General features: G+C 38.0%; 1 protein-coding gene across 1 annotated transcript; it reads left to right on the top strand.

Annotated features, from left to right (window-relative positions):
- Positions 1 to 17,097: 17,097 nt before the first annotated feature.
- COLEC10 (collectin subfamily member 10) lies at positions 17,098 to 55,201 on the top strand. The gene is made up of 6 exons (XM_004431117.3): positions 17,098 to 17,245; positions 40,074 to 40,145; positions 41,520 to 41,591; positions 50,618 to 50,671; positions 52,338 to 52,433; positions 54,810 to 55,201. The coding sequence occupies exons 1-6, from the start codon at positions 17,098 to 17,100 to the stop codon at positions 55,199 to 55,201; spliced, it is 834 nt and encodes a 277-aa protein (XP_004431174.1).
- Positions 55,202 to 72,089: the final 16,888 nt, after the last annotated feature.

Genomic DNA, 72,089 nt, shown 5'->3' with positions numbered 1-72,089 from the left:
TCCAAAAACTCTGCTTAGGAACTGTCCCCTAAATGAAATCTTTCCAGATCAACTAAGCGTAAGGCAGGCCCCACTCCTCTAGGTCCCCATGACAACAAGATACCTGGTATTTGTCCCTATCAGAATGAAAAAAAAAAAGTAATGGCAACTACTTTTAAACTTCTCTGTCTTCTCAAAACAATGATGATCAATGCTTTAAGAAAAAGATTGTGTCTTATGGACTATTATAATTCCAGATATTATACCACAATATCTGATGAATAGTATATAGTTTTTGAATGAGTAGATGAATGAAATCATTTTCATCACACATATCTATCATTCAAACTCAAACTCCTATCATTATGTGCCTACATAATTATTCATTCTAATTTATCCAATATTATTCAAGATATTGCTATATATAATTAATCACAGAACAAAAATAATGAAGATCAAGAGCTTGCCTCTAGCTCCATTAGGGTCATAAGGAGGTATTGATCCCTTAGTAAGTAAAATGGTTGGGGATACCTGTGCTCATTAATATAATTAATTTTTGTAATTAGCTTTATATTTAAATGTATTTAAATAAATAAAATTTAGTTATGTATCTATATTAACATTTTTCTTTTCTCTGGTTATTTTCATTGATTGCTTTGACTGAAAAAGCCTCACATAGCCATTCTTTAGATGCACTAACCCAATACAGGCTGAACTGGAAACAACCCTAGGATTGATGACTTACTGACTCTACAAGGACTGCTTTCCAAAGTAAATGCTAAACAAAGTTAGTCTGATGATTTCCAGGCTTATAAATACTTGTCAAGAATTAAGATGTCCTAAGAGTTTTGGAAGGCAATTTTAATGTTAGATTTTTTTACAATTTTATGGAGATAAAAATTATATACCATGCTATTAACCAATTGTAAGTGAATAGTTGCAGTTACTTTTTCATGTGTGTGAAGAATATTGGCCCTGAGCTAACATCTGTGCCAATCTTCCTCTATTTTTTGTATGTGGGTCGCCACCACAGAATGGCTTGATGAGCGGTGTAGGTCTGCACCCGGAATCCGAACTGGCGAACCCCAGCCACTGAAGCAGAGCATGCGAACTTAACCACTATGCCACCAAGCTGGCCCCAAGAGTTGGATTTTTTAAAAAATTACTTTATTGAGGTCACATTGGTTTATAACATTGTGTGAATTTCAGGTGTATATTCTTAAATTTCAGCTTCCATATAGACTGCCTCGTGTTCACAACCAAAAGTCTAGTTTCCATCCATAACCATAGATATGTGCCCCTTTACCCCTTTCACCCTCCCGCCAACCCTCTTCCTCTCTGGTAACCACCAAACTGTTCTCCTTATCTATGTGTTTATTTGTTTGTTTATCTTCCACATATGAGTGAAATCATATGTTATTTGTCTTTCTCTATTTCCCTTAGCATAATACCTCCAATGTCCATCCATGTTGTCTCAAATGGCACAATTTTGTCTTTTTTATGGCTGAGTAGTATTCCATTTTGTGTATAGATAGATAGATAGATAGATGTATATACCACATCTTCTTTATCCATTCATCTGCTGATGGGCTCTTGGATTGCTTCCAAGTCTTGGCTATTGTGAATAATGCTACAATAACATGAGAGTACATATATCTTTTCAAATTAGTGTTTCTAAGTTGGATTTTTAAATATATTTATATAGTTGTGCAATCATCACTGCTATCCAGTTTTATAATACAGCTATCACCTCCAAAATTTCCATTGTGCCCATACGCAATCAATTACTGCTCTCACCTGCAGCCCCAGGCAACCACTCATCTGTTTCTATCTTTAGTCTAGTCTTTTCTAGAAATTTCATATAAAAGGAATCATATAATATGTAGTTGTTTGTGTCTGGTTTCTTTCGATTAGCATAACTTGGAGAGGAGGCATCATCCATGTTGTTGAATGTATCAGTACTTTGTTCCTTTTGTTATTGAAAAGTATTCCATTGTATGGTTACACTGCTTGATGAACAAAATCCATTCACTGCTTGATGGACATTTGTATTGTTTCTAATTTTTGACTATTATGAGTAATACTGTTATGAACACTCGTGTACAAGTCTTTTTGTGGACATATGTTTTAATTTCTCTTGGGTAGATATCTAAGAGTTGAATTGCTGGGTTATATTTTAAATTTATATTTAACTTTTTAAGAAACTGCCAAACTGTTTTCCAAAGTGACTGTTCGATTTTACATCCCTACAAACAACAAATGAGGGTTCCAGTTTATTATATCTTAGCCAACAATGCTGACTGTCACATTTTTTATTATTATGGCTAGTCTTGTCTGTATGTAGTGGTATCTCATTTGAATTTAATAATTAATGACACTGGGCATCTTTTCATGAGTATATTAGCTATTTATCTTCTTTGTAGAAATGTCTATCCAAGTATTTAGCTCATGATTTTTATTTAGTCATTTGTATTTTTATTATTCAATCGAATACAAGTCCTTTACTGAATATATGATTCGCAATTTTCTTCTAGTCTGTGACCTGTCTGTTTATTTTCTTAATGATGTTCCTTTTATTTTTGAAGCACAAATGTTTTAAATTTTGAAGTAGTACAATTTATCAATTTTTTTATGGACCACGGCTTTGGTGTAATATCTAAGAAATTTTTGCCTAACCCAAGGTCACAAAAATCTTCTTATATTTTCTTCTATAAGTTTTATAGTTTTGTCTCATATTTAAGTCTTTGATCCATTTTGAGTTAATTTTTGTGTACAGTGTGACGTATGGTTCTAAATTCATATCTTTTCATTCATTTCATTTCTGTTCAATTTTCCGTGTGGCACCATTTGTGGAAAAGACTGTCATTTCCCCCCACTGAATTGTCTAGGTACTTTGTCAACAATCTATTAGCCATCAATGTGGGGATTTATTTCTATAGTCACTAGTCAGTTACATTAATCCATTAGTGTTATCACACCCCGCTCTATATTTGGTGCCCATGGCACCAAAGTTGCTAGATTTTTTGGCCATCTTTGTGCTGATAAAACTTCTATTCTCACCAACTGAGATGGAGGAGGGATGGAGTTGGCATCATGCATGATTTTTCACTGTTCTTACACAAAGCTATGGCATCTTTCTGAGAATAAATGCCTCTAAAATTGTTGTCTTCTTTGGGCAGTTTTCAGAGCCTTGAAATGGTTATTTATTTATTTATTTTTATTTTTGTGAGGAAGATCAACCCTGAGCTAACATCTGATGCCAATCCTCCTCTTTTTGCTGAGGAAGATTGGTCCTGGGCTAACATTGTACCCATCTTCCTCTACTTTATATGGCTTGACAAGCAGTGCATTGGTGCGCACCCAGGATCCGAACCTGCGAACTCTCGGGCTGCCAAAGAGGAGTGCACGCACTTAACCGCTATGCCACTGTGCTGCGCCCTAAAATGGTTATTTTTAATAATTTTCACTAGTTTTATGCATGTTATGTGGAAAGGATGCTCTGATCACTTCACATAGCCGTAGCTGGAACTACCTCCCCAAGACTGATTTTTAGGGGGAAGAATATGTTTGTTTTACCTCATCTTAGCACACTTATAGGAGTTGCTTGACACTATGTTGTAAGGTAATCTTTGGAATATCTGAGTCCATATGACAAATTGAATCTAGATATTTATGCTCAGCTCCCTCCAGAATGTCACCAAAACAGCAGTAATGGAATAAAAAAAATAATAATCTACAATGACAGAGAAAACAGAAAAGAAGCAGCAACAAAAAAGTATCTACAGATAACCCAGTGCAGTGAAGGCAAAAAGGCCCACATTAAGGCCATATTATTGAAATTTGAGGACAGAGGTTATAAAGAAATGCTCCTAAAAGCTTCCAGAGAGAGGAAAAATATATTCTGTACAAATTGTAGAGAATTTGAATGACATCAAACTTCTCAACAGCAACATCAGAAGCTAGAAGAACATAGAACAACATTTTTACACCTCAGGGTGAAAATTACTCTCAACCTGGGATTCTATACCCAGCCAAAATATCATATAACTTGGAAGTAGAATTTTTATATTTTCAGACATTCAAAGTCTCAAAAGTGTATCTGCAGTTTCACTCACTTTCAGGAAACTACTGTGGGACACGATATAACAAAACGAGGGATAAAACCAAGTAAAAGAAGACGTGGGTACGTGAAAAGGAATTGTAATACTGATTCCTAGACCATGGTGAAGACAAGTCCCAAGATAACAGCTCTACAACAAGCCTAATGAATATACGATCTAGATGGAGCAAGAAGCTGGAGGGTTCCGGAAGTATTTCTGAGATAAGCAATAGCAGCTATTTGAACATCTTAGGTTTTCCACAGAACTGACAAATCTCAAAGAATTAGTTGTTACTATGGGATTGGTACATAGAAAGCTGTGCAAAAGAAAACAACACAATTATTAAAGATTGTGAAAACAAAATTAGTACAAGAAATAAAATGTAATCATAATCCACTATATGACTGAGCTGTGACTAATTGTTAGAGTCATTATAGTATAAACATTGAATATTGTATTAAGATGTTGCTAGTAAATTACAAAGATAAAAAGAAAGGAAATGTGTATGGAGAGGGATGCAGGACTAGTGATGAAAGAGAGAGAAATCTCCATCTTTCCTACTAAGGAGTCAATGAATATCTAAATTGAAAAAAAATCAAGTACATCAGTATAAATTTGTTATTTAAAAATATAGAAGAGAGAAAAGAAGAAGCATTGAAAATATTAAAATAGGTTTCTTACAAGAATAAGAATCAGAAATGGAGCAGGAAGCACAGGAGGCCTCTGTTAAATCTCATAAGCCTATTAAAACAATCTGATTTTTTAAAAACATGCTTTTATAAATATGCAATTTAAAATGTAAAAAATAATGAAATAATTTTACAAGTTTGTTTGTTAGCATGTTGCTTTCTAAAGATGTGTCATTTTAAAAGCCCTTCTACTAATTCCCATTTTTTACAAACCACATTAAATTAAATTAACTCACAAGAGAGAACTTTAATCCAATAAGATACTCATGTGAATGGACAAAGACAAAATCAAGTCCAAAGCTGAGTTATGTCATTTTGTCAGGAAATTTCTTCAGAAGATGAGGTTGTCAGTTTGTTGCTATTCTGTTTTGACTCGGAAAATACTTCTGCCTTAGGATATGCTTGTTTCATATCCTTTATTTTATTTCGCTCCAGATATCATCAAGGCTGGAGGCACGATAATTAAAATGCACAAGAACAGATGTTGCTTGGTGTCTGTCAGGCACTGAGTAAACGCTTTGATGTGTCATTCCTTCCAGTAACTGTGGATGAATATCACAGAATGGTGTATTAGTTTCCTAGGGGCTGCCATAACAAATTGCCACAAACTTGGTGCCTTAAAACAACAGAAATTTATTATCTTACTGTTCTGAAGGCCAGAAGTAGGAAATCAGGGTTTTAGAAGGGCTGAGCTATTCTGAAGTCTTTAGGGGAGGATCCTTGCTTACATATCCTAGTTTCTGGTGGCTACAGTTGTCCCTTAGCTTGTGGCTTCATAGTTTCAATCTCTGCCTCTGTCTTCACATGGCTTTCTCCTTTTGTCCCTGTGTCTCTCCTTAGGGTGTCTCTTCTAAGGACACTTGTCGTTAGATTTAGGGACCCCCAGCTAATCCAGGATTATTTCGTCTTGAGATCCTTAGCTTAGTTACATCTGCAAAGACCCCATGGCAAATAAAATCACATTCCCAGGTTCTGGGGATTAGGATGTGGACATATCTTTCTTTTTTTAATTGAAGTATAATTGACATACAATATTAGTTTCAAATGTAAATCATAGTTATTTGATATGTATATACATTACAAAAGGATCACCATGATAAGTTTAGTTATCATCTGTCACCATACAAAGTTATTACAATATTATTGACTATATTCCCTATTCTGTACATTACATTACTATGACTTTCTTATTTTATAACTGGAAGTTTGTACTTCTTAATTCCCTTCACCCATTTTGCCTACCCCCAACCCCTTCCCCAATCTGGTAACCACCAGTTTGTTCTCTGTATCTATGAGTCTGTTTCTGTTTTGTTTTTTTCATTCATTTGTTTTGTTTTATAGATTCTACGTATAAGTGAAATCATACAGTATTTGTCTTCCCCCATCAGAATTATTTCACTTAGCATAATCTCCCCTAAGTCCATCCACGTTGTTGCAAATGGCAAGATTTCATTCTTTTGTATAGCTGCATAATATTGCATTGCATCTGTATTATATGTGTATATGTATATATACTATATTTGTATATATATATTATATATGTGTGTATATATATATTATATGCGTGTATGTATATATATGTATACCACATCTTCTTTATCCATTTATCTATCCACAGATACTTAGGTTGCTTTCATATCCTGGCTATTGTAAATAATGCTACAATGAACATAGGGGTGCATATATCTCTTTCAATTAGTGTTTTCATTTTCTTCAGATAAATACCTAGAAGTGGAATTGCTGGATCATAAGTAGTTCTATTTTTAATATTTTGAGGAAACTCTATACTGTTTTCCATAGTGGCTGCACCAATTTACATTCTCACCAACTGTGTATGAGGCTTCCCTTTTCTCCATGTTCTGGCGAACACTTGCTATTTTTTGTCTTTTTGATAATAGCCATTCTGACAGGTGTGAGGTGGTATGTCATTGTAGTTTTGATTTGCGTTTCCCTGATGATTACGGATGTTGAGCATCTTTTCATGTGCCTGTCGGCCATCTGTATGTCTTTGGAAAAATGTCTATTCAAGTCCTCTGCCTATTTTTTAATTGTTTTTTCTTTTTTTGATACTAAGTTGTGTAAGTTCTTTATATATTTTGGGCTCTGTATTCTATTCCATTGATCTACGTGTCTGTTTTCTTGCCAGTACCACACTATTTTCATTACTATAGGGTTGTAGTGTATTTTGAAATCAGGGAGCATGATACCTCCAGCTTTGTTCTTCTTTCTCAAGATTGCTTTGGCTATTCAGGGTCTTTTGTGGTTCCATAAAAATTTTAGGATTCTTTGTTCTAGTTCTGTGAAAAATGCCATTGGTATTTTGATGGGGATTGCATCGAATCTGTAGATTGCTTTGGGTAGTATGAACATTTTAAAAATATTAATTCTTCCAGTCCATGAGCACAGTACATCTTTCCATTTATTTGTGTTATCTTCAATTTCTTTCATCAATGTCTGATAGTTTTCAGAGTAAGGTGTTTCACCTCCTTGGTTAAATTTGTTCCTAGATATTTTATTCTTTTTGATATAATTATAAATGTGATTGTTTATAAATTTATTTTTCTGATAGCTTATTATTAATGCAGAAATGCAACTGATTTCTGTATATTAATTTTGTACCCTACAACTTTATTGACTTCATTTATTAGTTCTAACAGTTTTGTGGTGAAGTCTTTAGGGTTTTCTATGCATATTGTCATGTAATTTGCAAATAGTTATTTCTTCCTTTCCAATTTGAATGCCTTTTATTTCTTTTTCTTCCTTACTTGCTATAGGTAGTCCTTCCAATGCTCTGTTGAATAAAAGTTGGGAGAGTTGGCATCCCTGTCTTGTTCCTGATCTTAGATAAAAAACTATCAGATTCTCACTATTGAGTATGATGTTAGCTGAGGGTATGTCATATATGGCCTTTATTATGTTGAGGTATGTTCCTTCTGTACCCACTTTCTTGAGACTTGTTGTCATAAATGGATGTTGAATTTTGACACATGCTTTTTCTGCATGTGTCAAAAGATGATCACATGATTTTTATCCTTTGTTTTGTTAATGTGGTGTATCATGTTGATTGATTTGCAGATGTTGAACCATTCTTGTATCCCTGGAATAAATCCCACTTGATGGTGGTGTATGATCCTTTTAATATATTATTGAATTTGATTTGCTAATATTTTGTTGAGGATTTTTGTTCATCAAAACCTGATGTTCAACAGGGATATTGGCCTGCAATTTTCTTTTTTTGTGGTGTCTTTGTCTGATTTTGGTATTAGGGTAATGCTGGCCTCACAATATGAGTTTGGAAGTATTCTTCCCTCTTCAATTTGTTGGAATAAATTGAGAAGGAGAGCTATTAATTCTTCTTTAAATGTTTGTTAGAATTTACCTGTGAAGGCATCTTGTCCTGGACTTTTGTTTTTTGGGAGTTTTTAAATTACTGATTCAATTTCGTTATGCGTAATCAGTCTAGTCAAATTTTCTATTTCTTCATGATTCAGTCTTGAAAGGTTGTGTGTTTCTAGGAATTTATTTCTTCTAGGTTTTCCAATTTGTTGGCATATAATTGTTCATAGTAGTCTCTTATAATCCTTTCTATTTCTGTAGTGTCAGTTGTAACTTCTCCTCTTTCATTTCTGATTTTATTTAATCGAGCCTCTCTCATTTTTTCTTGATGAGTCTGGGTAAAGGTTTATCAATTTTATTTATCTTCTCAAGGAAGCAACTTTTAGTTTCATTGATCTTTTGTATTTTTTTTTTAGTCTCTAGATCATTTATTTCCACTCTGATCTTTATTATTTCCTTCCTTCTACTAATGTTGGCTTTGTTTGTTCTTTTCTTTCTAGTTCCTTTAGATGTAAAGTTAGATTGTTTATTTGAGATTTTTCTTATTTCTGAAAGTAGACGTTTATTGATAGGAACATCCCTCTGAGAACTACTTTTGCTGTGTCCCACAGATTTTGGAAAGTTATGTTTCCATTTTCATTTATCTCAAGGTATTTTTTGATTTCCCCTTTGATTTCTTCATTGACCCCTTGTTTTTTAAGTAGCATGTTTTTTTAGTCTCTACATATTTGTGTTTTTTCCAGTTTTTATCTTGTAATTGATTTCTAGTTTCATACCATTGTCGTCAGAAAAGATGCTTGATATGATTTCAATCTTCTTAAATTTTTTGAGACTTGTTTTGTAGCCTAACATGTGATCTATCCTGGAAAATGTTCCATGTGTACTTGAAAAGAATGTGTATTCTACAGTTTTTGGATGGAGCGTTCATATATATCTATTAAGTCCGTCTGGTCTAATGTATCATTTAAGGCCAATGTTTCCATATTGATTTTCTGTCTGGATGATCTACCATTGATGTACGTGGGGTATTAATGTCCCCTACTCTTATTTATATTACTGTCAATTTCTCCTTTTATGTCTGTTAATATTTGCTTTATATATTTAGGTGCTTCTATGTTGAGTACATATAAATATTTATGAATATTATATCCTCTTCTTAAATTGATCCATTTATCATTATGTAATGCCTTGCTTTGTCCTTTGCTACAGTCTTTGTTTTAAAGTCTACATTATCTGATATAAGTATTACTACTCCAGCTTTCTTTTTGTTTCCATTTGCCTGGAATGTCTTTTTCCATCCCTTTACTTTCAGTCTGTGTGTGTCTTTAGATATGAAGTGAGTCTCTTGTAGGCAGCATATAAATGAGTCTTGTTTATCCATTCAGCCACCCTATGTCTTTTGATTGCAGCATTTAGTCCATCTCCATTTAAAGTAATTATTGATAGGCATGTACTTATTGCCATTTTGTTAGTTGTTTTCCAGTTGTCTTTGCAGTTCTTCTTTGTTCTTTTCTTCTTCTCTTGGTCTCTTCCTTTGTGGTTTGATGGTTTTATTTAGTGTTATGTTTGGGTTCCTTCCTCTTTACTTTTTGTGTATCTATTATAGGTTTTTGGTTTGTGGTTACCGTGAGGTTCATATGTATTGACCTATATACATAGCAGTCTATTTTAAGGTGATAGTCTCTTAAGTTCCAACACATTCTAAAAGCACTACATTTTTTACCCCACCCTCATGTTTTATGTTTTTGACATCATAGTTTACATCTCTTTATTTGGCATATCCTTTAACTACTTATTGCAGTTATAGTTGATTTTACAATTTTTGGGGGGTTGGGGAGGAAGACTGGCCTTGAGCTAACATCCATGGCCAATCATCCTCTTTTTGCTTGAGGAAGATTGTCCCTGAGCTAACATCTGTGCCAATCTTCCTCTATTTTGTATGTGGGATGCTGCCACAGCATGGCTTGATGAGCAGTGTGTAGGTCCATGCCCGGGATCCAAACCTGCAAACCCCAGGCTTCTGAAGCAGAACACGTGAACTTAACCACTACACCACCAGGTTGGCCCCTATACTTTTTGTCTTTTAACCTTCAAACTAGCTTTTTAAGTGGCTGATCCATTACCTTTACTAAATATTTGCCTTTACAAGTGAGATTTTTTTTTCTTTCATTGTTTCCTTGTTCCTAGTTATGGTCTTTTCTTTTCTGCCTAAAGGAGACCCTTTAGGGGCTGGCCCAGTGGCGCAAGTGGTTAAGTGTGTGCACTCTGCTTCAGCAGCCCAGGGTTCGCAGGTTCGGATCCCAGGCACGCACCGACACACCACTTGATAAGCCATGCTGTGGCGGCATCCCATATAAAGTAGAGGAGGATGGGCATGGATGTTAGCTCAGGACCACTCTTCCTCAAGAAAAAAAGGGGAGGATTGGCATCGAATGTTAGCTCAGAGCTAGTCCTCCTCACAAAAAAAAAAAAAAAGAAGACCCTTTAACATTTTTTGTAAGGCTGATTTAGTGTTGAAGAACTTCTTAATTTTTGCTTGTCTGGGAAACTCTCTCTCTCCTTCAATTCTGCATGATAAGCTTTCTGGGTAGAGTATTCTTGGTTGTAAGTATTTTCCTTTGAGCACATTAAACACATCCTGCTACTCCCTTCTGGCCTTCAAAGTTTCCACTGAAAAATCAGCTCATAGTTTTATGGAGGTTTCCTTCTATGTGACTTGTTGTTTTTCTCTTGCTGTTATTAAGATTCTCTCTTTATCTTTAACTTTTGCCATTTTAATTATAATACGTGTTGGTGTGGATCTCTTTGAGTTCATCTTGTTTGGGACTCTCTGTGATTCCTAGATCTGGTGTCTGTTTCCTTCTCCAGGTTAGGAAAGTTTTCAGCCATTATTTCATCAAATAAGTTTTCTGCCCCTTTCTATCTTCTCCTTCTGGGACACCTATAATATGAACTTTATTATGCTTGATGTTGTCCCAGAGGTTCCTTCAAGTATCCTCATTTTTAAAAATTCTTTTTCCTTTTTGCTGTTCTGATTGGGTGATTTGGATTATTTTGTCTTCCAGATTGCTGATGTATTCTGTATCATCTAATCTGCTGTTGACTCCCTCTAGTATATTTTTCATTTTAGTTATAGTATTTTTCAGCTCTGACTGGTTCTTTCTTTTATTTTCTAACTCTTTGTTGAAGTTCTTACTGTGTTCCTCCATTCTTCTCCTTAGTTCAGTAAGCATCTTTATGACCATTACTTTGAACTCTTTATCAGGTAAATTACTTATCTCTGTTTCACTAGCGTTTTTCTTCTGGGATTTTGTCTTGTTCTTCTGTTTGGAACATATTCCTCTGTTTTCTCATTTTGTTTGAGTTTCTGTGTTTGTTTCTATGAGTTAGGTGAATTCATAGAACAGCTACCTCTCCTGGTCTTGAAAGAGTGGCCTTGGGTAGGAGATGAACATATGTTTTATGGGACCACCATTCAACCCACGAGAAATGGGTAGAAGAATAAGAGGGGAAATATCACTTGTTATTCACTTTAGTGTCATGTCATATTTGGATAAGCACAAAGCTAAGCTTGGAATTTCAATGTCTTGGGAAATGGAAGGTGAAAAATTCAGGAAAATTTGAAATTACAGAGACAATTTCATAAATCAGCCACTGATTCTTGTCTTTCTAGATTTACCTCTTCTAATTCTTAAATCTAAAAAGATTTACCTCCTTTTAGATTTATCACTTGTCTTTTAGATTTACCTCTTCCAATTTTACACCAGCTGAAAACTTGATTGGCTTATTGTCTATTTCAAAACCATGTTTTAAAGAAAAAGCAGAGATGACTTGTAGTTCTCAAAGACTTCATGTTCTGGATAACTGAGAGTGAACTCTTTTAAGTCGCAATAAAGTCTTTCTGGCGGGCATTAGCTATTTGTCCGGCACTAAAAAGAACACACTTAACATAATTTGACAACTTCTTTTTATTTATTCAATCATCTTTCATGTTTTAAAATTTATGTCATTTATTTATTACATCCCATATTTATTGTGTTACCAAGGAACTTGTACAAAGTTTTTAAATAATAGTATCAGGCCCACACTTTTCATCCATATACACCACCCCCTTCAGTGATTCACAGATAGGATCCTATTAATACTTTCTTCACGTTATTTTTCTTTTTTTCAGCAACAAATTTCTTAGAAAATTAGTCTAGATTCCATTGCCTTACATGCCATACCATTCAATTTTAACTGCATTCTTGTTTAAACACTGTTGAGAACCTTTAAGAAGAAGTATAATACGTTCCTAGGTGCTGAGAGGAAGTAAGTAAGAGAGACTTGGGTCAATAAAAGTAAGTGTTATTATATTTTTTATTACTATGACTATTCAATAATGACTTTCCCAGTGGTCATGAAACTCCTTGTCACTGCTTTCCTCTCATCTTTATAAACTCTTTTCACTAAATGGTCTCTTTCATTCATAAGGTTCTATTTATAAATTATTGACTCCTAAATCCCATGGCTTTTTCTCAGCCTTCATCTTCTTCTTTGATGCATTAATTGTCACAAATTAGACGTTCAAGCTTTCTTGTCTTTTGGCTTCCATGATGTTTTGCTACCTCTCTGATTTATTTGGTAGCCCTTCCTTCTCCTTCTGGCCTCTGAATATAGACTGTCTCAACATTTATACTCTTGAACTTCTTTTCTCACTCAACATTCTACTTTTATCTGTAATCTTCATACCTATGACTCTCAAATTGAAACCTAAAATTCTAGATATTCCCCTAGAACCAAGACCTGCATTCCAAAATGTCTGCCTATAATCTTTACCCTGTTATTTCTCTAACCTTTAAACTTATTCAGCCCTATTATTTTCCTCTCAAAATTTTTCTTCCTTAACCAGATTTTCTTGGTGGCAATAATGTTTTCCAGTCATCCAGGTTGAAGTTGCAAAGTGACTTTTAAGGTCACGTTTCTTGGTAAATCCTAGCTAAAAGTAGAGCAGTCCTCTCTAGTCTATGAAAGTCCTCTTCTTTGAATATCTACCTTTTTATAAGCTCCCCATATTGATCAATGAGGAATAAAGGGAACTGTCATTTCCAAGCCAGGTGACAAAAAATCAACCCTGGAGACCATAGTCTCCATGAGAAAGGAGAGCACAATATGACTACAATATATGAATCATTTGAAAAAATTTCTCCTTCTCTGGTGCTCTCCACATTCAACGAGGTGCCAAGCCATATACGTTTGTCTTTTTCAAGGGTCAAAAGGAATGAATACACAGATTGAGCTCTAAAGATATTCATCACAGTGTTACTTATATTAATAATATTAGAAATTTTAGATTCCCAACAATAAAGCATTGATTGATTAGTAATGTTTTACATACAAAATGTGTGATGAATAATCTGCAGCAATTTAAAATTCGGTGTAATAGTCTATTCATTAATATTTGTTGTTGTTAGTGCCATCGAGTCGATTCCAACTCCTAGCAACTCTCTGTACAGCAGAGAGAAACCCTACTCATGTCTTTTTTGCACCATCCTCTCATCTCCTGGTGCTATTTCAGACAATACTCCACTGCTATTCATAGGGTTTTCATGGCCAATTTTTTTGGAAGTGGGTGGCCAGGTCCTTCTTCCTAGTCTGTCTTAGTCTGGAAGCTCTCCTGAAAACTCTCCACCATGGGTGACCCTGCTGGTATTTGAAATATTGATGGCATAGCTTTCAGCATCACAGCAATACACAGCTGTCACAGTATGACAACTGACAGATGGGTGGGTGGTGTGGTTCCCTGACCAGGAAATGAACCTGGACCATAGCAATGAGTGCACCAAATCTTAACCACTAGACAACTGGGGCTGGCTTTATTAATCTAGAAAGATATTTATATGCATTGCTGAGTTAAAAAAAAAAAAAGAGGTTGGAAAAACAGAAATAGGATATCCCAAGAAAAAATAATAAGGACTATTATTTGCTTCAAACTGTTACCAGTAGATTTCTATATATAAATGTAATGAATGTATTTTCATTGTATGCCATGGAACGCTTGAAAAAGAAATTAAAAAAATAAAGTAGATTTAGAATAGCCTAAATAACTTAAATACTTATTTTCACAGAAAATATAATTCAGAAAGTACACTAAATATCAAGTCCAAACTCACTTTACATGTCTTATGGCAACTGAAGTTGAATGATTTGTTCTATTTCATATATCTGGTTATGACAGTGTGATATTTGAGGCTTCTAACACTGTTCTATTAATACCCACTATTTTCCTATCATTGTTGACATGTTAAATGCATCCACTTTGGACGTTTTAAGCATGTGTGAAAATTAATGCATCCTCAAAGCTTGAGAATATTCACCTTTATGGAAACCAAATAGCATTTTAAAGAAGGAATTTTGGGGCATAATTTGCATTTGAATTTCTTTTGTTCCTTTTTCAATGGATTAGATTAGTCAGGGTTCTCCAGAGAAACAGAACCAGTAGGATATATCTATATTTATATCAATATCTATATAGGTATATAGCTGTTTGTCTATACATCTATATCTATATCTAGAGAGAGAAAGATTTATTATAAGGACTTGGCTCACACAATGACGTCAGGCTGAGAAGTTCCATGATCTGCCATCTGCAAGCTGGAGGCCCAGGAAAGCAGGTGGCATAGTTTCAGTCCAAGCCCAAAGGCTTGAGAATAAGGGAAGCCGATGGTGTAAAGTCCCAGTCCAAGTCCAAAGGCCCAAGAACCAGGGGAGCTGATGCTGTAAGCTCCAGTCCAAGTGCAGAAGACCCAAGTCCCAGCTCCACCATTAGGACAAAGAGGGAATTCTTCCTCCAACTTTTTGTTCTATTTGGGCCTTCAACAATTGGTAGAGGCCCACCCATATTAGGGAGGCCAATCCACTTTACTCAGTCTACCAGTTCAAATGCTAATCTCATCTGGCAACACCCTCACAGACATGCCCAGAAACAATGTTTAGCCAAATATCGGGCACCCAGAATCCAGTCAAGTTGACAGTAAAATCAACCATCACAGTGACTTTAGGGAAACTGCATAACTTTTCTGAGCCTCAGGCACTTTGTATGCAAAATAGAGGGAATACTATCTATTCCACTGGGCTATATTAAGGCTTAAATAAGATAAACTAAAATTAAGAGACCAACCTTACCCTTGCACATAATGACTATTCAATCAATGACAATTCCTTTTCCTCTCTCTCCCTGTATTGCTTATGAAAAGATCAATTCAGTTATACTATAAGCCTATTGTTATGGGTTGAATTGTGTCTCCCCAGCCAAAAAAATTCATATGTTCAAGACCTAACTGCCAATATCTTATAATGTAACTATATTTGGAGATAGGGTCCATAGATGTAATCAAGTTACAAAGATAATCAAGTTAAAACAAGGTCATTAGAGTGGGCCCAAATCCAATATGACAGGTATGCTTATAAAAAGGGAAAAATTTGGACACAGAGACACACATACAGGGGGAACTCCATGTAGAGATTGGAGTTATGTCGTCACAAGTCAAAGAATTACCAGAAGCTATGAGAGAGGCCTGCAACAGATTCTTTCCTAGCACCTTCAGAAGAAGCATGGCCCTGCCAGACTTCTAGCCTCCAGAGCTGTGAGACAATAAATTTTTGTTGTTTAGGCCACTCAGTTTGTGGTACTTTGTTATAGCAGCCCTAGGGAACAAATACATCTGTATTTCTTAGATTGACCATTCCTTGTAATGACATCTCTTATGAACAATTCTTTATTAGTCCTTATTAGGATCTGTAAGGTCCTTCTTTTCCAATTTCAAGGAAAGTAGATCTAAAACTCCTTCTGGCCCAACAGTTAGTTAATATGCCTTTTTAAGAATGGAGAAGATAAGGCATCTCCCTGCTATATGTGATCCTGGTTCTAGTTTTTCAGTATCTTACTAAGCCTAGGCTACTCATACAGGTCATGGGTTGATGGAACAGATAGGTAAGCATAAGATAGATGGATGGATGAACGGGTAGCTGGATAGATAGATAGATGAGTGTAGAAAGAGAGAAAGAGACCTCTATTTCTATCCTTGTACATATGTCTATAGCTGTAGCTACATTATCTATATCTATATATGTCCTTCTTTTTAATAAACATAATACCACATGCTTTTCCCCCCACTTTATCAAAAACTTGCTACAAATGTCATTTTACTAAAATTGTCATGTCATACTCTCTTATACATTTGTACTTTTATGACTTACCAACCATTGACAGATTGTTAGTTAACTGATACCCCTTCGCCTTTTTGCCACATCTTTTCAAATAAAGCCTTGTCCACATTTCAGAATAGTTCCTTACATAGTGCACCAGAAGAGCCATTACCAGGCTAAAGGCTATAAACATTTTTAAATATTCTTGATACTTACTGCCAAATTGCTTTGCGGAAAAGCTGGTGTTCTTTCCTTTTGGGTTTAATCCCAAAACAATTATTTGTAGCAAGGGAAGGAAATAAGGTCATGGAGAGTAGTGAGAGATTTACTGTTCACCTGCCACAAACAGGTAATGAATATTTCCTTATGAAAAAGCTCAAAGCCATGCATAGTGCTTACATAGCATGTAGGTAATTTGAGAAATCTCTGGTTCAATCTTTCTGGAACCCACCGTTTAAATGCAATATAGGGTATTAAATCATCAGCTCATGTACTGAGCAGAAGGCATCTCTCTCCTCTCCGTTCTGTGGGATGTTTCTACTGACCTGCACACTTGAGTGTTTAGTTCTGAGATAAGTTTCAATAAACTGTTGTCACTTGAAACTAAACAGTCTGGATAATGTATGGTCCATTTGGAATGCTGAAAAAATAAACAACCTATGACATGCTTCCTTCTTGTCTTTGCAGCCCTTTTTGGAATGTGTGCTCCAGAGACCTCACTTTCTTCCCCAAAGCAGAAGGTTTTATTTAAAATAAAGCTGTTTATTTGGCACTTCTGGGCAACCGTCTTTTGAAGAACCACAGCAATGGGGGGCTTTAGAGCCCCACTTCGAAAAAACCAGTTCATCCTCCTGGTGCTCTTTCTTTTGCAAATTCAGAGTCTGGGTCTGGACATCGATAGTCATCCTACCGCTGAAGTCTGTGCCACTCACACAATTTCACCAGGACCCAAAGGTGAGGAGAGAAAAACAAAATTTTCATGCATAATAAATAGGCTCTCTTCCCTCATCTTTCAACCCCACTCTAGCTCTCAGTGACTTTCTCTTCCCTCCTCCCTAGCATCCTCCCACTTTCCTTCTATTTTGGAAAATCAATGGCCTGTTACTTATTTTAAAATCTCTCTTGATGTTAGGTAAGAGAATACTGGGAGGGGGTGAAACCCCAGGGCAGGGATGCGATAGAACTCCGCCAGGGAAGGGGGAAATCCCCTCTTCCATGCTGTTCCAAGTGAAGATACACAAGCAAGACATTAGACTTCAAGAATTCTTTCCTTTAGAGCATTTCCATTCTTGTGCTGTTTTTATTCCAACTCTTTTCTCATACTGATTCTGGTAAAGCTACTAGGCAAAAGCTCATTAAGTAAAAATTAAATCTTTTGTATATGTCATAAATTAATGGGCTCCTGGGTTCCAATGAAGTAAAAACTTTTTGTCAAAGATTGAGGTATTTTTTAAATGAACATTTCTTTATTTGAAAGTGGAGTCTTTGGGGCCAAGTGCCTTCAGCTGAAGGATGATAGAATATTGCAAAATTTTTTCAAGTAGAGCCAAGGTCTAAATGTGCTTCAAGCAACTGGTTGATAAAAAATGCTGCTGTTTTCCTGGTTTCAGCTCTGACACTTTTGTTCTGAAAGTGGTCACTGCAATGAAAATTGGTGCTCCCTCATTAGTAATTCATGCTATTTCTCTAGGCTATAGGGTCAAAGAATTGCAGCTGCTTAAAATTTTAAGTAAAAAGAAAGGGTCTTTAAAAAAAAAAAAAACAGAAATACATTGCCCTATGCTTGTCAGTTATTTAAATGTATATTGCTTAAAGTGCATTTTTCTTAATCAGTGAATTAATTTCCTCCTAAGATTGCAATCTAAGTTTTAACCTTTGATACCATAAAATAAATGCAAGGAGGAACAATAAGACCTTGGGGCTTCCAAATAATTTCTTGGGTGAATGAATGAATAATGTGAGGGCAAATGTTCAGAAAAGAAAGTTTTGGTTAGAAATAAAAGTATTTACTTAAAACCATTACTGGACTTTCCGTAGAGTATAGGAAACTTCGTATTTTTCCTGAGGTGTCACGGAAAATGCTGAAAATTAAAGTTTTCCTTGTCTCTGAAAGTGGGAGAACCCATTTACCCATTTGAGAATAGCACTGTCAAACAATTTTCCTTGCAAAGAAACTGCAACTTTCAAACTGGAAGCAGAATGGACAAAGATGATTAAAATAATGTCCAAAATATAATGCATTCCAATTCAACAATTCTACTTATTTCCATTCAGCCAATGTATATTGAGTACCTATTAAGAGCTAAGCAATATTTTAGTAACAAGAAATGCATTAAACAATATATACTTATGTCATGAACAATGGAGAGAGAAATAATTTAGGAGAGAGAACAGAAGGCAATTAACATTTGTTAGATACCAGCAGAGTATCCACCATGAGTCTTCTTTCTCTCATTTCTTTACTTAACACAAAACTTCTACCTTACTGTTAGAAACCCTGTTAAGATTTCAAAGAATGGAAACCTCTTTAACTCTCTTCATGAGACTGTGTAGAAATTATGAGATGGTTACAAGCCAGAAATGTGACAGAATGAAGTGAGTGCTCCTGGGGAAGAGAAACTTAGGAAGGGTCCCTCTAGAATCCTGGGTTCCAGAACTAAGTCTGTTATGGACCTGAAGTGATTTCTTCTTCTTCCCCCAGACCCTGGGGACTTTGCATCAAATGGATTCCAAGTTACCTTCTTATTAAAAAGATTCCACATTTCTGAAATATACTATAGGGGAGGAAGATTATCCTCTACCCACTCTGGGTCCTTCTGGCTGGGATACGAATTAAATTGACATGAGACAGAGTAATGGGAGAAAATCAAACAGAGCTTTATAACATATATACATGGGAGAAACCCAGGGAACTGGGTAACTCAACAAAATAGCGGGGGTTCTCACCTTAAATACTATCTTCAGCTAAAGACAAAGGAGGATGTTGGGGGTCAGGGGAGTCAGCTCTGGGAGATTACCAGAAAAGCACAGTAAACAAGAGTATGCAGATTTAAGTCCTTGCCTTCCACATTGATAAGAGTTTCAAGAGATAAGGTCATCCCCCCTTCTTCCTGATACAGAGAAGGAGACACTTTTACAAATGGAGATTTCTCATATAAATGTAAATGTCTCTTACAAAGGATATCTTCTACTTTTACTTGGTTTTCAGAGCTTTGATAAGAATGGCCTTGGCAAGGACCTTCCCAGTCTATCCATACCCAGAGTTATCTATGGTGATGGCCTGTCCTGTGGACAGGCCTTCTATCTTAAATCCTTTTAGGCAGTTAGTGGTGGTGGGGGGGGGGGGTCAAAGTTTCTTTCAGAGTAAATAATCAAGGTAAAGAGACATATTTTGAGGTGGCCCCCCACATACCAAATGCTACTAAGTGCCCAACATCATGTTGGATGCTACAGGTTTCAGATTAAGGAAGAACTCGTCCTAGAACTTGTATTTACATTTCAGGCTGAGTAGTAGATTGCAAACTCTTGGGGTCAAGGCCCAGTTAACTCGTTTTTTTCTTTGCAAATTGCCTCTACATGCACATGGAACGACATGAGCATATTCATTACTGCCCTTCCTCTGCTCCAGGCATTATGCTAGATGTGGATACAACGAAAAATAAGACATAGTTTTTTGTCTTGTCTCAAGATATAAACTGTCATTTACCCTACTTCATTTCTTCATGAACATGATGACAGCCCCTTCCCACCCATGAACAAGGCAGATTTGTATATTTATCTCTACAAAATGAAAAAAATTTTAAAAAGCTTGATAGCTAAGCGAACATTTTAAAAGACTAGGTTATTGCTTCTGTTCAATATATTTTTCCTAAGAGCAAGCTGGTCTATGTTTTTCTCCATGGCTACTCCTCTCAATACCATATTTATCAGTACTGTGCTCAGAAACTTCTAGATACTTTGAGAAACAGACAATAAAAGAAGTTTTCCCTAAATTCATTTGGGAGACTGGGAACTAAATGCATTATTTAGAGTTGCGGGTGGAAAACCAGTAATGTTAACCTGTCATATAATATATTGTCCAATATAGAGACACATTTTTTGGGTTTTTTTTGGTGAGGAAGATTAGCCCTGAGCTAACATCTGTTGCACATCCTCCTCTTTTTGCTGAGGAAGATTGGCCCTGGGCTAACACCCATGCCCATCTTCCTCTACTTCCTATGTGGGATGCCTGCCACAGCATGGCTTGATAAGCAGTGCATAGGTCCGCACCTGGGATCCAAACATGTGAACCCTGGGCCACTGAAGCGGAGCATGCAAACTTAACCACTACACCACCAGGCTGGCCCCCTGAGACACCATTTTTTTAACTGTATTATTTCCCAAGCATCACAGTGGAAAGACATCAGATTTAAACTGTTTGATTTTCGGTATGTTATTACATCTATTCATGCTTCAGTTTCTTTATTTGAAAAATGAGCCTCATCATAGACCTGTTTTAAGAATAATATAAGATAATCAATGTAAACTTTAAGGTATTTAGACATCATAAATAGACACAACAAATTCTATTTATCTTCCTTCCCTTCCCTATCTGAGTCTGTTGAGTAACAATTTTGGGAAAAAGCATTGCTCCAGTTATCAAAACATCTTTGTTAAGGGGCAAACCGGTGGTGTAGTGGCAAAGTTCGCAAACTCTGCTTCGGCAGCCTGGGGTTCGCAGGTTTGGATCCCAGGCACAGACCTAAGCACCACTTGTCAAGCCATGCTGTGGCAGGCGTCCCACATATAAAGTAGAGGAAGATGGGCATGGATGTTAGCCCAGGGCCAATCTTCCTCAGCAAAAAGAGGAGGATTGGCAACAGATGTTAGCTCAGGGCTAGTCTTCCTTACGAAAAAAAAAAAAAAAAACCTTTGCTAAAATCATCTTTATTTTTCTTTCTATGCCTTAAATTTATTATTTTACGCTGCTTAGTGAGAAAATGCTTTTTTTCCCAATTTGGTGATTTCTTTAAACAATTTATGTAAAATTCTGACCTCTAGTGGTTTTACTTGAAAACAGCAATGACGAGAAATTTTAACAAGAAATGTTAAAAAGAACAAGAAATTCAACAAGAAATATTTGGACGACATTTCACAGTTTCCAAGAAACTTTCAAATACACTGTCTTATCTAATTTTCACAATTGGCGTATGCAGTAGCAATTACTTTAAACTTAAAGATAAGGAGACAATCTCAATGAAGCCAAGTGAAGGCCCCAAGGTCTTTCACACAGATACGTAGCTACAGTATAGTCTTGCAATTTGAACTTTACCCCGGCCCTCTGCTTCCGGGTCCAGTGTTGTTCCATGACATCCACTGGTTTCTATTACAATCAGGTTTGAAAATACAGTCCACTGACTTCTTTTTGATCAGAAATGGATCAGAAAATGCCTAAGAACATAGAGTTGATGCAACTTCACAGCCCAACATTGTACTGGATACTAAAATATGCTGAAAGTGATGACGTGCCTCCTCTTTAGTAATTAACTCCTTGACTTCATTAGTTTGTTTGGAAATTAATGATATTGCACCCTATTGCTAATTTTGGCTTCTGCTAGCTTTTCAGTTTAGGAGCGTTTTCTTTCAATACCGTTGTTGTAGGTGTGGCCTAAGAGGTCCTTTGCAATCTGTCTACCTTTTCCCTACTTCTCCCATGTCAAACTGCTTTTCCACTTAAAGTTTGCTTCAGGCATCCTTGCTTTGTCTCTCATTCCCGACCCAGGATCTTTGCACTTGATGTTCCCTCTGTGTGGCCCAACCTTACCCCAGATCTTCCCAAGGATTGTTCCTTCTCCTCATTCAGGTTTTAGCTCAAATGCCATTTGCGTAGTGAGGCCCTGCCTGACCACCCCACTCTCTGTCATAGTTCCCAAGATATTTTATTGTTTTCACAGACTTACTACCAAATGGAAATCTCTTGTGTATTTATATACTTACAGTCAGTTCTAGAATGCTGGCTTCATGAAAGCAGAGACCCTGTCCATCTTCCTGAGCGTGTTTTCCTACTGCCTATGAGAGTCCCTGACACACAGTGGGTGCTCAATAAATATTTTTGATTAAATAAAAACCCAAATTTTCCAAGATCCCCAACAGTTCCCTGAAATTCCTTTCCAAGTATGGCCTCTAGTTTCCAAAAAGGGTCGTCCATGCCTCCAAGAAAGGACCGCTCCTGGGGGCCACCGTCATTGCACCAGGTCTTCAATGATCCAAGAACTTCTCTACCAGTGGCCACTGATTTTCTGCAAGTACAACAGCGCCACTTCTTCCCTGATGCCCCTGTCTCAGCCTACCCCGGCCACTAACTCGTTGCCACTTCACTCAGTGAGGAAGGCTTTCTACTGCTTATGAGGGCACTGCAGTTCCTACAAGCAACCATCGTGACTCCTCCACACAGGGGCCTGTGATGAGAACTCATGGGGCTGGGAAAGGCTCTCCTCTTCAGCATGACTGTAATGACAACCTCAATCATGCTCGCGGGAGCAGTAATACTAACAAAGGTTGAATAGTTGCCATTCTCCAGACGCTGTGTAAATTCTCTATAGCCATTTTTAATTTAATTACCTCAATAGACTTGGAGCAAGAAAATGTTACAATTCTCATTTGACAGGTGAAGAAACTGAGATTCAGAACTATTAAGTCAGTAGCCTGAGGCCACACAGCTGGAAGGTGGCAGGTTGGAACTCAGTTGAGTTCTAGTTGTGCTGCATGCTCCAATCAGCCTGCTAAACCCTCTAATCAGCCAGAGGGCCTCTAAGCAGTGTTGACCGTACCACAGGACTTTATGGGGCTGAATGAAATAGCTACATCAGTTTTGGCTTAAGGCTCCCATTGGTCCCTATGGAACTCATGCACGAGTGAACCAGGGCACACATCTGAGCGCCAGAAAACACGAGGTGTGCATGGCTTTGCCATGAGGAAAGCCTTGTAGAGCTCCCTCTATTTCTGGGATAATTTCTTTCTCAGCAAACCCCTTAGCCTCCAGGGCATGGACTTCTATCTGGCCACCCACTATTTTACTGAACGTGGCTCTGGATCCTAGCAATTGGCACAACTTGAGTTATTTCCGAGGAGTCTTCTCAGCCTCCAGTGCAAACAGTCCTTCATGTGACTTCCCCAAACAAATAGCCAGATATGTCCAGGAATATCTGGATCACTTTCACAGCCAAATTGGAAGTCTCACCAACTATAAAGTAATTCTCAGAGATAATTTAGTTTAACCCCAGCTATTTTTACATTTGTGAAAACTGAAGCCCAGAGAGGTAAAATAACTTGTTCTAGGTCACACAGCTGCTAATTGGTGTCAGGGCCAGAACTAGAACTCATATTCCAGATTCTCAGGCCAGTCGTTGTTCCATTCTGCCATGTTATATTATTGTCCTCACGTTTTATCATTCTCATTAAGCATGAAATGATCCTTCCTTCAATTTTATAGATTAACATTAGAAAAGGAGTTCTGTGAGGTCAATGTATAAACATGGTACAGAATTGTTTTAGCTCGGTCACCTTGATCTAAATTAAGCTGCTGATTTCTTTCTGGTGACTTTATCAGAGAGGTTAAGCAAGTAGGTATTTTCCCAAATCCTTTATATTAATTGTATTAATTCACTGGATTCTTTCATTAAGAGTTTTAATATGTATTTTATGCATAAGGACAGACCAAAATTTTAAATGGCTTGTCTTTTTATAACTTTATATTCCAGTGTGTGGGTGCTCTGAACCATTTTTCCCTCTCCTTTTCCCTCTGGGTAGGTGCCAAGAAAACATATCAAGGTTAGGTCAAGAGGGAAGAATAAAACTCCAGTCAATCAAAGTGTGGGCAAAGATGAATCAGGAGATACTGAATGATAATGACAGAAAAAATACATTTGTTTGTTTCATTTTAATAAGGATGTATGCTTTACCCATGCCATTTCTCTCCCCAATTCTCTTACATAATAATTTGCGATGTATCAATTGTTCCTAGGGACTGTAGTAATAGGGACTTGCATGTTGGTAAAGATCACGGGCTTTGGAGACAGAATATATGGTTTTCAATTTGTGCTCTGCCACTTACCTACTTATGTGATCTTAAGCCTCAATGTCCTCATTTTTAAAATGGAGGTAATGCTATCGCCCATCTCAAATGCTTAATTTGAAAATTAAAACAAGGTTAGCTTATGGCTTAGCTATCATCATTTTTTTCATTGGCTTCCATTGCTATTTCTAGTCACCATAGGCTTCCTCTCTCCCCACATCTCTAAAGAAAGGCTCATAGATTGTAAAGTTGGCTCTACAAATAGAAATCCACCGGGAAATGCCACCACCTTCTGCTCCTTGCTGCAATCTCCTGCCTACTTTAGTCCCACGGCAAAGTCAACTTCTATTCGTCAATAGCTCACAAACTTGAGCCCTCCCTTTACCTTCACTAATGATGCCTTCTTTCTGTAGATCTCCAACTGAGCCTGGTGTTCCTTATCAATTAAATAGGAATCATAACAATGTAAATACCCCAAGGGATGAAATAGGATTAAATGAGCTAAGACACACAAAACCAAGCCTCAACTTTCTTATCAGTAACATGGGTTGATACCAATGTGACTACTTCATAGGGTTACAGGGAGGAGAAATGAGTTAGGCCTCATAAAGCACTTAGTACCGTCCTTGACACTTTGTCAAGGACTCTTTAAATATTAGAACATTGTTGATTTAGCAAACCCAAGGGAGAATGAGAATGTTTTTCTTGTTTTTTGTTCTTTTTTCCTTCCTTTAAGGAATATTTTCCTTCAGCTACTGTCTGTGCCCCAGGCAGGCAGTTGTGTTGGCCTTAGGTCGTTGACTGTATGTGTAGGCCAGACTCAACTTACGTTTTTCACTCTTTTTATTTGTGTTTATAAAATTCTACTTCTGGAAACTATCTAATTCTGTTAGAAATGGTTTTATTTGGCCTTTCCACATCTTTTCAGGATATTCCAACCCATAACCAATCTGTCTGGTTTTTGCATCACATAGTTGATCTGCAATATTCTATAATTTTACAAAATTCTTTAAATAATATTTTATAGCTTTCTCTGTTCTTTTATTAAAGAATTATAAATATATGCCGTAAAAATCTGACACTCAGAGACTCAGGAGAAGTAGCATCTAAATAATTTAATTGTTTTCAAATTATTTATTGTGATTGTTCTTGATTTGAAAATATGATTTCAGGTCTCTTGTGACCACTGGGCAATACTTGTATCTGTTACAGAAATTACATGAATATGAGTATTTAGAATTTACAAAGGGTTTATCCATTATTTCACTTTAACTCCACTAACATACTATAGGAATCATTATCCCTATTTATTTATTTTTTTTTATTTATTTGTTTTTTGGTGAGGAAGATCAGCCCTGAGCTAACATCCATGCTAATCCTCCTCTTTTTGCTGAGGAAGACTGGCTCTGAGTTAACATCTGTTGCCAATCCTCCTCCTTTTTTTCCCCAAAGCCCCAGTAGATAGTTGTACGTCATAGTTGCACATCCTTCTAGTTGCTGTATGTGGGACGTGGCCACAGCATGGCCGGAGAAGTGGTGCTTCGGTGTGCGCCCAGGATTCGAACCCAGGCTGCCAGTAGCGGAGAGCGAGCACTTAGCCACTAAGCCACTGGGCCAGCCCCCATTATCCCTATTTAAAGAGAAAGGAACTAAAGCCCCCTACTCTTGCATGTGACCCTTCTGAGGGTCATTTATTTGACATCACCCAGGGATGAGTGTGTGTGCAAGATGTTACAGTGTTGGGTGCACTCAAAAATAGTTTAAATGGTGTTGTTCTGCCTGGCCTGAGATGAACAAATATCTAGAAAATGATTTTGACATTCAGAGCCAAAAGCTATGACAAAGTCATTTCTCTCTCGTCAGACTACATGCTGAGTGACCAAGTGACAGGACAACCAAAAGGAGGAGGCCCCTATGTCTAATGGGAAGTTGGGAGGTGGAGTGAGGCAGCAAATGTGACAATATGCTCCAGACGAAAATGAAAGCCCCCAAAATGAAAGTCCTTTGATATACCACAAAGGAGGGTCTCTGGACCTGATTTACCAGTTTCACCCTAGTGCTTGAAGAGCAAGGCTGGACAATGCCACCAATGATTTTGGGGCAAAGCCAGTACTAGACCATAGACACAGACCAGATACACTGAAATAAAGCTCACATAGGGCATACAAAAGCAATGGATATGACCCGCTTCCCTAGATTAGAGTACCCTGAAGGTGATATTTTATTTTCAAATTAAAGTAGGCTCAGAATTTTGATTAACCTCTATCTATCTATCTATCTATCTATCTATCTATCTATCTATCTATCTATTTCCTCATGATCAAGGGAGGCAATACCATGTTGGTATTATTTTAATGTGGCCCAACCATACTAATGTGGAACTTGCTCCTGATCCCTCTTCCAGATTCTCTAACATTTTAACTCTGAACAGATGAGTGTATGTAAAATTAAAATGCCCAGCATTCACTGCTGCCCAGGTGTTCCTGCACCTGCCTACAAGGCTTTACTGGTGGGAACTGAATCTCCTAAAATGCATCATTCCACCACCTATTCTCCTACATCCCGTCCTGTCTTACTTTCTGGAGTTAGAAATATGGGTGGGGTGGGAGGTTAGGGCACCATACTCTACCAGTCAAAAAGCATCCCTAATGCAACAAAGTTATTGACTCAATTTTCTCGTCAGTAGATACCTAGTCGTGGAGCAGGAGTGTCCAATGGAGCAGGAAGTAAGTGTTATTCTACCTTCTTTTAGGTAAATAGGATTGATCTTTTAATAAGGTGGAGCACAGAATTATTTTCCCTATTCTAGCTCTAATGGCTTCAATGTAAATAGAAACCAATTAGCTTTGTTAACCTAATTTTCATTGTACCGTGAGTTTTCTTTTTTCTTCTTTTATTTTATTTTATTTTTTTCAGTTTTCATAGATATTTTGTAGAAGTTGGGAGACTATATCAGGTCCGACCAGCCAAATGATAGTTTAAACCAGAGGAGCCAATGAAAGTTTTTGAGTAGGAGAATGACATACTTAGATTTGTTTTTCAGGCAGATAAATCTCTTGGCAGAGTTGAAGATAGACTGAAAGATGTGAGAAGCTCATGGTGGGATATGAATTAAAAAACAAGAGGTGAATTAGAGCTGTTGGGATAGGGAGAAAGGGGTGTATTAGAGATATATTTCAGAAGCAAAATTGGCAGATTATAATGAGTTCTAAACTGTTTGAGCTGCCCGTGGATATCTAGATGGAAAAATCCAGTAGGTAGTTGAAAATAGATATCATAAATATCTCTTAGGCATTTCTTCTCTATGGAAGCTATTCACATGACCTTTAGTCTTGACTCATAGTTTTTATATTTTGTCTCCTTCAGAAATAGTCATCAGGGAGGACACGGCCATTCTTTCAAATAGTTGGGATATCCATGGATTGGGATGTTGGTATATATAATAGCACAATTATTACTTACGTTTAATAACAATACTACTCTTTTTCTTTAAATTTGTTTCTGCCCCACTTTGTACTGAAAGGAATTTTAGACACAATATTGTATATTACCTCTATAGAGTGCTGTAAATGTTTCAATGCCAGAAGCACAAATCTCTGGAAGCAAAACTACACATCAGCCAGGGAGTTGCAAATCTGCACAGCTAAGGTATGGGCTAAAAGAGGCATTGCTTCCTCTCGGCCTCTTCTTTGTATCCCTTTAATTCCTAGTGGCTAGAAATTCTAGGTGGCCTGTTGGATGATATTGCCATAATGTAATATTTCCTGAGCACTCACTGCATTCCAGGCTCCGTTCAGCCCTTTGTGTGCATTATCACATTTACTTCTCTCAACACTGTGGGGGAGATATTTCACTATTCTGATTTACTAACGAGGAAACTGAGGCTTAAAAATTGAAGTGGGTTGCTAAAGTCTAAAAGCCAGTGAGTGATGGAACCAGGACTTGAACTAAGCACTCAGATCCCAGATCCCCTGCTCTTCACCACTGCGTTGTACTGCAGAAGCACACCACTTAGTCCTGGATGGGTGGGATTCATTTGTTTCTGCTGACTTGGCTGTGAATGCATTTTAATAATGAATGATATGTGCAGGCAGAAGAAAACCTGCCCAACAAACCTTAATGTTGTATTTTTCATTAAGTACAATGTTAGTTTTTTTTCCCCTCCCTGTTATTCAGACATGCAAGGACTGCAAAAGACTTGCAGGTTCCACGTAGTAATTCTTTTTAAACTAAATAAGCCTGAAAACAAAGAGTAGGTGCTTTGTAATTCAAGTAGGAAAGATTGTAGGATTCTTGAAATCCTCACATTTTGCTACGACACACAGGACCGAGCTGAAGAGGGAATGAAGTTTATGGGTCCCTGGAATTGATGAGGCACAATAAAGGGATTGATTGACATCATCATCATGCATGTCAACAACCTGGCTTGGGCCACAGTAAGCACCTGATAAATACTAGCTGTTGTCATTATTGACATTGATATTATTATTACATAAATTAATCACAATATATCTCCTTTCATATTGTATTTCCTTGCATTTGTTTAGCATATTAATATTCCATTTTATTTCCTCATTTGATATGTTATCTTGTCATCTGAGGAGAGAGAGGTATAGATGAGTAAAAGCCAAATCTCCCTACCCTTACATCATTGATTTTTTCAAAGGCTCACCTTGTTAGACACCAACAAAACACACAGCTATTTCCCTTTTGTAATACTCATGACATTTATAAGACTGTGTTTGATGCCTCCTTCCCACCAAACTTTTATACTTAGGTCATATCTTGTCTGAGATTGTGCTGTATCCCCAGAACCCAACACAGGACTTGATATCTAGTAGAAACTCCATAAATATTTGTTCAAGGAATGAATGAGCAAGCAATTTGTGAAGTTTTGAACAGCTCTTGAGAACAAAGTGTAGAATATCTGCCCTTAACACAAGGAATTTACACTCTAATTAAGTAGTTGACATTAATACAAAAAGTTAAATAACAATGCATTTTTTTTTGTGAGGGAGATCAGCCCTGAGCTAACATCCGTGCTAATCCTCCTCTTTTTGCTGAGGAAGACTGGCTCTGAGCTAACATCTATTGCCAATCCTCCTCCTTTTTATCCCCCAAAGCCCCAGTAGATAGTTGTATGTCATAGTTGCACATCCTTCTAGTTGCTGTATGTGGGACACGGCCTCCGCGTGGCCGGAGAAGCGGTGCGTCAGTGTGCGCCCGGGATCCGAACCCGAGCCGCCAGTAGCGGAGCACGTGCACTTAACCGCTAAGCCACAGGGCCGGCCCCTAACAATGCATTTTTAAATAATACTTCAAGGCAGCCGTTACAAATTAGTAACAAGGAACCAGATGGTGAATTACCAAGTAAATAATTCTATCAATAAATTCAGAGAATTTAGAATTTAATTTGAAACTAGACTCATGAGTAGGATTTATAAAATGAGAGAAGGTCCATAGTTCCTTTATATTGTTTATGGTTTATTTTTTAAATTGCTAGAGAATGTCATGTTTGTTGAAACTCATAACATGTATAAATATGTACAAAACAAAGATGTATAAAGAAAAAGTTAATGATCTCTTTTTTCACTGTAACCCTTTCCTTTCCAGTCCCACTTCTCACATGTAACCATCATTAATAGCTTGGTATTAACACTTTTCTCTATATTTGTTCTATTTATTTATTCTTTTTCTCTGAATGGGATCATATGCATATGACTCTCCAAGAGACACTCTTTACACAATATAACATGGACCCCACTCCTTATTCAGAGATCTTTCTCTAACTCCTTATTTTTAGTAGCTGCATAATATTCCTCCTTGTATTTTCATCAGTCCCATGATGATAAACTTCCAGATTTTTTATGGTTTTTGTTTCTGCCACTACAGAGAAACATTCTCAGATATATATTTTTCTTACAATTATTCCCATAAAATAGGTTTCCTAAGGTAAAATAGAGTGTGTGGATTTTCTATTTTAATCGTTATTAACAGATTATTTTCCAGAAATGTTGTGGCAATTTACATTGCCAAAAGCAATGACTGAGTGCTTTCTGTATCTATAGCATCTTCTGATGTGATTAGTCATTTTAAATTATCACTAAATCTGATAGCAAAATATGATATAGACATGTATATATGTATATGTTTTTCTAATAGTGAGTCTGGACATTTCCCATCTATCATCTATTGTGTATATTTTTAGATTATCTTTCTATTTCATTTATTGTCCTTTTTGCAGAGCAATTTGCAAAAACTCTTTGCATACTAAGAATATTAATCATTCTTTATGTCTTAGTATTTGTTTTCATTGTCTATCATATATTTGTTTATAAACTTTATATATTTATGTGGCATCTTTTATCATATGAAAACTTTTAATTTCTCATATAGTCATATATGTTTTTCTGTTCTTTTCTTTTCTTTTATGACTTCTGGTCTTTTAGTTTGAGGAGATGAATTTCAAATGGAGAGAAAAGCTTGTGCCTTTCAATGGAGGCATGAATTTAAAAACATTTTAAGAACAACAGATAAACAAGTTGGACAGGAATAGAAAGTTATGCAGGTCAATTTCAGAAAATGATGCCAGAAAGTTCCATTGATGCCAGTTTGTGAAAGACCAAATGCTAGACAGACTAGTTTGGACTTGGCATATAAACATAGAGGAACTGCTGAAACAGTTTTATAATGAAAACGTGATTTTATAAAGATTAGTTTGCAAGATGGCTTGGAAAAGTGAAATTCAGACCCAAAGAAACCAATATTTCAACAACTATTTATTGAACAGACACTATTCTAGGCCCTTGGAATCACCAGTGAATAAAACACCATGAAGACCAATAGAGATTATCTGCAAGGAACAAAAGTCAGAGGATGAGGACAGGAAGAGGTGCAACAATGGCAGTCGTGATGTGAGAAAAAAGAAAGGATGGACGTGAGAAACAATAAGAATCAAGATGGAAGTTAGGAAGGAGGAACAGTTAAAGCTGATTTGGGTACTGAGCTTGGGAGACTAGAGCATGGCAGTGATATTGGGAGACAAGGGTAAATCAGGAGAGGAAACAAAAATATGGGGTGGAGGGAGCAGTGGAGACAGAGATTTGTGTATTGGCCTGGGTTGCCTTACTAGGTTATAAGCCATCACCACAGACCTCCCAACACGCTGAAGTCAATTCATTAATCAACCATTATTGAGAGTGACATTTCAATCAATGACTAATTTATTTGACTATATTGTCATTAAGCTCACATTTATCTAACTTGTCTTGAAGGATGTTATTTCTTTTGTTTTGAAAACCTTTGCTGAGAAAGAACCTATTGCATCTCAGACCCTGTGCCAAGTGCTAGGGATACAAAGAATATAATCTATCACCCCTCACCTGTTACATCATCAAAGACACAATGTGGTGGATGCTGTGAAGTGCGAGGGGAGTTCCCTTCAGAGATTGAGATTAATCCTGACTGTTGAAGAGGGAGATGGGGGCAGGAAAGTCTGTACTGAGAAGACTCCTGAGTAGAGGAGGTGACACATAAGCTGGACCTATGGTGTTTGAAGTCAGACAGAAGATATAAAGCCACACAAACTTTCATTGATGAGAACATTTTAGTACCAGCCTGCCCTAATATAGTGACAAATTTGTATTTTAGCTTTTTTTCTTTTGTACTTACCTTGAGATATAAGTTTATGTTTGTGGAGCCCAGGGCAAGAGACCCCATTTACTTCTTCTGCCTGAGAAAGAATAGGGACGAGTTTTAGGAGTGGGCAGGTGGAGTCAGCTGTTTCCTCCTTTGTGCTCCCATTACAGCTACTCCAGCATTTACCACAGGAATTATATGCTTACATGCCCATTCTCTCCTGTGGTTTCGATCTCCTCATAGGAAGGCTCTTATTCTTCTGATAAGTGTCTAGCAGTTGTGTTAGTAAGGAAACTTGTGTTTGCAAGTGAAAGAAATCAAACACAAACCAAACTCAGAGTGGTTAATCCAACGAACAGAGAGAAGGGGAATTTATAGACTCATGTAACAGGGAGGGATTCAGGCCGAGCTATATGCAGGCTTGTGTGATGTGTTCAGGACTCAGTCTTCACACCTTGGTTCTGCTTTCCTCTACAATGATTTCATTTTTAAGAAGGTTCTCCCTTCATGGTGGTAAAATAGATTCAGGTACTTCGATAATAGTCTATCCTCTCTGCAACCCCTGCAGAAAGGGCAACTTTCCATTTTTGAAAGTCATAACTACTTGAGCTATTGAGGAGACTTATCTACAAATTGAGACTTATTGGCTCTTATTGGGTCACAGGTCCATTACTGAACCAATTACTGTGGATAAGGTTCAAACCACATGGATTGAGAATAAGCAAGTTTAGTTTCCTATGAAAAGTTGTGGGCCTATTACAAAAAGCACAAGTAGAGGATATTAGGTAGGTGAAAGCAATAGATGCCCAACTAGATGCCCACCACACACTCAATATTTAGTGTATCAACGAGGGTACAGTGAGGCAAGGGGCGCCTCTGAGAACTTTGCCATCCATAATATCATGTAATCTTCAAGTAACTCCATGAGAAAAGTAACTATCTCAATTTTTCAGGATAGGAAATTGAAGCAAAGAGGGTAATTATTTAATATAAAATTAAAGAGCTATTAAGTGGAGGTTTAGAATTTGAGCCCAGGTCTCTGTGGCTGTGAATTAGTTTGCTAGGGCTACCGTAACAAAATACTACAAACTGAGTGGCTTAAACAGCATAGATTTATTGTCTTACAGTTCTGGAGACCGGAAGTCCAAGGTCCAGGAACTGGCAGATTTGGTCTCTCTTAGCTAAGACCTCTCTCCTTGGCTTGCAGATGGACGCCTTCTCACTGTGTCCTCACATGGCCTTTGCAGGGATGTATGCTGCATTCCTTGTGTCCCTTTGTGTGTCAAAATTTCTTTTTCTCATAACGACACCAGTCAGATTGGATTAGGACTGCCCTAACAGCCACAATTTAACTTAATCACGTCTTTAAAGGCCTTATCTCCAAACACAGTTACATTCTGAAGTACTGGGGGTAGGGCTTCAACATATGAATTGGGGGGGCGGGGCGGGGAGGACACAATTCAGCCCTTAGCAGACTATAAAACTCCCATTCTGTCCATTGCACCAAGCTTCCAGAGGGAACTTGCATGAGTGTCTTGTCACTCATTCAAGTTGAATAGACCTGTGGTTCTGAAGGCTGAGTCCCTTGGCAAACTGCATCTTGGTTAAGAGCTGCTATCTTCCTCATAAGATTCTCCCTTGGACAGCTTTTCTCCTTAAAAGTATGCAGTTTCCTATGAAGTAAGATGAACTTGGTTCTTTTGTAACCATATCCCTACTGTCGGAACAGAATAAACAATATTTTGTGAAAGCTTTAAATGTGTTAGGAAAAGTGTTCATTGTTTTACAAAAACAGTCTTATTTCTTGCACATTCATCATAACTAGGTGAGACAATGCTAGAGAAGAATCTCAAGAAAATCTCTTAGAGGACCCCTGCCCTACTGCCAGGCAAATATTTTTTCTATTCATGAGAAGCATATTGTTGTTTATTGTCCTTAAGCGAGGTTGGCCACGGTCTGGGTCTTCCTTGTCCACAGATAAGCTGCTTCATGGCAATGAAGACGGCAAACATAATGTCTACAAATCGTTCCTCACTAAGAAATCATGCTTGCTCACTTTTTATGCTTTTATTAAAAGAAATATGAAGAAGACTGTCCCTCAGTGTCTCAAAGGAGGAAAGAGAGCTGTGATGAAATGTCACCATGGGTCTGTAATCTCTCTACAGTGTACGCCTACTGCTACCTTTGGGGGTCAGTGAGCCATGCTCACAGATCCTGGTTTTAAATTATAGACCACCTTCTTCTGTTGGTTCCCATTAACCAAGTGATAGGTGCCAGTTCTAGGGTAGAGGTCCATTTAGACAGGGGAAGAATCCCACCTTCACGTAATGGGCAAGAGCAGTACAGGTAACACATTCCCTGGCAATACATTTGACAAGAAATAAAGGAAGTGATCTCACTCATTAAGTAGTAGATAATAACAACAACAAACAAACACATAGAGACAGAGATTGGATTGGTGGTTACGGGGGGGGTGAGGGGGAGGGGAGAAGGGCAAAAGGGATAATTAGGCACGTGTGTGTGGTGATGGATTGTAATTAGTATTTGGGTGGTGAACATGAGAACATGATGTAATCCATGCAGAAATAGAAGTATAATGATGTACACCTGAAATTTATACAATGTTATAAACCAATGTTACCACAATAAACAAAAAAAAAATTAGAAAAAGACAGATCTTTTTTATTGATTTCTTCCTCTACCTGCAATTTCCATCACAAAGCTATTAAAATGAATCAAAGTACCATATATCTCAGACTAAGAAAACAGGCCTCAATTAGAAAGACTCTAAACAGGTAGGTACTTGAGTTATTTCCAATTATAGATGAAACAGAGATTTTGAGTCTTTATATCACACCTAAGTTCACAAAGCTGGAAAGCTATATAATTATGACTTGTATATAACCAGGATATGTAAGAGTGGAACCCCTGGGCTTCATCCCAATATATCATCCCAGCTTCCCAGAACTGTCTTCTGTGAGTGACCAATGGAAATTTGTCTTCTTCCACACTCCAGTCATGGCGGGTTTTTTTGTCTATTAGTAGTCCTTTCAGAAGAGAAAATGGAATTATTTGTTATGATTTGTTTTCAAAGAACCTAAGTTTACTCCTCTGAATGCTTCTCTTTCTGAGTGCTCACCTCTTTTTTATTAGATTATATGCAGCACAGCAGTATGGGCTCGAGATAAACGAGATCACAGAATACTCTGAAGGTGACTTTAGCAAATCCCTGCAGCCCATTAAAAAGTAAGATTGATGTAACAATGTTATGTTTACATAGGAGAATCTTCTTACCTTTCAGAGACACTTGCTGAAGTACTTAAGGAAGATATGTCATAATGTCTATAATTTACTTTTTTAAAAAAATCATTAAAAATGCATAGAAGAAGCAATGACAACATGTTAATCACTAAATCTCAGTAATGGCTGTATATTTATTTCTGTCTTTGTGTGGAAATTATCATAGTAAAGAGTGAAAAAACACATAGTCAAGTAAAAAAGTAAGTAATGATTATAGGACAGAGATTGAGGTAGTGAATACAAAGGAAAGTTCAAAAGGGATGTCATTTCTGGTGATGAGGATGATAACAATGATAAGCATTTTTATACCTCCCTTCTCCTCTCATTAAAACAAGAATAGAGGAGTTTACCAAGGGCAAGCATTGTGCTGAACACTTTTCATGCATTGTCTCCTTTAGTCCACAACAATCCTATGAAGTAAGGATTGTTTTCACCATTTTATGGATGAAACTGAGACTCAGAGACATTAAATGACTTGCTCCAGATCTCGCCTCACCAATGCCCTGCACTCCTTTTGCCTTAGGGAGAGCTGTGCAGAAGTGACTGTGTTGAAAGAATTCAGAATGTATGGGGAGGTAGGTGAAGGCACAGAGGGACTGATAAACTAGGTGAATGGGGAGAAGGAAGACAACAGTAGGTCACAAGGAGGGGAGGACCAAATATTTCAGTGAAATGATAAGGTTGTGATTGGTGAAGGGAAAGTACTGGGAGGTGGTCCACTGGATAACCATAATAGTGTATCTGATTTGTATGCAAGGTCTGGGGGTAATCGATATGACTATAGAAATTTCCAAGAATGAGAGTGCAATTGGTATATATGGGAAAAAGGAGTAAGTAGGGGTGGGAAGACATATTTTAGGCAAGGGTCCTGGCCTTGTTAGTAAAGCACACCATACCATCTATCCCACTCACTTCTATGGCTGATCAGGAGAAGGATTGCTAACAACCCCCCCCACCCCAGTCCATAAGTGTATTTTGGCAGTGGGAAAAGTACAGCTTCCAGTGAATTTTCTTTAGCATTTCCAAAAACCAATTCACTAATTTTTAATAATTACTTCCTTCAAGTAGGGGGCACTGACCTGGGTTCAGCTATTTCATTTCAAACTAGAATTTAATTTGAAAAGACTTTTTGCTTGTTGGGGAAAAAAAGTCCTACCTCAGAATAATTGGTCAACTGTGTACTCTGTTGGAATTCTGCTGGAGAGACTATCACAGAAAGCTGGTGGCCTAGGGGGTGAAAACAAATCATTTTTGTAAAATTAAAATTAGTTCATTTAAGTTGATAGCTTTTCATTTAATTTTAAAATGTAAGTGGCTATTTTTAAAAGAAGGAAAGGAAGTCTAAATTACTCTACTAATCTAATGAAATATTGCCAAGAGGATAAAAGCAGACAACTGTGAGCCATGTGGGGAATCCTTTCCAAAGCTTGCTTTTAGACTTCTCTTCTGTTCTCATTAAAGCAAGCCCCAAAGACCAAATGAACCAGGACCCAAGCTGAAGACAAGGGCACAAGTTGTTTACTTCATCTCTGCCAACAGCCCGCTCACCACCAGGCTGGGACACAGGGCACACAGGTCAGAAGAATAATAATCCTATTTTCACTCTCCCAGGTCTCCATCAGGAGCCACCAGGGAGCAGCAGATGGCTAAGTCACTCATCTAGCTGCCTCCAGTTAGATACTTACTTGAAAATGAATGAGAAAGCTCACGGGAAGGGGGAGAAAGAGGAGAAATAATTATGGCACCAATAATTCACATTCGTGTGGTTTTATGAGTCACAAAGTAATTCGCATACATGCTTGCCTTTGATCTTGCCTTTTGGTGAGCAGGACATGCATCTTTAGTCTCACTGTACAGACTAGCAATCCAAGATCCAGAAGTGTGAAGTGAGAAATTTGTTCCAAATCATACAGTTTGTTCAGAACATGAGCTTTGAGGGCAAATCCCCTGGTTCAAATCCTGGCTTTACCACTTATGAACTGTGCAACCCTGGGAGGTTACTTAACCTCTTTTTGGCCCTATTTCCTCATCTGTAAAATGGAGCTAAGAATAGTATCCACCTCAAAAGTTGTTGTGGGGATCTAACGATAGAATGCATGTCAAGTACTAAGAACATTTTGGCACATAGTATTCGATGAACACTATCATTACATTTGTAAAATGTGTTATGGCTTACAAAGCATATCCAGTTCAACTACATTTATTAAGCACCAGAGCCAGGCAGTGTGTTAAACTCTGGAGATAGTAGAATAAATCACTCATGACTCCAGCCACCCCACCAGTCACAGACGAGTGTAAGGCATAGCACAGACTGACTCGCTCAGTATAAAGTAATAATTTAAACAATGAATGTAATTAGAGGGAGAATTTAGCCCAGCCCGAGAGTGTTAGAGAGGGCTTCCTGAAGGAAAATACTTCTCTAATTTTTCCTTTACTAGAACTCTCTGAAAAAGATATTATTTTGTCCATTCTACAAATAGTAAAACAAGGCTCAAAAGAGTTGAAGGACTTCCCAAGTTCTCCCAGCTAGCGAGTGGCAAAGGCAGGTCTCAATTATACTAAACCACCTCAAGGAGACATTCTCTGTGAGAATGTATTGAGTAATTACATTGTAGTTACAATGTAAGTCATTGAGATAATAAGCTGGGATTTTTTTCTTTCCCATTATATTTTTTGTTTAACAAAAGAACAAAACTGTCATTCTTTCTGCATCTCCTCTGAACTGTCATTCTTTCTGCCTCTTACCTGAAAAAATTGGCACAGTGTGAAGTTCTCTGTACTCCACAATCTGCTAAGAATCACAGAAGCCTAGACTGGAAGGGACAATTGTTTACAGGTAGGGATCTGGAAGGGCAAAGACCACACGTTGTTGAATCTTACTTCTACCACTCACAAGTTCTATGACAATAGACAAGCACCTTATTCTCAAATCTCAGTTTTTCTGTTCGTATAATGGAATAATAATAATGTTCACCTCCTAGAATTGCTATGATAATTACATTAGCACAGTATGTGGCACACATTGCAATTGCTCAATAAACATTCACTAGCAACTTTAGCTGGAGAAATGCCATCTAGACCACCCACATCACCCCTCTGGTCTGATTACACAAACCATCTGTGCATTCTTTTTTGAAATCCTTTTCCAGAAAGACATTCTACAGCTTCCATGCGAAGCGTTCCAACGCTTGACCAACCTCACAACCTGGAAACCCAAGTCTTCCATACATTGCTTATGCTTTCATTTAAAATAATAACACTCTGCTCTCAGAAAAAAAAAAAAAATAGAAAATGGCTGGTCGTGCTTTTTCTGGATAAATAAATGAACATCTCAACTTTCTCTCTCCCAAACTGTCAAATCCCAGGAATTTCACTTTTTTCTTTAGAAGCCTTTTACCTACTTCTTTCCAGTAGTGGTGGATGGGACTCCTTCATGTCCTCAGATTGCTGTGGTGATAACGCAGGTGCTGGTCATAACATCGTGTGTGTTGAGCTCTTTATTTTCAAAGCACAGTCACACGCTCACCTTGTTGATCCTAAAACACTTGAGAGAGGTAGGGAGGCCATGTGTTATTTCCAGGTAAAGGATGAGGAAACTTAAGTATAAAGGAAAGAATAACAATAGCCACTATTGTTAAGCACTGATTTTGTCTTTTATGCATATTATCTTATTCCAGGTTCTTCAGAGCACTCTCTAGTGGGTGTTATTAGTTCATTTTGAAGGAGAGAAAAATGAGACTCATATTCAACTTTCTCCAGATAGTAAGTGGTAGAGCTGAATCTCAAGTCCAGATCTGTTGTATTCCAAAGCCAATAAGTTCAATCACTAACTGTTAAAGATTTGCTCAACTTATCAGTGACTACCATGACATTAAAATCCAGGACTCCTGATTCACAGTACAGGGCACTTTTCATTAAATCACTCACTCAGTCCTTCTTGATTGGGTGAGGTGCTAGAGCTAGACTCACCTATGACTAAGAAAGTCGCTTCTCCACAGAACTGCAAAGTTCCCCATTCCTATCTAGTCTTCTGTTCATAGCTTCCCGGTCCACGCCTATAATTTTGGGGTCCCCAAGCATGCAGTGAGTAATAAATTTACATATATTATACATAATATTTTTATATTATTATATATTTATAGAATTGTATATATTTATATAACATATATAAATATATATTCATATTGTGTATATATATATTTTAGAAAGTATTTATTTATTTTATTTTTTTTGCTTGAGGAAAATTCACCCTGAACTAACCTCTGTGCCAGTCTTTCTCTATTTTGTATGTGGGTCCCCGCCACAGCACGGCTGATGAGTGGTGTAGGTCCACACTTGAGATCTGAACCTGCAAACCTGAGCCACCAAAGTGGAACGTGCTGAACTTAACCACTATGCCATGGGGCCAGCCCCTATATATATTTTTATACATAGTACATCTGTATACATGTATATTGATATATACTTGTAAATGCTTGTAGATTTTGCCAGACTCTCCAGCAAAACTATAGGTTTGTCAGGCCAAACAAAATTTTCAGGGATTCACCAGCAAGGATATTTCTTTAAATATAGAAGTAGTTGTGGAGAAAAGTGAAAGAGAAAAGATTCTGGAAGTTTCTTCTCTTTCCCTGAATGTCCAGTCCATGAGGGCCTATATGCATTCTCACATCAGAGTTGCAAGGCAAGCACTGAGCTGCGGGATAGAGTCCAACCATGTTCACCGTATCCTGGGGAGTAGGTGCTTATGTTACTATTTGAGCTGCCTCACTCACTCATTTTCCATTTCAAAAGGAGATGATGGTGAAAAAGGAGATCCAGGAGAAGAGGGAAAGCATGGCAAAGTGGGACGCATGGGGCCAAAAGGTAGGTAAAATGATTTGAATTTGACACTATAATGTTAGAATTGCTCTTCTCTCTCTCCTGGCCTTGCCCTGGAAATTAGCAGCTTTCATAACACACTCTGCTCCAAAGATGCAGGAAATATATTTCAGATATGAATTTACTCACCACCAGAGAGTTCTTATTAGATCGCCTGTCAACAAGACTTGGACACATTTCTTAAGCTGCATCCTTAGGGCTGGCCAGAGTGGAACACTCTGGAGGCCCCAGGGAATAGCAGTCTCCTGGAATATCTAAGAAATAAATTTTAGAAACACAGCTGTGTTCATAGCTGTGTCTCTCCTCGGAAGCCACTGCTAAGCAACTGTTTTTGGCTGGCCTAGAGCTTAAGGAGGAAGTTGAGAAGGAACAAAAAGAGTTGTCTGGTCCATTGATTTACTCGCCTTCTCTAAGATCTCTGGTGAATGGTAGAGAGGAGTAGGAGCATAGAAAATGAGGATAACACAAAGGCTGGAATGTTTTTACTCACAAAGCCAAGAGTAAGTCTCACCAAAGGATAGCCTCTGGACTGTGATGTGTAAGCATGGGTCTTCCAAGCACTAGAAATAGTCCCTGCCAACTGCTACAAGGTAGTGGCCCTCGAACACTGACTTTAAAATCTTCAGTAATTTAAAGAGAAGAAAAGACTCACAAGCCTTTGAGACCTCAATTTGAGGAATGCTGATTTAATCTCTTCTTATTCTATAAATATGTACAATAGTCTATAAATATGTACAAACTATTGCAAAAGTATTATCACAAAATATAGTTTTATAATTGATGAATATTTTTTAGATCATCATAAAAAAACAAAATTAATAACAGTGTTGGAGGAACTCAGTGCTTTGATCATATTTTTTTGCATAAAAACTTGGTAGGACAGTCTCTGATATCTCTTTGATCGCTAGTTTTTATGATTGTGCCTTCCCTCCATTTTTTTAAAGTGGCAGAAATAGTCAAATCTCATTTTAAAATAGAGAGGAAATAGAATCCCAAAGTGAAGCCAAAAATGGATCTCGAGAGGAACAGAATTAGAATAGAATGCAAGAATTCTTCCACTCAGCCCCTTATCTGACCTTTAGATTAAACATCCTCTGCTATAGACCTTTTAGAATTATTACATCAGTAAGCATTTTAGTATCATTAGGTCCAAGATTGTCATACTCAGCCACATTTTAATTTTAATATGTACATTAGAATGCTATTAAAACAGATAATATAGCACAGGATATATATTATATACCACAGAGAGAAGAATGCAATTTTGGTATTTCCTTCAAGTGACTATCATATATTAGCCACATCTTTAAAGGGAAAATAAAACTTTAGGATATAAAAATGACATGCTTTGTTTTTCAGGAATTAAGGGAGACCTGGGTGATATAGGAGACCTGGGCAACATTGGCAAGACTGGGCCCATCGGCAGGAAGGGTAAGCCGCATTTTAACTCTTCTCCGGTAGCAACTCAAGGCAAATTGAGCATACTCCTGATATATTTTGAAAGACTCTATATCGTGAAAATGATCCTTTTTCTTTCTTTTAAGATATGAGTTTTCTCAAAAAAAAAAAACCCTAGACTGTCTATTCCACGACTGAAACCTTTAATCAACATAATTATTTAAAATGGATTTGTTTTTTTTTTTTTTTTTTTTTTTGTGAGGAAGATCAGCCCTGAGCTAACATCTGATGCCAATCCTCCTCTTTTTGCTGAGGAAGACTGGCCCTGGGCTAACATCTGTGCCCATGTTCCTCTACTTTATATGGGACGCATGGCTTGACAAGCGGTGCATCGGTGCGCGCTCAGGATCGGAAGCTGCGAACCCCGGGCCACGGAAGCAGAGCGCACGCACTTAACCACTGTGCCACCAGGCCAGCCCCTAAAATGGATTTTAAGTATAGTGGACTCTCATCTGTAAAAATACTCCCAAGACAGCTAGTCCATCTGGCTCATGAGCTGCCTCCACAGAGCTGCGGTATTTGTCTGAATGCCAATGAACAACATGGAGCTGAAAGGGAGGGACACAACACAATTCCAACACTGTTTTTTAAAACACTCTTAAAAATGTAAATTCAAATAAAACATACATATACATATAGAAAAAATATGAATTTTCTCTTTCTTCATATCTTTGCTGTTTCTTCTGTACATAAGCAATGTGTCTAAAAAGAAAGGGACTTGAGCAAAACATAACAGAAATTCAGAGACAGAATCAAACGTCAAGTTTGAGTCATCTCTATATTGAATTCTCTCCTGGGATCTATTGGTTGGAATCCTGGATACAATTAAAATGGGTATCATGACCATGAAGCGTGTTCTGTAGTAGAAAACTATTCGTAAAGCACAAGGCAGCACAGAACAGTATAATTTTCTTTCTTAATTTGAGTGGGATAATAATAATTCTGTGTCTGGGATCTATTAACAGGACAGGAACTTGAAGTATGTATGTGCACACTCTTTTGTTTTCAGTCCTGTCCTGATCCTGTACATAATTACTGCTGCAATACTGCAAAATAGAGTAGCCTTCTCTTTATTATCTAAACACTCTTTCCCTATTGTCTTCTCATAAAGCCCCACAATGGTAGCAGTTTCTAATTGCTTCAGATATTCAGTGATTCATACAGGCATTGGCCTGCTTGGTTTGAAAATAAAAAGTTAAATGAGAATCAAATTTTATTGCAAGGAACTCATAGACTATTTAGGAAGATAGAACGTTCTCAGAAGGAATTATAATACTGAATAACTATATGACTACTACAGGAACCATGTGGGAGAATAAAGCAAGACCGACATGAAGAAGAACTGACTTAGGTCTTGAAGAATAGTAACGTGTTTATGGAAATGTGGAAAAGGCATTGGAGGGAGATGTAAGAGATACTTGTGCAAAGGTATAGATCAGGGGAAACTCAGTGCCATGGGGAATAGAATTCTGCAGCCTTGTATGGTCCAGCCTTCCATACATGCTTGAGCAGCTGCATAATCAAACACGTGCCTCGCAGTGGCCAGCAGTGTGTTCTTATAGGCAAGTTGATAGATGCTGCCTGAGCTGAGGCTGTGGCCCCTCTGCCCTTATCCTGTAGCTCAGTACTTCTCTCTCCACTCTTTTCCAGCTCATTCCTTTAAGAAATTTGCTTTGACCTGCATTTGAGGGCAGAAAGAGGGCAACGCCACTGAAGAGAAATTGCTATGTTTATAGTGGCTTATATTGTATGATATTATATATTGTATGTTCACTTGGTTAAACTCCTCATAGCTGAGAAGAACTCCATGGACCCCTTATAGATCATGAGTCCTACTGTAGCACGTATCTCTAATGGTTTTACCATGAAGCTAATGAAACTTTGGCTTCAGAGCCCCTCACTTGCTTGGGTCCTTCCCAAGACCCTGAGAGGAGCCTTAGCAATGAACGCACATGGACTTATGTCTTGGCAAAATTTGTAAAGTAAGACATTTTAACCTCAACTGATTAGAATAGTGCCTCTCAACATTTTTTTAAAATTTTGCACCCCTAAAAATCTTTTTAGAATATTTGTCTTAATTGTCCCCTCCTATGAAATTTTAATACCACCCATGGACTATATATCTGTTATGTATTGTGTGTATATTTGTGATTTATATATAAAAAAAGAGTAAGATTCTTTCACCTCCCCCCAAGAACCAACTTCTGCATCCTTGAGGTGACATTGCCCCCACTGAGAAAGCATGGGTTAAGACTACTGTCTCCTACGTCAATCTCCTTCCATCACACTGCTCCTGTGTCAGGTGGTTTTTGGAGTGAACACAAGTATTTTGGGAACTAGCTAAGAAGAACTTGAGGGAGGGACATGTTTTATTTGGACTTCATAGGATATATTTATGTAGTTTGCAGTTACTTCCATGTACAGTTAACAATTCCAATGTAGGAATAGCTTCCAAGAATACTCCTACCACTTACTGTGCAGATCTATCCAAAGTCACAATGAAAAAGTGCAGGGGAAGAGGTCAGATCATCATATGACTGTGTCCTGGAGCATCCAGCACAAGATATGTGTGGATTGTGGAAATGAAACAAGGTTTGAAATGTACAGGGCCAGAGCTAGTCTGTGGAAAGTTTTTCCGAATCTAACAACTTATATGTGAAAAAGACTTTACAGAGGTATTCTCAAATTTGACAATATTCTTAATTTAGATACATCATCAGTAATGAGTTGTAAATGTGAAAGAAACTTCTTACACTATTAATAATAATAACAAAATTCAGATTTCTGCTATACGCCGTGAGAGATTCACCTGCATTAATCCCTCTGCTAGCTGGGTCAAAAAAACAAACAAGAACACAAAAAGCAAATATATATTTGAAGGCATGAGAGGGCTACCAAATTGAACAGGAATTTAGGGGCCATGATCTGGAGGAGGAGGGAATCACACTAAGGTGAGTCCTACATTCTGTACTACTTTTCCTTTCAAGTCATTCACCAACTCAGAAGTGAGGCAGCAGTAAAAGACTCAGAGGCTTGAGCAGGAAGTTGCTCAAACAGAATTAGTATTCAAGGCCTGCCAAAGAAGAGTGGCCTTGGAAAATGCCACTCTTTTTTCATTTCAAAAATGAAAATTTCCACTTGGAACTCCAACAATTCTGAAAAACATTTAATTAGACTACATCTATTCATGTTTTTAAAAAATCTTAGCAAATTAGAAATAAAAGGAAAAATATTTAATATGAAAGGAATATCAACAACAACAACGCCTATTTAAAAATCCTGCTCAATAATGAAACATTGAACACTTCTCTCCTGAGCTTGGGAATGAGATGAGCACAGCCCTCACCACCAATTCTAATCTATATTATAGAAGAGGTTCTAGCCAGAGGAGAAAATGCAAGAATGAGAGAAAAGAATCACAATAATTGGAAATGAAGAAATAAAAGCCTCATTATTTGCAGATGACATGATTATATATCCAGAAAATACAAAAGAATCTACAGATTAGTTATTTGTATTGTTAAGTTTTTTAGACAGTTTAACATATAAAAATCAATTTTGTCTCTACATACCAAAAGTAATTTAAAAAAATGAAATTAAAAAGATGTCATTTATCATAGCATCAAAATTATCAAATATCTAGGAATAAATCTAACAAAAGATCTATAAGGCCTCTACCACAAACACTACATAATGATAATGAGAGACCTTAAAGAATATCTAAGGAAACGGAGGTAAACTATACTCATGGATTGGGAGACTCAATATTGTTAAGATGTCAATTCTCCCCAAAGTAATCTATAGATTCGATGCTACCTCAATCAACATCCCAGATGTATTTCTCTTGGAAATTGATAAGCCAATTCAAAATTTATATCAAAATGAAAAGAACCAAGAATACCCAAGACAGTCTGGAAAAAGAAAAATAAGGTGGAAGATTTAAGTTACTGAATTTAAACATTTATTATAAAGCTACAGCCATTGAGATAGTGTTGATTCAGTGCAGAAACAGACAAACAGACCAATGGAAAGGAATAGAGTATGCAGAAACAGACCCCCAAACTTGACTTATGCAAAGTTGACATTACTTTATAATGGGAAACAAACAATGCAACTATCAATGAATAGTGCTAGGTCAGTTGACCATGAATGCAGCCAAACATATGCAGCCCATAATGTATGAAAAAAGAATTGTGGAGGCACAAAATTCATTTATTAATGAAAATATTATGATTTTTAGTGAATTTTGTAATGTGACATTTGTCTACTTTCAAAATTTAGTGATTTGCTTTTATTTATTTTCTTATAATAAGTATTCTTCTTTTTGGTGGGGGGTGAGGAACATTAGCCCTGAGCTAAATCTGTTGCTAATCCTCCTCTGTTTGCTGAGGAAGATTGGCCCTGGGCTAACATCCATGCCCATCTTCCTCTACTTCATATGTGGGACGCCTGCCACAGCATGGCTTGATAAGCAGTGCACAGGTCTGCACCCAGGATCCGAACCTGTGAACCCCAGGCCGCTGAAGCAGAGTGTGCAAACTTAACCAGTAGACCACTGGGCCAGCCCCAATTACTCATATTTATAACCACTTTTCCATTTGTAACTTTGTATTATTTTTCTTAAAGAGGGCTCCTCAAATTGTATAAGCGTCAGATAAAATGCAGCATAGATCTGCTCCTGGCTGTATCAGCTTCATTTAACAACTTGTTAAAGGGAGGGAAAGATGTAGCCAGAAAGTGGAATGTTGGTACCCAGATTTCTGAGATGAACCCGTGTTAGATGAGGTTCAGATCCCAAGTATTGCCCTGAAGATGAGCAGAAGTGGAGGGCGAGGGTAAGTCCCTGCCATGAACATATCCAGAATTCAAACACTTCATTTGTCAATGAGTTTTTCCAGATGTTGTACTTTCTTAGGTTTAGATGAGTTAAATCTAGATAAGACTCCAACTAGGAGAGTTGGAGTTAATGACTTAGAGCCAAGTCTTAATCCTTTCATAGAATAAGACTAGGTAACTTGGGAGGGTGGTAGATGACAGAGACAAGGAATGGTCAAGAGTTTTAGTGTGATATTCTGAGTCTCAATGTGGACAAACTACCACAAATATTGAAAAAGTAACAATCTTGAAACAATGGGGTTAACTAACCTCATCTTCTTCAGGCCAATTCCTCATTCATGCTCAGTGGATATGCACCCAGTACATACCCCTATCATTTTACTCATTGTCATGGCTTATCAGCTTATCTGTTTCCCCCTATAGACTGTGAACATCTGGGGGGAACAAATGAATGAAAGATTTATTGGATCTATTTGCTTAAATAAGTATAAGCTTTATGTGGGGACCCTACTTTTTAACCATTTTATCCTAATGCTTATCATATAATAGAAACTTTCTAAATATTTGTTGCATTAAGGGTAAAAAAATGAATGATAAAATATATTATTTTCTATGATGTGGTCCTCTCTTCCACTCTTTATAAGTACCACTTTCCCTTAACATCCATTTCCACCATTGGCTAAGATTTCTTTCTCTTCCGGAGATATGCCATCAAAATTTATGAGCATGTCCTGGAATTTCAAAAAATGGAGGTTCAATGTTCTGGCTCACCTGAATTAATTTCATTTTTAATCTGTACTTTGAAATTTATTGTCCTCATTTTGTCAATGGCCCTTCTAAATTTTGCACCAACTCAGATCAATCTCCACTTTCTGGGCTGACCTTAATGTTGTCACTTGCATGGATAAGGTAGCTTTCTGGATGTCAATATTTCATTTGAGGAGTAAGAAAGAATGATTTAGTATAGGTAAATTCAATCTCATAGCAAAATAAATGTTTTCACTTAAGGTCAGTAATCCTTTTACAGTGAAAGCATTATGATTTTTTGTTTGTTTGCTTAAATGCAACCTCTAATTCTTCAACCTTAAGACAGTTATTACAGACATGTTCCTGCCCGTGGGCCAAAATAAGATTTTGTGTATGACTTTAAACCAGAACTCATTTTAGGGAATCAGACTTTATAAGCTGACATCCTCCATGAACTGGCTAAGTGCTTGGCATATGCTTTAATTAACCATAACTCTGATTTAAGGGCAGAAGCTAACAATGGTTGAGCATCCTCTAGGAGTCAAGCACAGAGCTAAGCCCGTGATAAGATGGCATTATCTAATTATCCTCCTTAATGATCTTATGGTTTTAGGTACCATTATTTCCACTTTAAAAGTGATGAGGTGGAGGCTTACAAAAACTAAGCCGCCTGTCCTCATTCAGCTAGTAAGTGGCAGAGCCAGGATTCAAGCCCTGCTTTTTTGGACTTCCATGGTCTTTCGCTCCACCATATTGCTTTGACTTTCCCATTTGCTAAAAAGGAAAGAAATTCATGTCACAATACTAGAAAGTAGTCACAGTACTTATATCTTGTCAGAAAAAAAGCCACTTAGCAGTTTAAGAATCTGTTTCCCACACTCCTAAGATCCAGTTACAGGCTACTACCTCAATGAAGCCTTCTCTACTCTGATCCACAGCCGTCTTTGCCTTCTCTGAATACTTACCATACGTTTCCATTATTTCACTCTGTTAATGAATGATAGTGAAAGAGTCCCATCTCCTTGGTCTCTTGCGTGTGCTTTGTTTTCCTTAAAAACCCATCATTTTCCAAAGCAAATACTCTATGCTTCTTTTATGTCCATTATTGAGCTTACCCCAGAACTAGGATCACAGCAGAACTAGAATCATCTTTTAGCCCATGTTGAAGTAAAAGGATTCACATATAAAGAAAATACATTATTTAAAAATTAAAATATTAAACCATGTTATCTTTTATATATTAAATATAACCATATTAAACCAAAATATAAACCATTAAACCATACGATCTTTTAAGTCCATACAGTTTTTGGTGGTGGTAGGACTGATATTCCTTTCAACTTTTGATAACATTTTTCAAACCCTTTGTTTTGCTTCATTAAATTATTGCTTAAATTATTTGGGAAGCACCGTGAGCTGGGGAGTCAGAAGTGGTTGGGTTTCCATGCCAACACTGCCATTGAATTGCTGGATGTCCTTGAGCAAATTATTTTGCCTCTCTGATCCTCAGTTTCTTCCGTTGCAGAATAAAGATAATGATAGTGCCTAGCTCATTGGATTTAATATGATAATATCTACAAAGTATCAAAACAGTACTTGACAAATTATTGGCACTTAGCAAATATATTTTCCCTTTCTTCCATTCATATATTTTCAAAATCTATTCTTATCTTTTCTAATGTACATATAAGGGAAATGAGGAATTTGCAGGGCACAACTTAGGTGTGAGCAGATCTATCTTCCTCATCATGGTGCTTGGCATATTTGCATGCTTTTTTCCCAACTGTACTTTTGCTCTATGTTGTCCCCTACGTTGTTCCCATCTTCACCTGCTGAAGCTTTTCATAGTCAAGCTCCAAGGCTACCTCCTCAGGAGAGCCCGCCTCCATCCTTCTAGCTGAAGCACTATCTCTTCTAGCTCCTTCTCTCTTACAATATTTATCACATTCTATTGTCATAGATTTCATCTTTATCTCATTTCATCCAAGTATAAGTTCTGAGGCTTCCTCCTGTGTACTTAAACTGCATTCCATGTTTCAAAGACCCCCTCTTTCTGTCTGGAGAGCTCTTGAATGTCTGGCATCACTGTAAAGAAAAGTGTCCACATGGGTCAATTTGGAAAGGCTCAGCAAATCATTGGGGCCCTGACAGTCAGGCCTTTCTGGACAATCAACAGTCAATATGTACAGGACACTTAATGAAAAGCAGTCAGCAGACAGTGACGAAAAGGACAGCTATTGGGCCGGCAACTCAGAACACCCTATGGGTTTTAGAGTGGCTCCCACTTATTCCCTTTTGCTGGTAAAGGGTGCAGTTAGGCAGAACCTCAATGCTGACTTCATTCCCCCTCACATTGCCCCCTTGGGTGGTATACCCAATTCCTGGCCACACCAAACTCCTACAAGTGTAAGCCACATACTCTTTTCTAGCCTGGATGACCTTCATTCCGTGTTTATCACTCTTGAGCTCTTTCTTGTTCTTTTTCCAGATCATCATTGAAGCATAAACTCTATTTCACTTCTATCAGGATCTTCTCTTTTGATTCTCAAGAACTTCAGCCAAACATTTCCTCTTATAAATCAAAAGCTTTTGCTTTCAATTATTGTGTCTGATGTCGGGCTTCAAGAGTTTATTTTGAAGCTGAAAAACATCAACATATTTTTCTCTCTGCTTTAATAATCCTGATTCTCTGAGAATTACTTTGTGGATGCCTCTGACTGAACAAGAAAATGTTCACATACAAAGAAGAGCAGAAGGGAAAGTTATCAAGGTTGATATTTTGGTATAATATATTTGACACAACTTTATATTATAGATATTTGCATACATCACATCTCTTCTAAAAAGTGTAAACTCCTTCAAGTCAGAAATTTAGTCTTGTCTCTCTTTATAGCCTCTCAAAGTACCAAGACTTTTGTCTTGCATAGAGTAAGTAAACAGTAAATATTTGTTGAAGTAAATTGAAAAAGCACAATACTTGTTTGTGAAAATCCAAGGGCAAAGCCACGTGGAAGAACTTGGAGGCCTAATAAATACACAGACACTGCTATGTGCTAATCAATTGATCCACATATGCAAAACAACAGTAGTTTAAAATTTAAAACATGCAGAAAATTTTATTAGCCTTATTCAGAAGGCCACATTATAAAAACATGTTAATAGGGTAGGTGACATAAATTTCAATGTTTCTTTCACATCCTACTGGAATTCTACATTCAATCTAAATAAATTGACCTGTTTGGTTAGTTGTACCTGCGTAGCCAACTCAAAATCAAATTATTTATATGAAACCAAAGAATATTAGTTGGAGATATTGCAAATGAAATTTAAAAACTGTTTCCTCTGATTTATTGTCTGTCTGAAATAATTCCCCATTTTATTTAATCGTTCTTTTTGTGGCTATTGTTTTTATTCAGGTGACAAAGGGGAAAAGGGTTTGCCTGGGATACCTGGAGGAAAAGGGAAAGCAGGTATGATATGCTTATTTTTCTCGTTAATTTATAGCATCATTCCAAATGTATTCATCTCAAAAATAAATATGTTTTTACAGAAAAACAAGAGTCTTTTCAGTGTGCTTAACTTTATTTTACTTGGATTCGGGGAAAGGGAAGAAGGGGACTGTCCTTTCTACCTGCTGACAACTTTCCAAGTCCTGTGGAAGGGGATGATGGCACGTTCCATCCCCGTCCTGCTTGCTGTGAGGAGGTAAACCTAGCACATCAGGAAGCAGCCCTCACTCTCCTAGACCAAGAGGAGAATCCACAATGGCCTCAGCAATAGGACTGTATCAGCATGATTCACATTCCTCCGGCATCTCAACCGAATAGTGGCCAGCAGTTTGCCAGCAGCAACCTGGCCTGATACAGAAATGCCCATGGTTACAGAACATGCCTTCAATGGCCAGGAAGATTCTCCCTGAGTAATGAGAGTTTTATTTCCAGTGCTATATGCAGGGAAAGAAGGTAGACTGTTCTTGGGGAGCCTCAGTTGTTTCTATCTACAAGAGTGTAGTGAAGACTAATTCTGAGAACTGTTTTAAATCCCTTATATTTGGGCTGGCCAAGCGGATTAGTGGTTAAGTTTGTGTGCTCTGCTTCAGCAACTCAGGGTTTGCAGGTTCAGATCCTGGGCACAGACCTACACACCACTCATCAAGCCATGCTGTGGCAGCATCCCACATACAAAATAGAGGAAAACTTGCACAGATGTTAGCTCAGCAACAGTCTTCCTCAAGCAAAAAGAGGAAGATTGGCAACAGATGCTAGCTCAGGGCCACTCTTCCTCACCAAAAAAAAAAAAAAAAAAAATCCCTTATATTTAACTGTGAATGTGGATAAACAAAGCCACAGATATTTTTTCCTTTGGCTAATAAAATTCTTTTTATTTTTCAACTAATAAAAAAGAAAATGGAAATGTTCATGTGAAGTGACCATTAAATAGAAAAAGGGAATTATTTGAATTTCACATCATTTTCCTTACAATTCCTTGCCTGTCACAATATCAGTAGGTCATTGAAAAGATAAAGGAGCAAAGGAGAATGAAAGGCAGAAATTAAAATCATAGTTAATGCACAAATGAGGCAAGTGGATCTTGAAATTGTAAGTTAGATCTATTCACAAGATTTAAACTTAGTCCTTGAAACACTCAATCTATACTCCAAATGGATCATCAAAATTAACATTTGATTTCATCATGTAAGCCTTCTCCTGTCTTGGGAGAGTTGTGTGAGCCAGTGAACAATGCAGCAACAGAAGAGAAGACTGGCTAGAAATACATTTTAAGAAAGCTGTAAAGATTTTATTCTGAGATTGGACAAGTACATTTTGTGTTCGACAAAAATACCAAATGGTCCACAATATGTATGCAGTGGTTTGTCATAGTTGCTCTTCTTTTTAAAAATCTAGTTTAGAACTATGTTTTAACTTATTCAAAATATTTAAAAACATATTTTCTGAATTCCTAAAGACAATGTAAATTGGAAACCTTGTTTTAAATAAAAGACTAAAAAGATAGCCATTCTCAGAGAGACATAGCCAAACTAGAAAAAGATAGTAAATATCGAGATGGGAGCAATTGCTCTTTTCAACTGATCTGCATGTGCTTCAACATGAATTCACAGTTTTTGTCATTTAAAAGGTACTGTCTGTGATTGTGGAAGGTACCGGAAAGTTGTGGGACAACTGGATATTAGTGTTGCTCGCCTCAAGACGTCTATGAAGTTCGTCAAGAATGGTGAATATATTCTCTTCTGCTTTGTGCCATTTGTCTATTGGTTTAGTGTCTTTCAACACTACAATTCCAATATTCCTGGCAGAAAATACCTCGGGTTGGGCAAAAGCCTACAGAGATAGTGTCACCAGTTTAAAGGTCTCTCAAAATGCTCATTGTCCACTCAGACTCCAGGACACTTCAGGTCCACTACATAGATTCATACATACATGCATTGCCTATGGGTAGAAAAAGATACTTTCTGACAAGAGGGGAATGGTGAAAAGAGCAAAGTTTGGCAACTTATACTTTAAGAATAAAAAGGGACAGCAAGACTCAAACAGAGCTAGCATCTCAGAAAATAGAAGTAATAATAAAAACGATAACTGCTTTCTTGAGTATTTGGAATGATAATAATAATTATGAGGTAGGTATTATGATTAAACTGAAGTTTACAGAGATTACATCGTCCACAGATAGAGCGAATGAACAGTAGAGCTGGGACTTGAATACAGGTTTTGGTGACTTTTGTAGGGGAGGAAGAACATTTCCTCTACCCACTCTAAGTCCTTCTGGCTGGGCTACGGATTAAATTGACATGAGACAGAATAACAGGAGAAAATCAAACAAAGCTTTATAAAATGCATACATAGGAGAGACCCAGGAAAACTGAGTAACTCGCCAGAATGGCCGAGCTGTCAGTTTAAACATCATCTTCAGCTAAAGACAAAGGAGGATGTTGGAAGTAGTGGTTTGGGACTTCAAAGAAGAGGAAGGCAATTCACATGGAAATGGAAAATCAAATGTTTGGTAAACAAAACTTTGATAAGAATGGGCTTAGTAAGGACCCTCACAGTCTACTGATACCCAGAGTTATCTACGGTGATGGCCTGTCCTGGGGACAGGCCTTTTATCTTAAATTCTTTTAGGCAGTTAGAGGGAAGTTAAAAGTTTCTTTTAGAGTCTTTTGTTCTTAAAAATAATCAAGGTAAAGAGACATACTTTGAGGTAGCCAATTCTAATCCTCCACACTTCTCTACGCTCAGTACAAATCAATAGGAACATTATGTTTCTCTAAATTTTGCAACTTCCCGTATTAGTCATTTTTGTTTTCCCTTGTCCATTTTCCCATTATAGTTAACTGTAAAACCCTTAAAGTGGGGCTTATATGTTTTCTTCTGAGACGGAACTATTATAGTTACATTACAATTGGTTTTATTTTGTTGTACTTTCCTTTATTGTAATCCAGCTACATTTATTGTACATTTTTGGAAGCACACAGATGCCATCTTGTTTACTTGTAATACTAAAGTCATAGGAAATGCTTGATACTAACTACCCTAATTATAGCTCTGGTTATAACCTGTACAGAAGATGCTGTCTCTGACATGACTTCAACTCTAATGAATAAAGCAGACCCCAGAGGTTCAACATAGAACAATAGTTCTTAAAATTTGAGTGGTCAGATTTCTTTATGAATTTTAATTTATGAACTCTAAAAAGTATATGTAGATGCCCCTGAAGCCCAAAACATGTATACCATATTACGAGCTCAAGATGATTCTGAGTCCCCAATTCTGTCTTGAAATTTACTCAGCAGCTCAGTCTACTTCATGAACCTAGAGAGAAGTATAGACAATCTCAATCAATGTACATGTTCAAAGGCCAGGAATTTGACCCAAAGTGGAAAAACCTGTATTTTCCCATATCAGTTCAATAAGCTTTTATCATCCCTTGCAATGTTGAAATCACCAAGGCTACAGAGTGGCAAAGATGTGGTCCTTGTCCTCAAGACATTCACAGTTTAGTAGAAGAGACACGCAAACAAACAATTAGGCTAAAATGTGTTGAGTGCTATGAAGTGGAAGGGGCAATGGAAACATAGAGGGAGAACGCACAAGAGCCCCGTGTCTGTCCAGGGGCATTGGAAAGGCTCTTACAGGAGAAAACACTGCTACTGAGATCTAAAGGACAAGTAAGAGTTTGCCAGGTATAGAAGCAGTGGGAAGACTTTCCAGGCAAGAAAGGCATGCATGCGGAAGAAAGAAGGGCATGCTCGTGGGACTGTAAGTATGGCAAGAGCATAAACTAGGATGGGAAAAATAGCCTAAGATGAGCTGGGTGACAGTTCATACAACTAGTCTTTGTCAAAAAACTCTCTGCTTCACAGTTGTGTGGCAAGTGAAGGAGGAAGTGCAGGGAAGACAAATGGTAGGAGTTTGTTCTTCATTTGATAACTAGAAACGTGGAGAAAATATTAAACCAGTGCATACCTCACAACAGGGCCTGGCAAAATAATTGTTGAATGTTGAATAAGTGAATTTAAGTCCAGAAATATTATATACTTGCCTTTTTCTTTTTGAGATGAATAATCATACTCTTCTTTTCCTCTCTGCAAAGTCATAGCAGGGATTAGGGAAACCGAAGAGAAATTCTACTACATCGTGCAGGAGGAGAAGAACTACAGGGAATCCCTGACCCACTGCCGGATCCGGGGTGGCATGCTAGCCATGCCAAAGGACGAAGCTGCCAACACACTCATCGCTGACTATGTCGCCAAGAGTGGCTTCTTCAGGGTGTTCATTGGGGTGAATGACCTTGAGAGGGAGGGGCAGTATGTGTTCACGGACAACACTCCACTGCAGAACTACAGCAACTGGAAGGAGGGGGAGCCCAGCGACCCCTATGGCCATGAGGACTGTGTGGAGATGCTGAGCTCAGGCAGATGGAATGACACCGAGTGCCATCTTACCATGTACTTCGTCTGTGAGTTTGTCAAGAAGAAAAAGTAACTTCCCTCACACTACGCATTCATTATTTCCTTGTGACTACCATTGCAGTTATTTTTATCCACTCTTTTCTTCCTAATTACACTAAATTCATTCTGACTCAAGAGAAGTGAGAAATGACAGACTCAAGTTTGGAGTCTCCATCACCATGCTCTTCTGTAACAATTTTGAACAATTTCATACATGGCATGTTCTTTAGCCAATAGCTCACCAGGTTACATGGGTCCTGAGAGAGAGTTTGAATTACTGGTTATGCAGGAGGTGGTCATCTATGTTTCAAATGAAATGTTCTCTTGGCCACCACTCCCTAGAGCCCTAAACCACTATCTAGCTCAGTGCATAATTAGACAGTTGGTCTGTGATGATTAGGCTAACCTGCCCTTGCCCAAAGCCAGACATGTGGGAAGGCCTTCTGATAGGAATGTTGAGATATTATCTGTCTTTGAAACAAAAATCCTCAGTTCTTTTACCAGTCACCCACCATGGCCATAGCCATACTTGCAAAGTCATCTTGTTTGACAGACATAGAAATACTTCAACCTCAAACCTCTGTATGGGGAACTTCCTGGCCAGTGACTTGTTCCAGATCGTCTGAAATCATACTGACAACTTTTGTGCTTCTGATTGACAGTCTTCCCTATAGTATACCAGGCAGTTGCCTTGGCCCCCTTTCTATAGGCCCACAACTTAATCCCAAGCCCCCAGATATTAACTCTCTGATTTGAGGAAAAGGAAACTTTAGAAATTGAAAAGAAAAAGAAAGTTTGTTCTCAAACAATATTATTTATAATCCTCATACTAAATTGTACCCTGCTATTAATATGGCTCCATTTTTCCTTGTCTTGGTTTACTCATATCAACTTTCCTCCCCTTAGGCATGGGAAATGAGGGACGGGGTTTGTGAAGCCATCAGAAAATTCTAGAAACCTCAGGGTGCTACTAACACCAAGTCTGTAAGTCCCCTCCTCCATGCTGCTAATATATCACTCATGGTGACATTTCATAGGAGGCTCTTTACTCTCCATAACTGTTTGTTGTAAAAAACCCCACTACCAGAGATGACATCACAGGAATGTGTGGAGGTTGGAACATGCCTAGGACTCACATTTACTGAGCTGGTGAAATTCTACTTTGAACTGCAGATCAAACCTCAAAGCAGCTTTCATTTGGAATTTAAAAATAAATAGTTCAACAAAACTCTAGATCACCCCCTATAAACTGCTGCTTCAGGTATAGTTTGTGACATAAGACTAGACTGTTTAAAATGCTGGCAAGATGGTTAATGAAATGAGAGAACTAGATCAACAACATATGTTCACCTTAAACCATCTGTCCATGATTTCACCCATGACTAACTGGTTATGAGACAGGATTTCATCAGGTTATTTCTGTGGGTTTAATGCGGGTCGCAAACTTAGGTCCTACAGGGGCCATACAGATGACATAAATAAATGAAGTGGAACAGGTGGTGGGGATCCTAGGACACTGAACACAGCTTGTCCTTCTCAAGGAACCAGCTGCTCCTCAGTTGCTGCTATTTTTGCGACAGAGGACCCAATGTCACTACATGCTCTGTTATTTTGAGAGAAACTAGAAAGCTGGAACTTTGTATCTTTGTATTTTTAAATGTTGGTATCTAGTCAGTTTTTAATCCAAATTTTAAGTCATAAGAAACAGTCTGCTAGCCAAAATCATGACTCCATTTCTCACCTCTGGGGAAAAGTTCTGAAGGTTCTAACCACATCGAATGTCATTAGGATACAATGACATCAAAGTCCAGATCTCACATTAATGTCTCCTTCAGTTCAGTTCAATAACAGAAATTTGTTGACTGTTTGCCATTTGTCAGGTTAATAAACTAGTTACTTATTCAGACTTTGGAGACTGTGGCATGTGATATTTTGAAGGCAGGGCAATTTAATAAAAATTACAAAGAGGACACCATGTCGAAGCCAGTATCCTTGAGTAGAATGTCAGCCAAGAGCATGAGGGACAAGAACCTGGAAACGCTTGGAGGAAAAGACAGGGATAAGAAGAGAGAAGAGAGGGAATGGACAGCAAACATCGCCTAGGGGCAGCTCACATTGGGATCCATATTCTAATTTGTTTTAAGCTCCCAAAGTATGAATATTTATTGTGTATATTGTATTGTTATTATTTCTGTTATGATTATTATAATAGTAACAATAGCATTTCTCTCAATGACTCATCTTTGCTGCTGATGCTTCCAAGAGACGATGACTGAGAGTCAAAGAATAGGATTCATCCTGCAACCTTGCCTGGAAGAAATTTCAAAGGCAGCACACACTTAATTAGATTTACTATGAAACTTACATTTTGTGACTCACTCTGTGCTTTGCAAAATAAATGCCTTCACATATCACTTCTCATTCCATCTTGATAAACTCTGTGCAGTACAAAAGGAAGATATTCTTACTGCCACTTTTCCAAGGAGAATACTGAGCCCCAAGGAAACTAAGCAATTTACCAAAATCAACTCATTTGAGAGAAAAGCAGGACTCCAGCCTGCTGATCGAAATTGCCAATCCAGTGTTCCCTCCAGCCTCTGTTTATTGTTCTTATATTGAATGGAAGTTCATCGATGATTCCCTCATGATAGCAGGGGCTCAAATAGACTCTCTTGATTACTTTCCAAAGTTAAAGATTAGAGTTAATTAACAGAGATGCCAGGGATTCAGAAACTTGTCTTACAAATTTGTTGTTCACTGGTTTAGTTTTTAAATCACAAATATCTATACATGGCATTAGTGTTGGGGAAGTGACTTAGCACAGTGTCACCACAGTTTTGCAGATAACTACAAATATAGGGAAAGCAAAGCAGATATATGAAAATCAGAATTTGCCCCAAATAGAAATGAGTAAGTAATTATTTGCCCCATAAAAGAATTCACTAGAAAATTCCCTTAAATAATTAGCATTTAAAATCAATTTCACTCTTAAAAAGTTGAATTTATACTCAACTTTTCAGGGACACATCTGGGTACCTCCCAAGAACTACGTGAAAGTTCCAAGGGAAGAAAATAAAAAACGAATTCACAATTTCACAACGCTTCCTTCTCAAAGCAACATATTCTATAACTAGGCAAGAATAGATACCTTATGTCCAGATTCATTGTCCCAACATGGTATAAAGGTGTACATCCTGTGCTGACAGAGATATAACAAACATTGACTACACTTTGGACAACTCACCCAATAAAAACTGCTGGCTTTAAAATAAAATGTATTTTGTCCTGCTTAGATCTGCATTACCCAAACATGGGCTGCTTTGATTGTTGTTAACCAACTAATTTTCAGCTCTCTGGATTGCATATTTTGAGGCAATAAGATGTCTGTGGAATAGGAAAGGTTAGTTTTTTAGTTAAATAGCAGCACTTACTGCATCATCAACAGATTGAGACTGAATGTTTGCAGTGATTATCTCTGATAAGGAACTCATGGTGGAATTCCATGCAAGGTAACACAGGTTTGCATGTATCGCTTTGAAATTAAAAATCTAGACCTGGTGTCATGACTGCCTTGAATCCCAATGCTGATTGTGCCACTTACGAGCCAAATTTGGGTAATATTTTCAGTTCTCTAAACCTTGTTTTCCAAATCTGTATAGTTCCTCCCCACAGAGTTTTGTGACAACTAAAGGAGGTAATGTATACCGAGGTAAGAATCAGAGTACCAGCCAGACACATTACATGGGTGCAATAAAACAAAGAAACAAACAATATTTTAAGATATATAAAAAATTACTTAAGTGAAAAAATATATGTATATATAGCATATGTGATATGCTAATATATGACATACATATATATGTATGTGCTTTATATGTGTGTGTCTGTGTATACACAGAAAGGTAATTTTTTTATCCTAATTTATAGATAAAGTTTTTATCTTCAAGGCAGTAAATAAATCTGCCAAAAGTTGCACTGCTGATTAGAATCAGAACTGAGGTTCCTAAACTGGATACGATTGATTCTAAAACCATCGAAACTTTTTCTAGAATGCAGTTCATATGAACCTATGTCTGTCACATAAAAAGTAACTATTTTTTTCAACTTAAAAATGATCATTGACTGTATTACCTTGAGATTGTAAGGCCTTCATAGTATAGCTAAGTTCCTTAAAATCTGAGGGGAAAAAATGTCATATACTTTCAAATGGGGAGTAAAAGAAAGTAACCATTTGCTTCAGACATTGTAATACATGAATCTTTTTATGAATGTAGGACTTTCTTTTACTGCATCCCTAACAGATGGTCATGCAGTCCGTATTTGAATGTTTTTGGTAATTTCATAATCCTATTAGAAAGTTTTTCCTCATAGTGAACTAAAATACGTATCTCTCTAATTTCCACTCATTGTCCTTGTTCTGCCTTTTGCTGTTGATAACTCTGAGAGGTCTGGCCCTGAGACAAGCTAGGACAGTCTCTTAAGGAAGGTAAAAATCAGGGCAGGGAGAACTGTCCTCACTTGGGCACTGGTTATCAAGGTGGATATGCAGAATTATACATTTTTCTAAACCTGGATGGCTTGCCCCACATCCAGTGAATTCAAATTTTGTTGGTGAGGCTTGAGAAGCACAGATGTAGGGTATAAATGGTATTCAAAGTCATGTGGGGCATCTCAATCATAAACTATTTATTAGGATGGGATACATGGTGGACAGAGTTCAACCCCCAGGGGAAGAGGATGTTAAGAGGTAGATGGTTGATAAGGCCCCATTGGAGGGTTCAGGGCAGGTGTCCAGTGCCAGTGGGAGAAGGAAGCCAAAATCAGAGTCCAGATGCATGAAGCCTACATGGTGAACAATTGGCTTAGGTGGATAGTAGAGTTCATTAACTCATTGATTCATATATTTATGGAGAATTTAATATGTGTTAAGTGACAGCATGATAAGGGCTGGAGACACAATGGAAAAGAAGACAGATTAGGTTTCTAACCTCACAGGCAGGACTCCCCTCAAGCTCATTGAACAGCAAGACTACCACACTGAGGTCCAAGCTTTAATCCATTGTCAAGGATGGAATATATAAACCTACCCTATTTTTACTCCTACTTCCTCTACAGCATAATGCCTCTTCAAAAATATGAAATAAGTTGGACAAGAGAATTTTTTAGAAGTACCACATTATCCTTTCTTGAAGAGCAACACTGACACATCTCTTCAAATACATTTACACATCCATTTTGGCTGCCTCATTTTGATGCGAACAAAAAGTTCTCATATTAATATGTATACTCACCCACATCATTTCGTCACCAGATGGAATATATCCTTGTGGCTGTGCACGAATGAGCATTGACACCTGGCAAATATTCCCTTGCCTTATTTTTTCCTGGTGACCTGCACCTAACGTTCAGTGAAACCCAGATTTGCCATATGTTGTCAGTTTCATGATAAAATAAGGGCAGGTGGGAGGAAGAGAGGAGAAGTGAGTCCTATATTTTATAGTCTATTAAAATATGAGTACAGCAACCCCGAATAATCACTGTGTTGGTGTCTGCAGTTGGGAGATAATACAGATTAAGGTGCATCTATACAATTTTAAATCCGTGTAACCCTTTGGCATATATATTTTTCTCTTTCATCCACTAATTTTTCACTAATTTATCCATAGTTAAGCCTTACTCCGTGTAAACCTGGTTGTTGGGCTTTTGGGAGAGGGGATGGAGATGAGGACTGTCTAAAATTCACCCCTTAGTATATTGATAGAATATCAGTTCCAGGGAAGAATACTCATAAGCTCTGTCATGATGTGTGACAAGGCTAGGCAGGACAGGAAAATTTTCCATCTCTTGAAAAAATGAGGCAAGGGGAGACAAAACTGCAAAATATATTCAATTTAAATCTAGTAAGGTCTAGGTGAATACTTTTACTAAGAAGTATAGTTGACGTAATATAGAATTGTGGGAGACTCTTCACTAGCAGATCACAATTTCACATGGATATTTCCTGAATCGAATCGAGAAGATGATTCTGGAGAAATCTTACCAGGAGAAGCATATGTGTTTTATAAGTGGATGCTTTCTGGAAATGTTTATGTTGAAACATATTTTTCCCCAAATCCCTTGTTTTACATGATCTTATCTTTGATTTTGCTGACATTGGTGCTTTTCAAGGACTCAATCTCCAGGATGGATGAAGGATTTTTGTACCAGCACTTACAAGCACCGCAATTCTCTCGTCCACAGAATAAGGATACTATCTTTTCCCTAAAGGACCTTCGGACTTAAATAATAGAGTGAACAAACACAGGAAACTATCTCCAATTTTGGTCTCTACATTTGAGAAAAAGGAGATAAATTGATATATCCAAAAATATATTTTCAGACACTGGAATGAAGTATCAAAAAGCAGTTTTTTAAGAAGCTTGAAAATATTTTTTCTGGGTTTCCTAATACTAAATACTCTTGCATAGAGAGATTTTATAAAAAGAATAAGGCAGGGGGTAAATGTTTGTGTTTGTGTCTCCACTTTTGAAAGTGCAAAAGAAAAAATACTTGAGCTTTACTTTCCTCAGATAATCTATCTTATTAGGGACAGGATGGGGCATTACACTACAGCTTCTCTTTCAAAAAGTTGTGTTATAAGTTTCCCTCATTCTTACATTTTCAAAAATTTAGTAGCTCAATATGCTCTAATGTTCTGGCCTCATCAATTCATGCCCCTATGAATTATCAAGATAATATTTGCAGGGTGAAATTACACATGGTCAAAGGATGTGTTCCTCTGATCACCACAAACAAGGCCTCAGTTCCATATGGACAGAAATTACATGACATCTGGGCCGTGGTGTGCAAACTCCTTATACTGGAGATCTTTGCTGTCAAATTGTCTGCAATCACTCCTAAATAATTTACATGCTTGGGATTCTGAAAAATCCTTGCATTTAACATAATCCTTACGGCCCATTATTTCCCGGGAATTCCTAGCCATAGTTGTTGGAAAATATCCTCACCCTTTGCCGAAGTATAATTACCACATAACTATCGGGATTATAGGTCCTTAGTTCTTTACTCTTTTTTTTTTTTTTTTGTAAGGAAGATCAGCCCTGAGCTAACATCCATGCTAATTCTTCTCTTTTTGCTGAGGAAGACCAGCTCTAGAGCTAATATCTATTGCCAATCCTCCTCCTTTTTTTTCCCCAAAGCCCCAGTAGATAGTTGTATGTCATAGTTGCACATCCTTCTAGTTGCTGTATGTGGGACGTGGCCTCAGCATGGCCGGAGAAGCGGTGCAACGGTGCGCGCCCGGGATCCGAACCCGGGCCAACAGTAGTGGAGCACGCGCAGTTAACCGCTAAGCCACGGGCCGGCCCTCTTTACTCTTAACATGGCTTCTTCCATTGACACCCAATGATGAAGTCTAAAAGGCAGTTTCATCCTATTTTGTGCAAAGATCACTGGAAGTAAACCCACCCTCATTTAGGGCATTATGCTCAATGCCCATAAGGAATCTTTGGTTAAGCCTTTGGTCTAGTGAATCTCCTTCCCATCAAGTTCAATAAAGTGCACTTCACCTCACCAAAACCAGAAAACTGATACCCTAAATGGTATCTGAGCTCCTGGAAATATTTGTCCTGAAAGAAAGCCATTTTTACAGGTACATTGTCTAGCTGCAATTTCAAACAGTTCTCGTCATACTCCTACTGGAAGACCTAGGCTAAAACTGCTGGTTGTGGTAAAGGACAATGTAGAAAACACTTTATTCTGTGGCAGGCAGCAGACTTTGGAAGTCTCAGGGATGAAACCTTGGAGACTTTGTCATAGTTGATTATTTTCTGTATCCCAGTTCTTCCAGGGCTTTCCTCAGAAAACTTACGTTCAATCAACTGCATTCTCCTTAAAGATGCCTGGTGGGCATTGGGGTTTCTGCCCATGGCCTCATCACCTGGATCACATGGATCAGCAATTCCGTGTACTGCCCCTTTGATTTACTGATGCACTCCAGGGAGATGTGGGCTTCTGTTTTCTACTTCTGCTTTCACTTTCTTAGCATGCTGCCCCTCTGCTAAACTTGATCTTTCCAACTATTCTAGGACAATAAAGAGGAGTTAATCTTTAATTGACCTCCTTTTGAATCCATCAGCATAAATTCCTCTTTTTCTCTCATTAATGGAATATGCCCAATAAGTCATTCATTCTTTTATGACTATGTACCAGGCTTAGCACTAGCCCACTCTTCCATGAGGGGAGTACTGCATTATCCTTGTTTCCTTTCCTCCCACATAAGCTATTTGATCATTTTTACCTCCCAGCTCATGATGCTAAAACGTCTTAGACCTGGATCAAGAAATCAGGCATGAATTCAAGGACTGAAGAAATAAAACTCAGCGATATTCTACTAATTAGCAAGAGTGATATCTACCAAATTATACATCTGAGCAAGTTTCCTTTTTATTTCTCCCACTAGGATTCACCCAAAATAGTGGTAATACTCAGCAACTCCACATGAGGTGAGAAATACACTATGTCTAAGAAGTCCTGAGCAATTGTTTCTTCCTCTTCAAAAGGCATTGTCAGAAATAACTTATGCTATTACATAAGACAATAATTCTGCAACTTAGCAACCCATGTCACATATGCTTAAAGACCAGGTTCCAGGACTTGAAATTTTTGTGTGCCAGCAACTTTGCAATTTCACTTTATCTGAGCCTGTGTCATAAGACATAGACATTTCCCATTTATGTTCTCTTAGGGACTTTCCACGAGCAGTCCTGGCCATAGAGTACCACAGCAATCATGGGCATAGAGATGGGATTTGAAAGTACAGAAATGGGTGAGGTTGCTTAAAGTAAGAATGCTGAGTGAGGGCTTAGCGGTTAAGTGTGTGCGCTCCGCTACTGGCGGCCCGGGTTCAGATCCCGGGCGCGCACCGACGCACCGCTTCTCTGGCCATGCTGAGGCCGCGTCCCACATACAGCAACTAGAAGGATGTGCAACTATGACATACAACTATCTACTGGGGCTTTGGAGGGGGGAGGAGGAGGATTGGCAATAGATGTTAGCTCAGAGCTGGTCTTCCTCAGCAAAAAGAGGAGGATTAGCATGGATGTTAGCTCAGGGCTGATCTTCCTCACACACACACACAAAAAAAGAATGCCGAGTGAGGAGAACAGCTCTCCCAGGCCTGAGACCTGAGTTATTCTAATATTTAAAGGTTGAGGAGAAAGAAAGGAGAAGCTTCTTAAGGAACATTGATAAAGAGGAGTAAGAGAAGTAGTAATAGAATGAGGAATGTTTCAAGAAGGGAGCAGTCAACTTTATTGAATGTCTCTGAGATTTCAAGGAAAGAACAGTGATTAAAAAGTATCTATTGGATTTGTCAACATAAAGTCATAATGGAACTTAGCAAAAGAAGTCTCAGTAGTCTGATGGAGGCAGAAGAGAAAGTAGAGTTGGGTTGATGGGGAAATGGGCTGCAAAGAGAGATGGTATATGTAGAAAATATTTTCAGGAAGTTTGCCTGTAAAGAAGAGTTGAAGCAACAAGATCAAGAATGGTGGCTGGACATTTTCAATCAAAATAATCGTAATAATTTATATAACTTGAGTGTTATGCTAAGGATTTTACACGTGGCTTTAATTTAATGCACGAGTCAACCTGATGTGGCATATACTATTATTATCTCCACCTTGTCTATGAGTAAATTGAGGCACAGAGATTAAGTAACATCCGTAAGGTCACCCTGCTGAGATTTCAATGCAGGCATTCCAGTCCAGTGTTTACATTACTAGCCACTGCACTATTCTGTCTCGCGATATGATAATGGGCATATTTGGAAGGTCCAGAGTTTCTGCTATGACTTTGCTACTTGTGTTCTATGTGACTTCTCACAAGTCACTCAACTTTTCTGAGCTTGTTATCTGTGAGTACAATGCACGTATTGATGGATGTATGGAAAAGAAGAAAAACTGTACAAAAATATTACTGTTTCACAGCACCTTCATCTGTCATGAATAGGTTTGAAACTTAGGAACATTTCATCTAGTCCTCAAAAGAAATAAATAGATATTGCAAGAATTCTGAAGACTGCTCTTTTTTCTGTCCCTCAGAGGGCAAGGAAAAATACAGCCTCACATAAAGGAAATGATTCTAATAGAGATGGAGCATTCCAGGAGGATCTGGTTGAAAACACTTAAAGTCAAACGTGATGAAGTTCCTGAAAAGAACCTTGAGAAGCAACTGCTCTGACCAGGAGAAGGAAAAATGACATAATTGGGGTCCCCTGGGCTGGAGTGATATGATCCTGGGATGGAGTGTGACAGGAAGATGGAGAGCCAGGGTCCCCTTTTAGGACACTGTGAGTGCCGCTGGAGGGCAGCTTGGCCTTATGGGTCCCATGTGGTGAGGACCTCACATCCTTTGTTTGGGATTCTGAAAGCTTTCAGCACTCTCTGCTGTAGAAATAGTAATCCAGACTGGAAAAACTACTCCCCAGCAGTTTTAAATGACTCCTGTCTTCCTCTCTTTATTACTGTGATGTATGTAACAGAATATGTTGTTTTTACTTAATTTGAAGAATGAAATATCACTTATTCCATGATGGCAATAACTTTCTAATTTTTGTAGCTATAAGTCACAGAAGTCTTGCCTCCAATCCTATCTCCTACTCTTATAGTACTATAGAATAAAGCCACAAATTCATAATATAACACATTATGAAACCTAGATATTTGATGAATGAATACACACTCTTGTAATATGGCTTCTGCCTACATTTTCAGCCTCTCCATTTGCTACCCACTTCCAAGTACACACCTCCAAATCTACACATGTGCTAGAAATTTCCAAACAGGTTTATCTCTCTGATTTGTGTATGTTGCCTTTGTGTATTGTTCCCTGTTGTCTGCTTAGCAAGCTTTCACTCATCCAATGAAATGCAGCTCACACATCTCAACTTCCCAAAGGCCTAAAGGGGTTTCTTCCACCGTTCTCTCTCGGCACAGCTCTACATGTTTCTGGCAAGGCATATTCTGTTGAGGACAGGGATTACACCATGTTCATCTTTGTAGCATGGAGGCCAAGACAAAGTGTCCAGGAAAACATAAGTAACCAGTACATGGTTACTCAATAACTACCATATAGATGGTGAATCCAGGAATAGAATTCAAGGTCTCCTGGTGCCCCCTAGTCCTACCACGTTCAGGGTAGCATTCTAGGAACTAGGAGTGTTCTAGTCAGGGTCATACAGGAAAGAGACGGCACATGTAAATGAGGTAATTGAGAAGAGTTGAAAAGGGAAACTTTTTACAAAGGTGTAGGCAATGTTAAGGGAAACCATCAAGGGGGGATGAAACATGTAAGGCAGCAGCAGCAGGGCCCGCAGGGCCAACATGAGGGATGGGTTACCAGGCCTGGACAGAGCCACATGTGAGAGCTCCCTAATGGGAGCTATGGCCTTAGAAGTAAGAAAACAACCTGCTACCAGGCAAAGAGGAAAGCCAAGAGACAATGCGCTGATGCAGGTCTCCTACTGCTCTCTGTTCTCCTGCAAGTGCTTCCCATTGGCCAGTCCCAACCGGAAACCACAGGGGAAAGGATTCAGTTGTTGTAGGCTGTGAAATTCAGCCTCCTGAGGCTCTGAGCGTGGTGGAGCCAGGTAGAGTTGGAAAAAGAAAATATCCAGTACAGAGAGTGAAGTCCAAGCTCTCCTCCTCAGCAAGCAGAGGCTGATGTTGGCCTATTAGGGCTTCTGAGACCCAGGATAAGATAAGGAAGTTAGAAGAGCTTTGAAATGAGAAAGGCAGCAAGCGGTGGACAGCCAGGATTAATACGGGCAGTCCTAATAAAGTATCAGAGAAAAGAGCCAGGCAGAATGGTGGAAACCAGATGTGAGGCGATGGCACATGAACCCAGGATTGAACAGCAGAGTTTTAAGAAAAAATAGAAGGTGAGGCCAGGACAAATTCTCTAAAACAATAGAGTTGATGGTAGGAACTTTTTACAAAATGTCTCCAGATTTGGTCACAGGTGAGGAAGGAGCTGCTAAGTCCGCAGAGCTGGTTTCGGCAGATACAAAGAGGACTAAGATATGATTGCTAACTTCCGGAACTTTCTAAATTGCTAAAGCAAAAGGGGCCAGATGCAATTCAAGAGTGCAATCTGATCCTTGGCATATCCTGGCATCCCAGGACCTTGAAGACTCTCCTGTGATTCCCAATCCTTGAGAACCATTTTTGAAACATTTCCACAAGACCCTGAAATTCTTTGACATCACAGGCATCATGCTTCTAAAGTGTCTGTTTATATATATATATAATATAGACACAAAATTATATATAATATATCATAAATAATATAATCATATTATAATTATATAATTAATTCCTAAAATTATACATTAAATGATTGGTAATATATTATTAATTATATATTAATGTATATTAAATAGAACATATAATTATATATTATAGTTATAATATACAATTATATTTTTATGTTCTTCAAAAGAATTACCAGTAAGTTAGTTTTGTGAGTCTATTTAAATTCTATTTTTTTTTTTTTTTTTTTTGTGAGGAGATCAGCCCTGAGCTAACATCCGCCAATCCTCCTCTTTTTTTGCTGAGGAAGACGGCCCTGGGCTAACATCTGTGCCCATCTTCCTCCACTTTATATGGGACGCCGCCACAGCATGGCCTGCCAAGCAGTGCGTCGGTGCGCGCCAGGGATCTGAACCAGCGAACCCCGGGCCGCCGCAGCGGAGCGCGCGCACTTAACCGCTTGCGCCACCGGGCCGGCCCCAAGTCTATTTAAATTCTAATCAAATCTCAACACATAGGACATGACTCAAAATTTTATTCTCAATCACAGTCAGCTCAATCAAGAAAAAATTCACTTGCACAAGTAATGGTTACTCTAAAAATGCATCTCCCTATTCCCTCTGTACCACCAGTTCTGGGCTTATAGCTCTCCTTTCATACTGCTTCAGCCCAGAATCTTTTAATGGTAAGAAACAGAAACTCAGATTAGACTAATGGAAGCAGGGCAGGAAAGTGGGACGCACAGAATTGTAGCTGATTGTGGATCTTCTGGATCCAGGGCCTTCTCTGGGTTCTCTTTCCCTTTGTTTGGCTGCTTTCTACAGACTCTCATCCTGTGATAGGAAGATGGTCACCTGCAAGCCCAGATTCTCATCCATCCACTCTACCAACTCCAGGGAAAATACAGTGTGCCCTGCTGGCTGTGACACAATGTCCTGTTGTCGTCCTCAAGTAGCTCATTCTTGGTCTCACGTCCACCACTATGGCAGGAGAATGGGTGGGATGAGGAAGAGTAAATAACGATTCCATTAACTCACGGAATCTCTCTCTCTGTCTCTCTTTTTCTTTCTATCTTTCCATCTTTTTGGTGTATCTATCTACCCATCTATCTAGAAATAGATAAATTTTTAAACAGAGCAATAGTGTTTTGAATTATGTTGATTTGAATTGAACTGAAGCACTGAATGGGAGGAAGGGAAAGAAACGAAAAAGGGTAAGGGGCAGAGGTGTGCCACCACTCCACCTTCATTCTGCCCAGGAGACATCATACATCACAATTACTTGGAACATTCATCCTTAGAAGATCTAGACCTGAATTTTGTTCTTCTATCCAGCGGCCTAAGACCAGTGGGATTTTAGATATAAATATCGAGAGGCACCAATACCCATCATGTTAAGTTGTAAGATGCCACCTACACCCCTTCCTTCCTTCTGTTCCCTCTCACCTCCCAGTTTCTCAGTTAACTTAGGCATACGCACTTGTCTCTGCCAAGTGATTCCGCCCAGGGAAGCTGAAGTACCAATGCTGCAAAAATAAATTTATTTGCGGTTCCATATCTCATCTCAAAAATTCCTCTAAATGTTGCAATCTAATCCACAATATAACGTATTTATTTAATGCAAAACAATGTGTCTACCAGGCGTTTAAGTAAAACTGGTAGTAGAGAAATGCAGGCGATATTTTTCCTTTGCACTGTTCTTCCCTGGCACACTGCTCTGAATACCTCAATCCAATAAGCAAGGCTGTGCTTACTGACTCACACAGAAACCAAACTTGGGTAAGACCACTGGGATATAACTGCCAGCCAGAAATCAATTCTACTGTGCCAGTATCTCCATCGTATCCACTGAAATTTCAGTTTCTCTGAGTGTTTTGACAATTACTAGAAATTTCCCAAATGAGGAACTAGCAATTATAGTTTTCCAAGAAGCAACGGCCATGAGGTATTTCAAAATATTGTAATGTCCACGGTGATCTCATTGTCTATTTATTTTTTTATCAAGTTGACATTTTTGAGGTCAAAAGGGCTTTTTTTTATGATTTAAAGCAATATATTGTTGTTAAATTGACACATTATACCTGGCAATTTGACAGGGCCATCGGCCAATTTGAGAAGGTAAAGTTGTTAGCCTGCAAGAATAAGGGCATGTGTGCTCTTTCATTCTGCTGACCTGTCACTCACGTTCTACTCCTAGGGGGGAATGCATTTGACCCTCGTTCTCAACCACCCCTGGTTCTATCTGCAGGGAAGCTCCTCCTCCTTCATTATTCTCCTTGGCCATATCTGATGTGGGTGTTAGAGACCATGCCTTCTTTTGGGGTTGTATAGCCTTTGAAGTCTGACTTTTTAAGTTTGGGACTTAAGGATTGTTTTAGGTCTCATACAGTCAAAGGATTTTTCAAACCAGGGTTGTGGTTTCTTTAGCAATGCAATCTTTCAAGAATCACTAGGCTTCTGATCTTCTTGCTTTCGGTTCCATGTGCCAGCAACCACACACAAAGTGCTTTGATGGGACGAGTTCTCATACCTGATGCACTTCTCTGCTTCCTTGTTCTCTGCCTGCCCAGCCCCTCTGTCAAGTCAATGGCCATTTCTCTGAGGCTCTCTGGAACTGTAGATGAGATGTCTACATTCTTCAACTGATCTTTGCCCCAGATCACTTTATTCAACTGAGAGGTTTTATTAGAACTTTTTCTTGAATGTCTTCTAACAGCTCATCTTTAACTATTGGGCATCTTCTAACATAGCAACACCCCAATTTCTGGAGTCTATTCTGTCTCAATTCTGCTTATATACTGGCCAGTTCTTTTCTGATTTTTTTTGGTAATAACCTTACCAAAGACAGCCAATAATAGCCAATAGACAACAGTGCTCTTACCCTATTCATCTATTTCTACTAAAACTATAAGCTAAAGTCACCTATTCTGCCTCCTAAGTTACTAAAGGCAACAGTGTTTCCAGTTGCTCTTCTACAGTATGAAATGGATAACCAATTTCTTACATATCTGAGCCCATGATGTTCACCTCCTTGTTCCCTAGCAATGAAACCAATACCATATATTATAGCTTTATTTTAAAGCAATTTGATTCAAAATACCAACTTCTTTATTAGTCAGGATACATCAAGCGATGTGTAATTAAATGTACCCTCATATCATAGTTGTTTAACACCATAAAAGTTTGTTTATCATTCATAGCACAGAAGAAAACAGTTTGGGCAGCCTCTCCATCTCATAGCGGTCCCATGTGGAACCCTTGGCTTCCTAGGTTGCCACAGAAGACAAAAAGCAAGCTAGAGGACTGCATGGGATGATTTTAAAGGCCAGTCCTGGAAGGAGGGTTACGTCGTGCCTGCCTACATTCCTCTGGCCAGAACTCAGTCCTTGGACCCTGTCTAGTTGCAAGGAAATGTAGCTTTTCTGTGAGATCTAGAAGAGGAAATGTTGGAGTAAACACATAACATTTTCTCTGCTACAGGCAACTACAAGTTAGTAGTTAAGTGCACACGTTGTGATTTCACCATGTATTGGCCATGGGTCATTAAGCAAGTTATTTAACCTCTGTGCACTTCAATTTCCTTCTCTGTAAAACAGGGATAATGAAAGGGTAATTACATCAGAGGGTCATAGATATATATATATATATACACATATATAAAGTAATTAGAACAAGCCTAGCACACAGTAAATACTATATAAGGTTATACTTGTGCTACATAGTAAATTGTTGATATGTCAGTACAGAACATACCAGGATACTTAACAAATGTGCCATTTTATAGTAAGTCTATTTGACTAGGAAGTTAGATATTTTTAAGTCCTAGACCACGTGGCTCTAATGCGAAAACAATGTGTACTCATTTTGTGTCCTTTTGTTTTAGCTCATTTCAATTTTGCGTGATTTATTTTAGATCGTGTGTTAAGCCAATGGGATGAGACAATAGTGAAAGTGCTTCAGACGGGGCTAATCTGCTTCTTGCTCAAGGAATATTCTTCATAAAAACTCTGAAGGAATTATCTGATTAATAACTGCCAAATTTACCAGAAAGTGAGCCTGCATGAGAAAATATTTTCTTCCATTCATAAAATAATTTATTCATTTACCAAAAGTTAATAAGCACTTAGTATGTGCCAGACACTGAGTTAAATTAAAATGCTACAAATAATTGATTCTCCCTGTGGCAGTAGAAGCAGACTGTGCGCTTAGGGAGTAGAATTTATTATTACCTACATTTTTATAAATAAGAATTTGGAATCTGAAAAGTTACCATAGATGCTCTACTTTCTCCATTTAGCACAGGAAATGATAGAGTTAAGATTTACATCCAGGACTGTCTCAGGCCAGCATCTACACTTTTTTTACTCCTCCAGCATGTTAGTCAGGGTGCTGGCAGGAAACAGCTAGTACACTCAAAATGGGAAAGTCAAGGAGAGTTCTAAAAAGGGGCTATGAACAAAAATATGGGCAAAGTATGGGGAAACACAAGGGATAGTGTAGTACACGAGGGCTGGTAACAACTAGGCACCGTTAATACCTATAGTCCTGAAAGGAAAAGAGGGTATGTGGTTACTAGAAGCCAGAGAGAGTAGGATATCATCAGAAAATCAGA

The sequence above is a fragment of the Ceratotherium simum genome, chromosome 23, assembly GCF_057802395.1.
Source record: "Ceratotherium simum simum isolate JZ-2026a chromosome 23, ASM5780239v1, whole genome shotgun sequence".
NCBI classification, from domain to species: domain Eukaryota; kingdom Metazoa; phylum Chordata; class Mammalia; order Perissodactyla; family Rhinocerotidae; genus Ceratotherium; species Ceratotherium simum.
The sequence above is the reverse complement of the archived record's forward strand: the minus strand, read 5'-3'. Positions and strand labels throughout refer to the sequence as shown.

Bases quoted from the DNA above. Each gene is read 5' to 3' on its own strand.
- COLEC10 (XM_004431117.3), top strand. From the start codon at position 17,098: ATGGGGGGCTTTAGAGCCCCACTTCGAAAAAACCAGTTCATCCTCCTG. The intron at 17,246-40,073 runs GTGAGGAGAGAA...CCATTTCAAAAG, and splicing joins AATTTCACCAGGACCCAAAG to GAGATGATGGTGAAAAAGGA. The intron at 40,146-41,519 runs GTAGGTAAAATG...TTTGTTTTTCAG, and splicing joins GGGACGCATGGGGCCAAAAG to GAATTAAGGGAGACCTGGGT.